General features: G+C 40.0%; 2 protein-coding genes across 5 annotated transcripts in view; one reads left to right on the top strand and one right to left on the bottom strand.

Moving 5' to 3' along the window:
• Positions 1-14,666: 14,666 nt before the first annotated feature.
• scara5 (scavenger receptor class A, member 5 (putative)) lies at positions 14,667-52,695 on the top strand. 3 transcript variants are annotated; one of them, XM_057352111.1, is made up of 11 exons: positions 14,667-14,861; positions 16,216-16,247; positions 16,634-16,755; positions 17,269-17,406; positions 27,247-27,432; positions 30,539-31,027; positions 32,566-32,646; positions 34,074-34,181; positions 49,237-49,302; positions 50,193-50,381; positions 50,685-52,694. In XM_057352111.1, the coding sequence occupies exons 3-11, from the start codon at positions 16,644-16,646 to the stop codon at positions 50,816-50,818; spliced, it is 1,503 nt and encodes a 500-aa protein (XP_057208094.1). In that variant the 5' UTR covers positions 14,667-14,861; positions 16,216-16,247; positions 16,634-16,643; the 3' UTR covers positions 50,819-52,694. The 3 variants fall into 3 exon arrangements, with proteins under 3 accessions (XP_057208094.1, XP_057208095.1, XP_057208093.1); XM_057352112.1 differs by lacking the exon at positions 16,216-16,247 and having other exon boundaries at positions 17,272-17,406; positions 50,685-52,695; XM_057352110.1 differs by lacking the exon at positions 16,216-16,247 and having other exon boundaries at positions 50,685-52,693.
• Positions 52,696-54,908: 2,213 nt separating this feature from the next.
• Positions 54,909-72,089, bottom strand: part of tab2 (TGF-beta activated kinase 1 (MAP3K7) binding protein 2) — a 44,181-nt gene continuing 27,000 nt past the window's right edge. The window contains exons 5-8 of one of the 2 annotated variants that reach the window (XM_057352107.1): positions 61,687-61,780; positions 56,896-56,994; positions 56,582-56,695; positions 54,909-56,473 (exon numbers count right to left, since the gene is read on the bottom strand). In XM_057352107.1, the coding sequence (XP_057208090.1) occupies positions 56,337-56,473; positions 56,582-56,695; positions 56,896-56,994; positions 61,687-61,780 (444 nt within the window). In that variant the 3' untranslated portion in view covers positions 54,909-56,336. The remainder of the gene's footprint in view (positions 56,474-56,581; positions 56,696-56,895; positions 56,995-61,686; positions 61,781-72,089) is intronic. The other variant, XM_057352108.1, reaches the window with a different exon arrangement.

The raw sequence follows: 72,089 nt of genomic DNA, 5'->3' as shown, positions 1-72,089 counted from the left end.
AAGCAGCCCCCCCGGTCAGGCAGATGGAAAAGGTCAGGCAGTCAGAAAAAAAACCTCAGGAGAACCCAGGCCCAACCAGGGGATTCCAGTTCCCCTCTGGCAAAAGCTGCTGCCTCTGCACAAGCTCCAGAGAACTTGCACAACAAGGCTAAATAAAATAAATAAACTTAATAATAAAATAAATTGTAGTTTAAGATTATCATTAATAATCTAATAGCATTTGATAGCAATAGCAATACTGTACATCGAAATAGCATAAAGTCAAAGTTGGACATCTGTATTAAACTTTTACAATGTATATTTTGTCTTACAGCGAGAGTGTGATGAAGATGATGTGATGCACAGTTGACAGTAATCCTCATAGTCAGTGCAATACTGCCAGTGATCAGCAGCTGACAAAAATCACACTTGACGCAGAATCTAAAGCTGGAGTCTCCAGTAACCTAAAAAACACCTGAAGCCAATCAAAGTCTTAGTTCACTTCAGTTACAGGCAGGTGTATTAATGCCGTTGGAGCTAAACTCTGACAATATAGATCTCCAAGAACTGGACTGGAAAAACAAGGTACAATCTGGTGGACTCAAGTAAAGGATAGAAATCCGCTCTGAAACAGCACTGAAGCAGGATATCAAACTAAAAGGTTGATCTGATTGAGACAGGATTCCTCGTACTAAAAGAGCAAAAATGAATGTACATGTATTACAGGATTGATTGCAGAATTTTGTTGTATGGTCATTTTATTAAATATGTCCTGTAGTTGACAGAAACTGTAAGGTACATTGACATCTAGCGGTTGAGCTTGGTATCGAGTCTAAATATTGGAGAAACAAGTTTAGCCAAGTAACGGTTCTTCTCAGTTTCTTTTGCTTGTAATAAGAAATAATCTACAGGCACTATTGTTTGTGAATATATACCGGAAGTTACAAAAGTGTGCATGCACATTACCTCTGTTGTTAGAATGAAACTGTCTATATCAAGTGTTGAGCTCTGGCAACTCCAAAAAAAAGCATAGTCACGTAGATGTATACAACTTGCCACAAAGCACTTACGAGTCAAAGCTGTGATGCAGTCTGCAGGAACAGAAATGCTCACAGCAGTTAAGAGTGATCTGGCCAGAAGTGACACATGAACTTCAGCTGACAAACGTAAAGCATCAAGAATCCAAAGCTGAAACACCACATTCTACTCAGGAAAACATAATGGGAAAGAAATGTAACATTTAAAATAAAACTGCATAATCTATCAAAAGTAATATAAACAGCAAGGTGCAGCAATTAATCCACTGAGAATTAATTTGTAGAAGACTGACATGCAAATGTTGATCATTAAAGTTTCTCACCATATAGCTGACATGGGCAAGTACTCAGTAATTCACAACACATAGCAGTGAAAGACATTTGAGCTAGACTGAAGTTGGATGCAAAGTAGGAAAAACAAAACGACGCAGAGATTCAGGATCTACATAAAAGAATGACATGTATGCAGCAGTCACCAGTAACACTCATAGTCTGGACAGCAGTGGCAGTGCTGAGGCGAGATCAAAATCTTTAGTATCTGAATCTAGGAGCTGTAGCTAAAGGAGACCGAAACCAAGAAACAAAAGACTTTCCCAAGTTGTTATTTTGGATGGCTTTATGGTAATGCACTCAGAGAGAGTTTGGCTAAAAAGATCAATTTAGTTTAGATTAACTAGTGCAGACCAAGACAAACAGACAAATTAGTAACTTACATTGTACACAAACATTAAAGTGTTTGTTGGTTTGGGTTAAAAGTCTTTTACAAGCTACCAAATAGACGTTACAAGAGACTCATATAATGATCTCTGCTCCGGTGTTAAAGTAAACCCCAGAGCTTTACCAGGTGGTTGCAGTGTAACGGGCGGACTGAAGCAGCATTTACAGGCAGGTTAATCTGCAGTTTGTGCTAATGAAGCATCCAAAGACGTGACAAATCTCCAGGCACTATTTTCAGCAGATCTTTAGGTTAGAGTCACCATCACGAAGAAAAGCAGTTGGTTAATCCAAAAAAACAGACATAAGCGTCTCACTACACAGACTGCAGTTCAGGCAACAGAAATATGGCATGTTAGGAAAAGGCTGTTAATCGACATAGTTTAGAAAGATAGACGACAATTACATACATCTTTAGATCTGTTGAATCAGAAACCAAGAATTAACATGCTTCCGTAACGACCAATCACATTAATTACATTGCGTTAGGGTTAGACATTCTTATAGGTGTGAAATTGTCCCACAAAAAAAGCATCTATGAAGCATCTCCTGATGAGCTAAATGCTATAGTTTCCAAACAACTTTAAACAGTTCCACCGTACAGTCTACAACAGAATAACCACAGACACTGGACAAGCAGATCACACCCCCCCCTCCATTACAATAAATTAGTTAAATTATAAATCAACAACACGGATGAGGCACACACTATATTCACACATGTGATGAGCACAGAACAGAAGTTTATGATACGGACTCATAACCACGTGATAAGATGCTTCTGCTCCCACATAAGACAGGCCAATTAAGAATTGTTCTATAAAACAAATAAAGAATTACTTGTTAAAGGAAGAACCATTGGCATTATATGTGACGTTTGTAACTTAAACCATTCAATGTCTTAAAGCCTTAAGTGCCCAATAGTGTTTGCGAAACGCACCAAATACAGTTACTGACCATCTAGACATTTCTGACTGACAAGAGCTAGAAAAAGCACTGATCACCAAACCATGAACAAACTCTATAGACATGAGCTAGGAATGTAAAGCACAAGCAGTTTAGTTTACAGTCTCTATGCCTCCTAAAACATTTACCTTCCTGGAGAGTTTAGGTCAAACCACAAACACATATGCCTGTTATTTTCAAGTAACCTGTAACACTTTGATTGCCTGCTTCCTATGCATTTTATTAGTTTGGATCAAAACTCTACAGTTAGGTAGATCTCAAAAAGCACGACTGAACGAACAGCCTTACCACAAGAGAAAAGAAAAACAAACCGTTATAGTAAGTCGTGTTTCGGTTGTACTGCCTATTAGTTGTTAATGTAAAGAAAGCAAATATTTACAATGACAAAACAGAGACATGCAGTTTTTGTGTACCTGGAAGGTGGACTACAGCGAGTAGATGTGCTGCTCTTTACAAGAATGAGATCTTAAGAGCTGTCAATGCTGCTGAAAAACACTACAACTAGTCATATCTGACGAAATCTCTCTCCTAAACTACAAACACAAATGTCAATACAATCTAGCTTGATCATCCGAGGCTTTTAGATAAACAATATTTGAAAAAGGAAAGTTGCAATAACCTTAAATAAGCGTATCATTAATTAGCATTGATATTAATATTTGGCAGTAGAAGAAAGGGGAGCAGAGTATTACAAGAGCGTAAAGCGCAATTAAAAATATTGCCAAAGAATGTGACAAATCAAAACATGCAGACAATAAAAATATTAGCATGTATTTCAATCCATGTCATTTAATTTCTAAACCAGAATGAAGTTAAAACAGAAGTACAATTAAAATTGAAGATAATTATAGGTGTAAAATCACAAAAAGTATCACTTCCATGTTTGTTGATCGCATTACAGGTTCACTTCAAAGTCTTCTTATATCATCCAAAAAAAAAACAGCCATAAGACATACAGAACAGCAAAGACAGAAAATGTTATTCAGCTCTGTTTTTGCACTTACGGTTGTTTAGTCTGTTTCTCAAAGTAGAAAAACACACCTGCCTGTAATATTCTTGTGAATTAGCTGCTTAACATGACTTGGATCAGAGTTGGGAAAAAGCTTAGCAGTAATGTAGAACTCCAGGAAGAAAAATGAACATCCTTTGCTAGAGCCATTAAATCTGCAACTGTACAGCAGAGTGAGCCACAATGTCAACTCCATCCAGCTGTTGGATTCACATTCGGCACTAGAGGAAAAAACAAGGAACACGGCACAACAAACTATTGAAGAGGACCCATAGGTTAACCAGAAAAGCTATCTAAGTCTAAAGAGCAGCAATTAAGCTACTGTTAAAGTCCCTTATCCAATAATTCACCTCAGTAGATTGAGGTTACTTAAATGAGAATCCTGTAATAATTCCTTGAGCACCAGATTCATGCCAGCAGCACAGGTCAACTCAACCACAGGAGGCCTGTCAGAAACTCACAGATGACACTGTGACAAAACAGGGCAACAGGAACAACAGACAACCACTAAACTGTTGCGTACAGAGAGAAACAACTTCATATTCAATCCGAGATAGGGTGGTGTAAAAATAGTAAACATTACTTGAACTCAACAAAATAAGCAATGAACAAGTAACAGCAACTGGGGCGAAAATATAAAAATGGGGGAAAAAAGCAAATCGGATTATACTTTAAATCAGAGGAAAAAAATGTAGTGTAGCTTACATTGTTCATATGTGGTCGGTTGACTTTGTACAAACATATTTTTAGATACTGTACAAACATATTTTTAGATAAACTTCCAAAAGCTATACACACCAGTTATCAACAGTGAGCAAAGCTAACAAATATGCAACACTTTTACAGGCATGTTAACCATTAGTGGATGCCTCATGCCAAAAATGTGATAATTCTGCCATATTATTCTAATTAAACAAGTGCAGGAAACACAAGGCTACACAATGGTATTGCATGTTACTTCAAAGACATCTGTTGCAGACACATGGAGAAGGGTCTACTGTTGATGGATCTGTAGAACTGAAAGAGGTACAAACGATAAGTAGCCAAAAAAGGGTACGTTGTAACCTGTAGAAACCTAAACGGAGGCAGTTTACTTGCTTCAGTACTCCATCTCATGAGACTACAGAACACGCAACACTTGTGATGAGTGCTTGTGCCATCTTTAAAAACACAAGTAGAAACAACTTACATGCTCACAGACCAGCAATAACATTCCACACGCACACCAGAACTGCAAAAACCTTCAACGGTCAAGACCTTCAGTCACATCCAGCATGCTCACCAGATCTGCAATGACATTTAACATACTCACCAGGTCTGCAGACACTGGAAGAATCACAAGACCTTACCAGCACTGTAGAAACCTTGGACTTGACTAATGTGTAGAAACCACATACTTACCCAACATGCAAAAACATCCCAACTCACTCACCACACCTGTAGATGCTGGCCATACCACAAGACCTTACCCAGCGTGTAAAAATATCATACCAGAAACCCTACACTTATCCAACCTGTATAAAAACACCACTCCACCACCAACTCAACAGACCTGTAGATCCTGGCCAACAATCATTTTACACAAAAAAAAGGAAATCCAAAAGCTTTTGCATACATGATATTAAATGTATGTTTGTTACATATAAAATACTTTTACGCCGTGGAAAGAACGTTAAAGGAAATGACATAGAAATGTTTCCTTTAGGATGCATGCTACTATTAAACGGCAAAGAACATTTAATTCAGCAAAAACACATTACATTAAGAGATGTAAACACAAGTAAAAGTCTGTGATAAATGTGTGTTGTGTTAATGGAGGAGAGTAATTGTTATAGAACTGTTCTTAGCCTCAGGGGTTGGATATCCAAATGCAGCTTCAATCCACAAACGATAAAGGCAATGATCAGGGCAGGCAGCAAAGGTACACAAGACGATAAACAAACTCAAACCTCCACCATGGCACACGACCAGAATTACAGTTAACCACTAAACAAGACTTGAGAAGAAGTGTAAACAAACCAGGCTTATGTAGACAGGGGTAATGAGACACAGGTGACAATAATTAGGAACAATGAGTCCATGCTAAGGATTGTGGGAATTGTAGTCTAGAGTGAATGTATAGATCCAGGGGGAGTGCCCTCTTGTGGATCTGCAGATAGTAATGGAAGAAACAAAGCTTTTCCAAGCTTTGAATCAATTGAACCAATGAGCTCTATGCATACATCTCAAAAATGAGAAAACAGTTCAATTTAGCCGATGCTGTACATTGTGGCACACAGCAGTGGTATATAGAAGTGGCATTCTACCGTAAAGTAAATGTTTTTTGTAGGGCTTGTCAAGAATAAAAGTTTGTGTTTACATAATATATATCTGTGTTCTGTGTGTTACACTTTTAAGAATGAGGCAGTGCTCGTCCTTTGCACAACACATTTATTTCTGAAAGAAATATGAAGAACACAGGTTAGCTTCGGGAGCACTCTCTAGCGTGCACACTCGTACGCTCTCATGACATACTCAACTCTCAACTCAACTTTATTTATATAGCGCTTTTACAATTTTCATTGTTACAAAGCAGCTGTACATGAGACACATTGACTACAAGCAAAACAATCAAAGTTGTACCTGCAAAAACAAGAAAAGGTTGAAAACACAGAAGACAGACACACCCACACACAAAACACTCCACACACACAACACGCACACGCACCAACACACACAGACACAGAGACACACACACACACACACACACACACACACACACGTACGTACACAGACAAGTACGCACACACACACACGCTCAGTGAGAGCACACATTTAGGATAAAGGAGAGAGAAGCACAGGTCAAATATAACAGATAATAAATTCCTATATGCAATATTAATTAAGTAAAACTTTAAGATTCTAAAGCAGCCCCCCCGGTCAGGCAGATAGTGCAAAAACAGTATGCAAACGGTGGCGAGGAACCCAAAACTCTAATCGAGAAAAAAAACCTCAGGAGAACCCAGGCCCAACCAGGGGATTCCAGTTCCCCTCTGGCAAAAGCTGCTGCCTCTGCACAAGCTCCAGAGAACTTGCACAACAAGGCTAAATAAAATAAATAAACTTAATAATAAAATAAATTGTAGTTTAAGATTATCATTAATAATCTAATAGCATACTGAACGCTCTTTTCTATACTAGCGTCAGCTTAACCCATTGTCACAAACAATATCTCATTCTGAAAATGTCCATGCAAACACTGTAAATAACAATGGACACGTTATCCTTGACAAAGGTTACCCTTTTAAACCCAAAACATCACACAATTCCTGAACATGTTTGATAGTCACTCTTACACGGCATAGGAGTACATCAAATAGCACTACAGTATGCTTCTTAAACGCAAATACATGTGAGTAATGCACAGCCATCATACTCATAAAAATGTTGATTCGGGATGCATAATCACATTACGCCAGCATTTATAACTGTATAAACTCTTACTGTTCTTTTTTTATCATTATTTTAGTCACAGTTTTAACCAAATATGAAATATACTTATGAACTTACTATTTCATGAACTTAATTTTAAACCAACACCTGTAACTGTATCTCTACCTCACATTCTCACTAAATGGATAATAAATGCATTTTTTTAACACTGAGCCCGACTCAAATTCTAATTAATAAAACATTACGACATGCTCTCTAAACTAAAGAGTCGCTGACAGAATGAGGCTACATGAAATTAACATGGGAGCGGTGTGATCACAGGCCTGTTCACACGTGGTTTTAGCTTAGCTTACTGAACGCCACATACAGCTTATTCATGTTCTTAAATGTAAATTAACTTAATTATCCCTTACTCGTACTCGAAAAACAAGAAGAAATACATTATCATTGTATTTTAAGTGTACTTTAAAGTAATATAAATATAGTATTAGCCCACTTTATTATTTTGTTTATTGTTCATTAAAAAGTAACTACTTTTTTACTTTTATTTTTAATAGGTAAATATAATTTGTCACACTATGTGCAATGTGAACACCAAACCGAATCTCCAGGTGTTCTCTTGAGAACCAGATAGAAAAACTTATGTGCACCCCTGATGTACACTCACCTAAAGGATTATTAGGAACACCATACTAATACGGTGTTTGACCCCCTTTCGCCTTCAGAACTGCCTTAATTCTACGTGGCATTGATTCAACAAGGTGCTGAAAGCATTCTTTAGAAATGTTGGCCCATATTGATAGGATAGCATCTTGCAGTTGATGGAGATTTGTGGGATGCACATCCAGGGCACGAAGCTCCCGTTCCACCACATCCCAAAGATGTTCTATCGGGTTGAGATCTGGTGACTGTGGGGGCCATTCTAGTACAGTGAACTCATTGTCATGTTCAAGAAACCAATTTGAAATGATTCGAGCTTTGTGACATGGTGCATTATCCTGCTGGAAGTAGCCATTAGAGGATGGGTACATGGTGGTCATAAAGGGATGGACATGGTCAGAAACAATGCTCAGGTAGGCCGTGGCATTTAAACGATGCCCAATTGGCACTAAGGGGCCTAAAGTGTGCCAAGAAAACATCCCCCACACCATTACACCACCACCACCAGCCTGCACAGTGGTAACAAGGCATGATGGATCCATGTTCTCATTCTGTTTACGCCAAATTCTGACTCTACCATTTGAATGTCTCAACAGAAATCGAGACTCATCAGACCAGGCAACATTTTTCCAGTCTTCAACTGTCCAATTTTGGTGAGCTCGTGCAAATTGTAGCCTCTTTTTCCTATTTGTAGTGGAGATGAGTGGTACCCGGTGGGGTCTTCTGCTGTTGTAGCCCATCTGCCTCAAGGTTGTGCGTGTTGTGGCTTCACAAATGCTTTGCTGCATACCTCGGTTGTAACGAGTGGTTATTTCAGTCAAAGTTGCTCTTCTATCAGCTTGAATCAGTCGGCCCATTCTCCTCTGACCTCTAGCATCAACAAGGCATTTTCGCCCACAGGACTGCCGCATACTGGATGTTTTTCCCTTTTCACACCATTCTTTGTAAACCCTAGAAATGGTTGTGCGTGAAAATCCCAGTAACTGAGCAGATTGTGAAATACTCAGACCGGCCCGTCTGGCACCAACAACCATGCCACGCTCAAAATTGCTTAAATCACCTTTCTTTCCCATTCTGACATTCAGTTCGGAGTTCAGGAGATTGTCTTGACCAGGACCACACCCCTAAATGCATTGAAGCAACTGCCATGTGATTGGTTGATTAGATAATTGCATTAATGAGAAATTGAACAGGTGTTCCTAATAATCCTTTAGGTGAGTGTATGTCTAGTCAATAAATCAGGGCGTTTGGGAGTGCATGTGTTTCAACTTTGATGAGGTGATGTCTTGTTTCTGTTTATAGTATATTTTGTCTAGATTTAATGGTTGGTCATCTTAGAATGTGTGTAGCTGAATTCTCATGACCAGCTGTAGGACTGTGATGAAAGTGAAAGTAGTTTAGAGTGGAGCTCAGTCAAATGTTTACAATCTCTGATAACCAAACACTACTCCAGCGGCTCTTCCTCTTCTCTGATGAAGACCTCGCCCCTTTTTGGCGTATTCCTTTGGGCGGAGGTTATTAAAAGCACTCGAAATAGTGACATCATGTACCCGGGAAGTAGAGGGCTCCGATTCCAGCCGTTCTCTGTAGTTCTTGAAAAGCGTATTCTGTTAAAGACAATATCTTGCATGGCATTGAACTTTGAGCTTTATCATTTTGCAGGTATTGTTCATGCTCTAACAGCAACATTACACACTAACTAAAGGTTGAACAACGGTATCGCGGGGAATGGGACCTTTAAATATACTTTGACATTCTAATAATTTCACATTTATCTCTAATAATTTCACATTTATCTCCAAATTGATGTAGAAACAACACATTTCTTTAACATCATCATTTTATGAATGAAAGCCAACATTCTAATATTATTGGCTTCGCAACTGATGTCTTTATTAAATATTATGTTCTTTTCTACCAATCAAACCCTTTATAGGGCACACTTATAATAAGTGTGTCCTTCCTCCTGTCTAACAGGTAGGAAATATACAGAAATTAAATTAATAAAGTTCTCAAACACTTTACAGTCTTTACTGCTAAATACATGAAATACAGAAGAATCATCATTAAAGTTACAAAATCACATAGATTTCTTCTTTTCTTTTGTTCTTTGATTAACATAGTGACAGGAGTCACAGCAGCATGTTTAAGAACCCAACCCCTTTAAGAGCTGCCTCTCTACCTAGGTCTAATGCGCTTCCTATTTTCACTACTCTTTGCATTCATGTAAGACTGTTTTAACTCGTTGAAGACTGTGCTTGCGAAAATATTGGACAAAATATGCTTTCTGGCATAATCTTGTGTGTTTTTTGTTCATTCAAGCATGAAAGGAGTTAATACTGGTGCGCTGTCTGACAGATTCTGACGCAGCCTTCAGCCCATGTGTACGTTATATACAAGACGGGACCGCTGTCGTGTGGCGTTGAGCCGTACCAGAAGCTGTCAGTCTAAACTGGATGTGTCAATACAACCATTTCAAATTGCGTCCAGATAGTTTAAATGCTTTTATGTGAATAAAAGCTTAATTATGTAATGTAACGCTAGACAATGATTACAGAAAAAATGGATGTTGCATAAAAAATATTTTCTACGCGTGTATCTGAAAAAATATATTGCATGCGTTAAAGCGTTAATGTTGACAGCCCTAATATATATATAAATACGGTATATATTTTTGTGTGTGTGGGGGGGGGTGAAGAGCAAACCTTCAAATATTGCGGAAGTGTATCATTTTTCAGTATTTTAAAATCAACCAGCTGTGTTCTGATGATAAAAAATCTTCTGATGTTCGTCTGTTCAATTTTCAAAGAAATTTAAGGTAAATTACTGCTTACAAAGTTTCTCAAGTTTTCCTATTGAGGCTATTAGTAACAGCAGACAAACTGTTTTTGTTTACTCCAAGGTATATCCAGAAAAGCCACTGCTCTCTGTCCCCTTAAGCATGGAAGTGTTCACCTCCTCAGTGTGACGGATTTGTCACTTGTGTTTTAGAGAGACAAGAGAGAGTTTTCAGAGCAGGCTCGATATTTAACCTCATGAGAGGGCATGCCCACCTGAGTTTGAATCGACCAATCAGAATTGAGCAGGGAAGAGGTTCTTTGTCCACTCAACAGCTAATTTGCATCTTTATGAGATATCATTCCAATTATAGCATAATGAAAAGAAAGTGTTCTATGGTCACACAATGTATATAAACAAGGAGGAATTGTAAAGACAAACATTTATATATCAAAGGTTTGAAGTACATCAAGACATGATTCATTCGGCGGTACGAATACAAACAAAGCCTGAATTAACTTGTCTATTTAACAATTACAGATTATTTAAAAATGGCAAGAGCGACAACATATAACCTAGATATTTAGATATATTTATAAAAAAGGTCAAGGACAATTGAATCACACGTTCCTATTTGTCAGAGAAGTTTCTGGTTAGCCAAGTTTCAGATTAGACCGAGAGACTTCTCCCCTCTGCTTTGAAGCTTAGGAGTTGTAAAATATCCAACAGAGAAACAAAAGGTTATCAACACTCTCAGTGAGAGGTTTTGACTCTGGTCTTTTGATGATCGTATCAAGAAACCAGGAAAAAGGGGGTTGATGGCTCTTCTTTCAATGACTCCGACCATTTGGCTTATGATAAATTCTCTACATTCTAATCAAATATTAAAATGAAAGTGTTTTGATTGTTTATTGATTTTATTTTGTTTTTAAGAATGGATAAATTATTGCACAGTATGTATTTTGTTCTGTTATGGGTTTTAGAGGTTATAGGTTCATTGTATCCTTTATAATTATTAGGGATCAGTCCATAGAGGGGCAACGACCCCTATTGTATCTGTTAGTTTTCTTCTTCTTCCACCATTGCATCTATGGCAGCCCAGAGGACAGTCTCATGCATTACTGTAGCAAATTTGGAGACTCTCTAGCGCCACCACTAGTTTAATGTTTCAATTACATTTTGCTTATTTTTGAACCATCAACTTTTCAACCATACATCCTAGAAACAAATTTATTTTTCTGTCGAATCCTTGGCTCATGAAAAGAAAAGTATTTTACTTCCTCTATGGTTAAATTTGTTGCAAAAAATGAACAACATAGACAACAGAATAAATATAGCATTTTTAATAGACACTTTTAGGAAAACGTCTTGGTTACGGATGTAACCTCAGTTCCCTGATGGAGGGAACGAGACATTGTGTCGAACCGACAGATGGGGTTTGCCCTTGAGAACCTATCAACTTCTGACTAGTTTAGAAAAGGTCAATGAAATTGGCAAATGAAATTTGCATGCCAGACTCCGCCCCCGGATATCCGGGTATAAAAGCGAGCCGGCGTGCTGCATTCATTCACCTTTGGGCTGAGGAGCCTGGGTTCCTCTCTCGACTGCTGCAGTGGGCAGCACGCGTTGTGGCATGAAGGAAACAACATCTCGTTCCCTCCATCAGGGAACTGAGGTTACATCCGTAACCAAGACGTTCCGTTTCTGTCGGTCTCTCGACGTTGTGTCGAACTGTCGAACCGTCGAAGTTTGGTCAGCACTATGGTATTGAATGCAGAGCTGTAGTCTACAAACAGTATTCTCACATAATATGGGTTCTTGTTGTCAAGGCGGGAGAGAGCAGTGTGCAGGGTGAAGGTGATGGCATCATCATGTAGTATTAATACTACAATAGAATGTATATTAGAGCAACGTATCTACGTGAGAGACATCAACCAATAGGCAGAATACAGACAAAAGAATAATTTGCAGCAGTTTACAGTCAAGCATGTTTCTGTTATAAAAAGAACATTCCATTGGCATATTCATTCTTCACAATGGGAAGTGTGGATGGGCCTGTTATTGCCGAAATTAAACTGAGAAAACGCATCGCAAAATCACAAAGCTGTATTCCTTTTAATTGTTTACTTTTATCAAAAGCGTATAGCCCTACAAGGTAAAAATGAAAATACATGAAAATAAAAGGCTCTGAATGTGCTGTACTTGATGAAAATTTAAAGCTTTGTTTCATGTGTTGTCTAATTGTACAAGACACGTTACGTTGTTAATGCAACCTGTCTCTCATAACTTAAGTTGTTGCCCTTGTCATTTCACCTCAAACGTAAGTTGCCAGCCACCCGCCATTGAAAAGGAACAGAAGAAGAATTATGTCACATGATCACGTCAATATGGTGTACGACGGCCGATCGCATTCATACTACACCCATTCAGGCAAAACAGTACGTACCCTCGTTTAGCCCTCGTTAAGTAGGTACTTACTGAAATTGAGTACCTACTCATTGAGTATGCCATTTCGGATTCAGCCAATGAATATATTAGTCGGAAGTGCTCTTTTATAGGGTAGAGTGATCGTTGATTGGAAGACCGGGCGATGATGTCACACGAGAGGGTCGGGAACAGGTATTTCCGTGGACCAATGGCGGCGTCTGTGAAAGCGAAAACAGAGAACAAACAGAGCAGCACACGGACGTATCACACACCATAGGACAGTTTCGTAAAAACAAACAAACAAACAAACAAACAAACAAGGTTTTGACTAACTCAGTGAGACCCATATATTTATGAAACTTCAGACTCATTCATGTCTCCAGACTCCTCCTCATTTGACGTTATAATGTCAAAATAGGTTCTTGTGTGATTGTTTGCAAAAAATACTACGAACAATATATTAATTATGTATATATATTATAAGTATTGCTTGATCTGCCGTTGGAGACTTGCCATTTGCTGTTGTTTTTAAATAATTAATGAGGTAGGTCTTTGCAGGGTCTGGGTGCCGTTTGGCAATGGTTTTCTTAGTCAGTTCTAAAGATAATTGTGTGTCGAGTTCCATTTGGGGCAATAATGTGTATAGTAAATGACTCGTAACTGAATTTTTTGAATGTATACTATACACTGGTCCACTGTAAATAGCAAACGATGACGTGTTTCATTATGGACGAGCGAGATCGAGCCTCTCCTGGGCATTAGGTGGTGGGTTGGATTGAGGCTCTCCACTAGGCTCTTCACTCCACTTTTGTTTACAAGCGTCAAAAGACTGAAACGATCACGTAACCGATGCTTTTGTAAAAATCTATGTAGATGACTGGGGTGAGAATACAACGCTACACCGACGGCAAGAGATAAAGCCACCCCACCAGAAGTGTTCGAGTCGTCATGTTGGTGTGCCCAACTGACAGAGGGCATCTTTGACCTACAGTTATTATATTTGTACACGACTAAAAATAGGATGTGTCCTTGTGTTTGAGAAACACCCTCAAAGTTCTGAAAATCTTTCAGATAAAGTAAACCCCATCAATGGGCATCATATGTCTGAACAATTTAAGAAAGAGAAAAGCAAATAAAGATCACTAGAAGTTTTGTTCAAAATGATCAAGAAAGTGAGTGGTTTTATTGAATGCGCAATAATGTAAAGTTATAATTTGTAACTGACATGGCAATACAGTAATAGTCTAGCAAGGTAAGCCATGAAACTGGAATATTTGACACTGAAGCTTTGAAGCATTTAAACAAACACAACATTGTAAAATGAAGCATTTCTGAACTTGATTTGTTTACGTACGATTACTACTCTACTAACTACTAACTCAAGTATTATGTCTGTTTTTAATGTCACATTTTATCTTCGTAAAAGGTCACACAAGCACTGCATATGAGTTACTTCATATCTGCAAATTGTTTTCAGGTGAGAAAAAACGTATTAAAAGTAGCTTATCCAAATTGTTTTGTTTCTTTTTGACCAACAGATGGCAGTAAAATTACCATGTAGAAAGGTTTTAGTGAAATGCGCAATTCGGTTTAGAGTGAGTGATGTCCTCAGCCAATCTGGCAACCCTTGAAAACTCTGGTGTGTGTTTTCCCACATGTGGGAGTTGCGTGAAATCGGACACTTTCTTCTGCGCTGGAGACGATGGGCTGAGGGAAACATACACTTTCTCATTACACGGAAACGTCATGTAACTCTTGCGTCCTAATTCATCAGTAATAAACGCAGAGTAAATGTTATAATTATTACAGTGCAGCGCGTGGATTTAAAGAAGCCGCGGCATCAACATCGCTTGTCTCCGGTAATGACAAACAGCTTTATTTTAATGCTGCTACATTTTGCGATTGAAGCACTGCTGAAATCTCATACACTGTTTGTTTTGATCTAAGTAGGTGTCTACATTATTGGTCACCGGTGTTGTTTGTTTTTCCTGTCTTGAAAAGTGTTATGAAAACGGCTCGTGGTTTGGCATCAGTGCCTTGATGTTTCGTTTAAAGTTTTAATATGTATTTTAACTTACAGATACAAAAATACTATATACTTGCACAAATATATATATATATCCTGCAGGCATATATTTTATAAGATGGATTTTGATGACAGTTTTCATGTGTCTTGTCATGCTGTCAGTCTTTCACATTTGCTGTTGCAGAATTTTATGTCACTCCTGAGGTTTGATTTTGTTGAAATTCAACAAACATTGGACTGAAAGGATCACAATACATCTAGAAATGTTGATTTGAAATGAAAATTTGGAGTGATCTCTTATTTTTTCTGCGGCTGTATGTCAGATGTGGGAACAGAACGTGAGAAGCTTGTTTTTTTTTCTCTCCTGTTAGATTTACAGTTATATGAGTTGCATAGCAGCCACATGAGCTCAATTCTGTCCAGTCTTTGTGCCAAACTGTCAGTGTGTGCTTGTGTAATCAGAGGGCCTAGATAGAGTGCTATTTAATAACATTTTTAAACAGGACTTTGTTTGTGTTTTAAGAAGTGGACTGTGCCTGTAATGACCATTTAAGAAGAAGTGGGTCTTTTAATGTTTCTCTTTTCATAGAAACACTGCACAGACTGGACAGAAGAATAAATAGACAGTGGTAAATATTTTGTCAGGTTGATGTATACAAAATGTTGTGTTTTGTAGAATAATCATCTTAATCTTGCAGTTTATCAGAAATAGAAAAAGAGATTATGCTTAATGACACTGTGGTCTTTTATATAAATGTTTGATCCTGATTTAGATGATTTATAACTGCTGACCACATTACATAGCCTAAGTATCATCTTATTTTTATTTGTGACTCCGGACCACAAAACCAGTCTTAAGTAGCACAGGAATATTTGTGACAATAGCCAACCAAACATTGTCTCTACTAACAAGACAGGCTATTTGTACTCAGCATAAATAGACACTCTTTTTTTTCTTTTATGACAAAAATCATTAAGATATAAACTAAAGATCATGTTTCTTAAAGATACCTTGTAAATTTACTACCGTAAATATATCAAAACTTTTTGTTGTGAGTGGATGCTGCATAATCACGAACACAAATGGCCAGAAACGCGTCTACAAACATCACTCGCTGCTGCCCGCTCTTTGAGAATTACCCGCTCAAGTTTGGTATCTATGTAAAGTTTAGACTTTCTGCTTTCAGGTTCATCTACTCTCCACAACGTCATTGCAGCGGTAAGCCCATAGAGAGCATTAATATAAACCTGTTTCTTCTTAGCAACGGCCTGCTACAGCGCCTCTGATGGGCATCTTTAAAGGCCATTTTTATGTTTTTGCACCCTTAGATTCCAGAGTTTTAAATGGTTGTATCTTGGCCAAATATTGTCCTATCCTAACAAACCACACTGCACATAAATGAAAAGTTTATTTATTCAGCTTTCAGATGATGTATACATCTCAATTTCGGAAAATTGACCCATAAGACTGGCATTGTTGTCCCGGGTCACATTTTATGAAACCTTGCTATGCATATGAAATAAACATTGGGGAAATTCATTATGAGCAAAATATTGTTCACCCCAGTCAGCTTCATTTATGTAAAAATCAGTTCTTCTTTCTAGTTGGTTGTGAATGGAGAATAAGGCAATGTACCTGACCACGAATACCAATGAAGATAACAGCTCGTTGTTTGAGGAGGGATATGAGGGGATGAACCTGTCTAAACTCAACCTCTGTGATGAAGGTAAAGGTCACTAATTTTTCTTTATACCGTTCATACCCTTTTTATATCTTTGCCACAATTGCTAAATTGACAAATTAACACATTTTACTAATTACAGAGCAATTTTTGATCTGCCAAAGATTAGCAGAGCATGGGACACATTCAACATGGCTTCAGTCTATCACAACATCATTGAAAGACATACGTTTTATGAATATAATCAAAACAACTATGATTGGTTTAGAACACAAAAGCAAACTAATAATCCTGCAATTACAGGCTAATATTTGGCAATTTAGTGACCGTCTAATCCATGTACTGTATACCGACCAAATGATATTCAAATTTTTAGCAGTACAATATGAGTGTATTTTAATCTTCTCAAACTCTCTCCACATTAATCACTTGCTCTTGATAGAAGTGTGCGTGCGTGCGTGCATGAATTACAAATAAACTGTTCTTCAAAATGGTTTTATGATCACCAGTATTGGGTGTTTCGATGGAAAGGATTTGAAGTCTGTTTGTCTTTTACAGTAGGTTCAGCACAACATACATGTAGAAGAAAGGCGGATAGTTGCTGTGGTCAGTTGGGTTCCTTCACTGCAATCAAATATGCCATTGTGTCCCTTTATATTCTTCTACTGCTCACTATATTTGGCCTCTTCATAGCAGGTAGGCATATGTACTTCTCTCTTTCTTTGCCAATTCTTTTTGGTTGTGTTGGACCAAAGCATTTTATTTGTATTCAAGTTTCATTAGAACCCCCTATTTCACTTTTTCAATTTTAATTGATATAATTGATCTTTTTTCTTATAAACATGGCATCATTGAGATTAGAAAGATTAGAAATGAGCTACTTGTGCATTTAATGAGATTTTTGGACAAGATAGTAAAAATGTACATAATACATCAAACATTTTATTGCAGGAAAATGTACAGTGGAGTTCCTGTAACATTTAAGTAGAACAGTCTGATTATTTATAACACACTTTTACAACAGAAAACTGAACAAGAAATTGTGCAAAAGAACCAAAACCTTGATGTATATAAAGTAGTACCCAGAGAGGAACTGGTCCTGATTGTTTATGACTTCAGTCATTCTCCATCCTTGATACGATAAGCTTTGTGCATGTGTACAAGTTGAGCTTCAGTTTACACTCTAAGTCACTCCAGCTACTGGTTTGGTAAATAGGAAGAGCTAAATATGTTAGATAACATTTTAATTTATGTACTTGATTTAAATATTATAATATTGTTTGTTTGTTGCAACATAACCTATCCTTCAATTCATACAATCGCAGGTCATTTGTCACTTCAAGTACGACCCATTGGAGATTATAAGCGCCCCTACAAGCAGTAGGCCATGCCACGTAAACTATTTTCTTAATGTTTTTTGGGGTTTGATCTGTGAGATAATCACAAGCTGCCGAATAATAATGGTTAAATCCCAAGAAACACACATGTTAATAAAATGTAGACCTTTCATTTTGAACCCTAACTCTAGGCTTTGACTGCTTTTTCTTCAGCCTTGTCATCTAACCTTTTCTCGGCATTTGAACTTCTCCTCTTGCTTCACGTGTTGCAATTGTGTTTGCTGCCATGGCAAAGAGGTATGTCAGAGAAATATCTCTGTAATAACTGCTGGAGCTTCTCTCTTCTGCAAGGAGTTTCTTTAACCTCTCATTGGTACCTTTTCGATTCTTGTTCTTGACCACCCTTTCTTTTTGGGAACTACTTTGTTAAAGCCCTATAAGGTTCAGTTCCAGAGAAATGAGAATCTAAATATGGCTTCATGAGAAAACTGTTAAAATGGACACATTTTCAGTCATCAAAAACTAAATGTGGGTCATTTTCCAAAAACTGGTACTTCATTTCTTTTAAAGAGGAATGTCTGAAGAAGAAATAATGTTGAAACTAGAAATGTATATTTTACTTCTATCAAAACAACTGCATTGAACATAACCATTACGTGTCATTTTGGCAATTAGTACTCTTCAAAATTATCGGGTCTAAATAGTTTATTTATAGGATTCTATATTTCTTTGAGTTATAGGGAAATTTGGATAAAGGGATGTTGTTAATTATGGCCCAAGCGCCGATGATGTGAGGAATTGCTCCGTTTGTTATAATATTCAAAACGAATCACATTTTTAAGAGCTAAACATGCTCGAGGTTGGAAAAGGATCTGCTACCTGCACTTGATTTTGAAACTCTAGGTATTACCTACTGTCCAGATCCCAATGAGCATAGTGAACATGAGGGACTGTATAGTGGTAGAAGCTCGCTCCGGTACTGTGGAGCTAAAACGTGTAGGGCCTTATAGGTAGTCAGTAAGATTTTAATGTTAAAGGAGTCATATTGCACGGCTAAAACGAATATTATTGTTCCCTTTCTGTCGGTCTCTCGACGTTGTGTCGAACCGACAGATGGGGTTCGTCCTTGAGAACCAATCACTTCCGACTTCTTAGAAAAGGCCAATGAAAATTGCCGAATGAAATTTGCATGCCGGACTCCGCCCCCGGATATCCGGGTATAAAAGGGAGACGGCGTGCCTCATTCATTCACCTTTTGTTCTTCGGAGCCTTCGCTCGTGATCAACAGACTTCGCTACAAGACTGCCGGCTCTACGACGTGGTGCAGCGGACTGTCCCTTCCTGCAGCGACTTCCCCTGGGCGTCTCGGCGGTTCCAGAAGTGTTCGAGTTTTTTTCTCTAAAAGAGAAAAATTTCTCCAGCGTGGCATGTCCCGCTGTTCTCTTGGGTGCAACACACTCATCGAGGAGGGGGACGGACACGATGTCTGCTTCCAGTATGCTGGGGCAGATGTTGTGGATACGTCCTGCCCGCACTGCGGGCGGCTGACGATTCAGACGTTGCGTCACGGGTGGCTGTGTTCCCACGGGACTCAGCCACCACCTTGTCTGCTTCCCGTTCCGTGACGGCAGGACGGCGACAGCGAGGGTGATATGAGGATTACTGTGTACGCTAATCCGTCACCACTGGCTCGCGGACCGTTCGCACCTCGCCTTGCTCGTCTGACCGTTCCCCATAAGACGGTCTGCCGTCTTATTCCTCAATTACGTATCGGACACGTACGTGATGATGAGGTGTCTGTTGCAGCATCGGAGGGTGACTTACTGGCATCAGACTCCGACATTCCTTTAAGCTCCCTCCCTCGGGGGTCGAGATCAGGAAGAACGGATGTCAAAATGTCAGCATGCTTTCCCGTGTCCACACTTGTAGTCCAGGAGAGACACCTCTGGCTGAACCTTGCACAGGTGAGTAACTCTGAGAAAGTCCGCTTTCTCGATGCACCCATCTCGCAAGGGGGCTTTGTATACTGTCGGTGACAGTTAGGCAGAGGATATAGTATGTCCTCCCCAGCCGCGACTCGACCGCCCTCTGGCCGCCGAGATCCCGTGCACCGTCTGCTTCCCAGCAGCCCTGGTCCTCTTCGAGACATCGAAGAGGAGACCACCACCCCATCAGCAGCCGCGGTGAAAGCCAATGCGGCCCTCATGGGAAGACCCCAGGGAGTTCGAGAATACCTTTCTAAAAGTTTTCTCCCTCTCTGGGCGTTTATCACAGCCGCTCTCACCCTCTACACGACGGTGTTCGGCAACTTGACGTTGCGTCACGGTGAGACCCAATGTCGAGGATAATCAGCAGCCTAAGCACTCTCAATCGACGGTGCTTTGTGCCACATCATCGTCTGGGTATTATCACAGCCGCTCTCACCCTCTGCTCTCCACTTCCCCGAGACACCAGGTGGTGAACTTACAGGCACTCCCCACCGGGGAGGAAGACCCAACCCCATCTGTGTTGTGTCCAGTCCAGTTCCCACCTTTCAAGAAAGCTCTGGGACCCCCTACCTACCCACTGGTAGGTTACAATTTCGCGGTAGCATCACGGCTGACACGCCCAGGCCAGTCACCGTCGCTTCGTTGAGATTGTGACAGGGCACAGTGTTATGGCGTTTTCCATTGGAGCCCCATCTGTCGGTTCGACACAACATCGAGAGAACGACAGAAAGGGAACGTCTCGGTTACGTTTGTAACCTCGGTTCCCTGATGGAGGGAAAGAGACGTTGTGTCCTCTTGCCACAACACGTGCTGTCCACTGCAGCAGTCGTGAGAGATCTCAGGCTCCTCAGAACTAAGGTGAATGAATGAGGCACGCCGTCTCCCTTTTATACCCGGATATCCGGGGGCGGAGTCCGGCATGCAAATTTCATTTGGCAATTTTCATTGGCCTTTTCTAAGTAGTCGGAAGCGATTGGTTCTCAGGGACGAACCCCATCTGTCGGTTCGACACAACGTCTCGTTCCCTCCATCAGGGAACCGAGATTACAAACGTAACCGAGACGTTTGTTTTAGATGTAACGCAATGTGTATACACCATTTAAAGTTTAAAAACGTTGTATTTTCCACATACCGTGCATGTTTGTATCTCTTCTTTGCCCCGCCTCTCTGAAACGCGCTGATTTTTTACAAAGCTCATCGCTCTGAAAAGCGAGGTGTGCTATGATTGGCCAGTTCACCAGTGCGTAGTGATTGGTCAAATACTGCAAGCATTTCACGGAAATGTAACGCCTCTTACCATATGCGGAACATCAGGTTCCAAAGCAATTGTACTGACAGGCGATACAATGAGATTTACAATTACGCCCACCTGAACTATGTGTAGATTTGGGCGGTTTTAGTCAAATCATGTTACGAAGTTACGTAGATTCGCCAGGGTGTGGTTACACGAGGCGTTTCAGGCAAGTCTGGGTGAGCATTCGCTTTTAGTTAGAATGCATCTTTTGTTCCCACACTTTCATTTGTGCAATTTTACGTGTCTAATACATGCATGGGCAACTTATAACACACCAGAAACACAGAAAAACACGTATGTCCACCATATGACCCCTTTAATACGTTGCTTAATAGGCAACCAGTGCAATGTTGACAGGACCGGGCTAATATTGTCATACTTTTTTGTTGGTGTAAGAACTCGAGCTGCTGCTTTTTGAACTAGATGGAGTTTTTGTAATAAACCTACAGGGCAACCACCTAACAGTGCATTACAATAATCTAGTCTTGACGTCATGAATGTGTGAATTAACTTTTCTGCATTTGACGTAAATATGACGTAATTTAGATATATTATTAAAATGAAAAAATACGGTTTTGCAGGTGTTGGCAACATGGTTTTCAAATGACAGATTACTATCGAATAAAATGCCCAGATTCCTAGCTGACGACGAGGGTTTTATTGAGCATCCGTCAAGAGTTAAGCAGTATTCTTGGTTGTTACTTATGCCGGTTTTCAGTCCAATAAGTAACAGTTCTGTTTTTGTCTTAGTTCAGCAATAAAAAGTTGCTACTCATCCAGTTTTTTATATCAACTATGCATTCCATTATTCTGGTGAACTGCTGTGTTTCGTGAGGCCTCGAGGGGAGAGAAGAAGAACTGCCTTTAAAATAACAATCAAAGATAGTTAATTTTCTCTAAATCAGATATGTTTTTACCAGGTTATTTTGATTCTTTTGCCATTGTGGCATTTGTTCTCCACCCATGGTTCATAAAGCCTGTACATCTGCACACATGCACACTTCTCGAAAACAGCACTTTCTTTTGGCAAATTAACTTAATTAAAATGGAATTTGTACATATTTAGACTCATGGACAGCGAATGTTGCTTGTCTACATGTCATGATAACAAGGAACTATGCTTCTAAGCCTGTAGTTCCTGTTACGGTTTGGTCGGGTCATCACCTGGCACGGGGATTGTTTTCTTTTTTGTTGAGCACATGGCTGTCACCGAGCTTCGGCCGGCCTCGTGCTTGTGTCTGCGTCATTTGCCCCACCCTCGTGTTTTCGTATGACTTCTCTTGCACTGGTGTTTTTCCACTCCGTGCTCACACGCCTGTTGGCTCTTCACTCGTTAGACTTCATCGTTCCCTTAATTACTCCACACCTGATTATGATCTCCTCGTTACGTTCTCTTTATAATTCCGTCTGTGTTTGTTGTCCAGTGTCTGTTCATTGTAGATTTTGTCTGCCCAGACTGCCCCAGGGGTTGCTGCGGCTCTCCTGAAGAAGTTCCTCATTTTGTGTTTTCTCACTGTAGTGATTCCACCTTAGTCAAAGTCAAGTCTTGCTTCCTGGTATTTATATTCACCTTCCTTGTTCTTTTCGCTTCTCCTTCTGATCTGTCTTCCCCAGCAGTTTGCATCAGCGCTCCGGTCAGTGGTCCTCACAGTCAGCGGTCTTCTTGAGAGAACTAACCGACTACATCTCCAGGCGCAGCTTCTCACCTCTCAGGCTACGTGGACTCTGAGTCGAGTGAGGCCACCAGGCGCTTCCGCCCATCTCAGCACCGGCAGCCCTTCCTCGACTCTCCGTTCAGTCTCTTTGCTTCCCTGGAGGGAGAAGCTCGCGACCTGTATTTATATTTTCCCTTGCCTTCACCTGTGACAAATAAAGACTCTGTTTTTTCCCCCCGCACTTGGGTCTCCCGTGGTTCTGTCATGACAGTTCCAACTAGGGTTGTCACGGTACCATAAACATGTCTAAAGCACTGAAATACTAAAGTACACTAATTCAAATGTGGGACAAATTTCATTGATACAGCAGTCTTTATAAAGGGAAATATTAGGCTTACTTTAAATGCAGAACTAGCCATTAGGTGGCTTCAATTTTCCACTGAGTTAGTGAATCATTTAACCAACGCGTAAAAACGCTAATTTGAATCATCATCTCGTCCGAGTCATTCAAAACACACGTTCATTTAGGAGATAAACACCACAAAAAGGCAGATGTAAGTGTTCAAATGAATATTAATGCGCATATGCAACATTACCTACGGCAAAAATAGAGAGGCATCGCGGGTATTTTTAGCATTGCAATGCTACCGTAGCACCAGTACACCGTGCAACCCTAGTTCCAACCACGCAACTTTGCAATGCTGGTTGCAAATGTTCGTTGGAACAATAGTTTTGGGAAAGCAATATATCATTGAACTATGCTGTCATCGTTGGAACTTGCAACCATAGTTGGGAAACAATGCTTTTGGGCTGGCTGGTTAACACCTTTAATCTACCATTGCTCCATGGCCATTTCGTAGGTGTGTTTGTTCTGGGGCTCTGCCTTCTTTCTCCACATCTAAAACAACAACAGCAACAACAACAACAAGATATGAGTAACATACACCCAACATACTGAAGCAGATTGGTGTCGATGACAACCTGGATTTTTGCAAAGCTACATGGAAAATCCCCTGATATGAGTTTTCCATAGCCATAAAATTAAGAGAGAGAGAGAGAGAGAGAGTAAAGATCAGGTAAACTAAATATAATTTGTCTTTCGTTTATAGTGTAATGACTATTACATATTTTGATTAAATTTTCACAACAGGTAAAATAAAACTATACTTGAAGGGATAAAGCACCTATTGAGATGGCTCCAATTCATCTTTGGTGTGCAATTTGTAAGAGACTAGAAGGCCCATAGTGAAGATTGATTATGGCAATGAAATGTTGCTTCTTGACTGTAAAAAATCTATCTGGTTGTATCTAATATGCATTCTAAGAAAACATTTGCTATTGCAGTATGTTGTCTGAATTCTGTTTCATTCGTGTGAAAAGTGCATTTTTTGGTTCGGTTGTATAAACTGGCAACAAACCACCTGATTATAATGAATTTGTGCATAATTCTGTTTATATAAATGTCACTAGCATAAATTTGCTATAGAGACCGGAGTTAATCATTTCCATTTTGCACATGTTTAAAGCGATGAACTTTTAGAAGTCATACTATGAGGCACATATTGTTTCCTAACCTTCCCAACATTTTGGATGTCTCTCTGATCTGACACTATCATTTCAGCTGTTGCTGGAGTTTCTATAAGCTGATGAGTTCAAGCAGATGTGTTTGATTAGGAAAACATTTAAAATATATACAGTTATGCTGCTATGGGTCCTCCAGGAGCAGGGTTGGGATCATTCCTTTGCTCTATACAATTGTTGTCTTGTTAGTTGTACAGTAGGGAATAATGCACACACATCTTTCAGCTGATCTTTAATGGGAAAAACAGAGAGGGAATCAGTTGAGAGTTTACAGTATGAACCACAAAAAAAAAGCTGTAGAACAAATGACTCACACCCCTCTCGAGTCTGTGCACATACTGTAAGAGCATTAGATCAAACCTCCCACTTTTGTCTTCTCTGCACATTTGTTTATACCCTCATGGCCAGAGGAGTTTAGGTTATTTAAGCATCTGTAGTAGTTTTACTAAATTCATGCCAGAACACTGCACATGTGAGTTCAATGAGATGCATGTTTCTTCTCTCAAGATTACTGAACGGCGGTTCACGGAACTGAACCTGAGCAGTATAAGACTAACCTGGAATTTCAAAATATTATATAACAACAGTGATACCTGCATAAAATTCTGCATCAAATGACAAATGAATGTTACGTACACAGAATGTCAGCAATGGACCTACAGTAAGCTGTCACTCCTAATATGCACCAATTGTTTAGATACAGTCTCTATGAAGGTCCCTCGTTCCAAAATGCTATGATTGGTCAAGCTGGTCCAGTCTGTCGTGTTGGTCAACCACTTGAAGCTTGTTTCTGAAAGCCTTAGCTTCTCAGGTGTAAACACTATCCAAGAGGTGGGCTGTGCCTCATCGGTTTAACACAAGGCTTAACCACACACACAACTTGAACAGGGCATTTCACAGCGGTATGATTTTTTTATTTGATTCACAAACATGAATAGTATCACAAAACATTGCTACGGATCAATGCATCGATTACATTTGTAACGATATGATGCATCGATGCCACACGTTTAGGGCTGCAGCTATCGATTATTTTAGTAATCGAGTATTCTACTGATTTTCCATCGACTAATCGGGTATTCGGATAATAAGTACTTTTTCTTTAATAAAGAGCAACTCTAAATATACAAGAGAAAATAACACAGGTCTCTTAAAATGAACAACTAATTTGTTTACTTTTTAGAAAAATGAACATATTTATTGCTGAAATTGCATACATTAATATCTGTGAAAACTAAACCCATTTAGTACATTCCATTGCCATATTACATTCAAAATGCAATATAATACAAATATATAAATAAGAAACATGAATAAAAATAGAAAGAATAATTTCAAAGGTAAACAACTAACTTCAGCTTATGCATGATGCATTTAGGGTGTTTCTTTTTTTACTATTAAATAGTAATATATAGCCTATGACTTTTATTGGTAGATTGTCGGAAGATGCTTAATTTTTTACTATGTCTGTTTCTTCACTCAAACAATAAAATGTTCGTGAAATAAACTCTCAGAGCAACTCTGGAGATGAAGTTCATGTGTTCATGTCCTCATAAAGCGCAGACAAATTCATGAGCATCACGCGTGTAGCACGTTAAACTGTGCAGTTCATTCACGCAGACACGCAGAACAGACAGATGACATGTGTAAATAACAGGATTCGGCATCCACAAGTCCGCATCTAGTTTGATGGACTCAATGCAGCCGGAAAACAAGTTTCACTCGCAAAATAGACTAAAACTAAGTAAAAGAGCAGTTCACCATTTCAATAAGCTCTCAGTTATTTATCAGCATGAGAAACACGTGTGAGCGTGTGAACAGACTCAAATGCTTGTGTCTCACGGTGAATGCGTGAGACTTGAGAGCCCTGTAACATGAACAGAGTTTAGCGGGCTGTGCATCAGTAATAACGGTCCATGGGGAAACGCAGCGCTCCGTGTGTACTGTAGTTAAATGGATTAAATGAGGCTTCGAGGCAATAAAAATTGCCTCTATGATTTTTTGTATTCGAATTACTCGAGTAACTCGAGGAATCGTTTCAGCCCTACACACGTAAATTATCGATATGAGGTACCTTTATTGGACACTCTCCACATCCTCATTCCTCACGCAACGGCTAAGTGTATTTTTTGTTAGTGTGTTGTTGTAAAGGTCTCATTTGGGACAGAGAGTGTGCGCAATTTTCAAAGAGTTCAATTAAACGTTCATTTGATCTATTTTGGTTGCATTTGTGAGTTATTAAAAATGTAACTGCTTGTGTAAACTAGGCAAGTAATATTGAAATATCGATAACTTAATAAAATCATAATCATGTCGTGGAAATTTTTGAGGTATCGGCAAATATCGCATCGCTGTCGGAGATAATCGATATCGCATCATATTGTGATGAACTGTCTGATTAAAACCCCTACTGAATGGTGGATTTACAGCAGATGGCAAAGAACTGGAAAGGATTATTAGGTGGTGTAGATCATTAAATGGGTTTTCTGTTAAAGATTTGGAATTAACATTGAGCTTTGTAACTTTGCCAACCTTTTTATGTTCAGCATAATAGGACACCACAGTTTCTTCTGAGCGACCGAATCTTTTTCTGTCCCGTTTTTATGACCTTACAATCAGAATTGGTGTGTCAACAATACCTCTCTTTGTAAAGCTTTTGATTAAATCTCTGTCCCATTCAGTGTCAAAATCTCGGGAATCCTTGGAGAGGCAGAAGGCTCTGCTGGAGAACGTGACTCATCTGGGAGAACGCGCTGAGACCTTGCAGAGATCTCTTAGCCAGCTTCCCTCTCAGAGTGACCTTCTTGAGAACATCTGGAAGCTAGAAAACTTCTTCAACAACCAAAGTGAACAGCTGCATCAACTAGGTAACTGCAGAAAACACGATAGTAATGAGAAGACGGTTCTTTTAAAAAACTAACAGTAATACTATGATGACTTTCTTCAACCTTCATCTCTAATTGTGCTGTAGTTACTATGACCAGAACAGCTGTAAGTCATTCTCTATAATAGTGAATGGAAAGGAACATTTTCAACAAAACCAACTGAAGCAGGGCCGGCTCTAGGGCGGGCTGAGCCCACCTAAACACCCGTCTTGCCCACCCAATGAGAATAAAAATAACACCAAAAATTGCAGTATTTTCTATTGGCTGAAAGCAACGTCACTCTTCACTCACAGAGCGGCTTTAATTTGTAACAGAGAAGCATGCTACATGAAGTGAAAGTGAAGTGAAAGTGACCTATTAGTCAGATATGGTGACCCATACCCAAAATGTGACCTCTGCATTTAACCCATCCCATGAAAGGAAATACCATGTTTCCTAACAATTGTTCCAAGGGGGAGCATGTACAAATTAAATAACATTGGAGCAAGGATAGAGCCTTTAGGGACCCCCCTCATTAAGGGAGCTTCCTCTGAGATGAAATCCCCCATACCAACAGAAAACATTCTATTGTTTAAGTAGGATCCATTTTAGAGCACTACCCTTAATGCCCACCCAATGCTCCAAGCGAGAAATGAAAACAGAATGGTCAATTGTATCAAATGCCGCCTGCAAATCTAGTAGTACCAACACAGCAGATTTGGCAGCATCAAGAGTCATTAAGGTATCATTCAGAACTCTAACCAAAGCTGTTTCAGTGGAATGCTTTTGCTTAAAGCCTGATTGAAACACCTCAGAGATATTGTTATTTAGCAAAAAAATCTGTAATTGATTAAACACTATTTTCTCTAAAATTTTGGACATAAAAGAGAGATTTGATACCGGTCTAAAGTTAGTAAGAACTGTCGGGTCTAAATTAGTTTTTTTTAAGAAGTGGGCGTATGATGGCGTGCTTCATGTCGTCCGGGACAGTAGCCATTTCGAGGCAACTGTTCATGATCTTAAGTAGAGTAGGCCCAATCACCTCAAAGGTTTGTTTAAGAAAACGAGGAGGAAGAATGTCATAGGAAGATCCAGACGGTTTAAGCTGATTTACAATATCTTGTAGAGCAGGCAAAGTTACCGGCTCAAACTGACACAAGATGCTAGTAACTAGTGGGGGAGCAGAGGGATCCTGGTAAGAGGAGGGAGTATTTAGCCTAATATCCCTTATCTTGTCCACAAAAAAGTTTAGGAATTTGTCACACATTGCCAGAGACTTTATAGGGAAGGGATCAACTGACGGATTGACAGCCACGTTTATAGTGGAAAAAAGTGCTCTAGAATTGTGTACATTTTTCTCAGTCAGGTCTGAAAAATACTTAAACTTAGCTGTTTTCACCATTTTTTGATATTTTATCAGACTATCTGTTAATATTTCATACGAAACTTGCAGTTTATCTTTTTTCCACCTTCTTTCGGCCTTTCTACATTCCCGTCGAAGAGCACGAATATCATCGTTGAGCCAGGGCTCAGCCTTTGGTTTATGTCGCATTGCTTTTTTTGGAGCCAGAGTATTTAAAATATTAGCAGAGGTGGTATTAAAATGATTTAGATAGTCAACACTGTTCCAATCAACACAAACTAGGTCGGATGATTGGAGTACCTCTTTAAAGGCCGTTGAGAACTCGCTACAAGTAGTTTGTGTAATCGTACAAGACCAACAAACTACCTTAGTGGGTCTAGTAATATTGTCATTTATGGGAACTCCAAATATAATGGGCTTATGGTCAGAAATAACATGGTCATCTATTTCCAGATCACATACTGACAAACCATGAGAAAGCACCAAATCAAGGGTATGACCATGCAAATGAGTAGAGACATTTACAAACTGTGTCAAATCAAAAGCGTCAATAAGCTTAAAAAATTCTCTGGCTAAAAGATTAGATGGACAGCACACATGTATGTTAAAATCTCCCAGAATTAAACATCTATCAAAATTGGAGAGATAATCCCCCCTAGAAAGTCCGAAAACTAATTTGTAAAGTCCTTATGTGGTTTGGGTGGATGATAAATGACTGCAATCACCATCGGGTTTTCCAGTTCCAAAACAAAAAATGCTATGGTCTTTTGAACACTTGTTATGTATATTATATTGCATTTCTGTCAATAGATCCTCCAAAAAATTACACACTGGCCCTTTCACACCGCGGGTCCCTTCGCCATTGTGTTGTTTCTACAGTAGCCGTAAACAGACAAACTGCTCTACAGAGCGCGTTTCGTAAATATGTTATCTCTTTGGCAAAGAAGGGAAAACGTGACTGTGAGAGCCGCCGTAGTGTTTCTAAAGGGAGTGGTATGGGTCACCATACCTGACAAATAGGTCACTTTTACTTTTCACTTTAACATAAACTTGAATTTGAGTTGCCAGGGTGAATAAAAAGCTGTCACGACTCTGCTTTATCTTGTCATGGATGTCTTGGTCTTGTGGCAGAGTCGTGGCAAAGCCTTATGTTTAGTGTGAGAAAGCCATGGCGTGTTTATCTTTTGACACATGTTTTCTCGTGTCTTGTCATTGGCCCCGCCCCTCTCGTTTCATGTATTGCCTCCCTGCCGTGTCTAATGTTTCCCACCTGCCCTCGTTGATTACCCTTCGTTTGTCTTCCCTTTAAAATGCCCTCATGTTTCATTGTCTTGTTACTCATCCGTTGTATGTATTCATTGTACTGTGTACCCTGTACGTGTACATATGTGCTTACCTGTGTTTTCATGCTGTGCTTGTGAGTATTACGCTGCCTTGTGTTTGCCTTACCTGACCGTGTTTAGTTTCTTAGTTATTGTCTGTCCTGCTGTTTTTGCCCCCATGTGGGAAGTATTTTGGTTTCTTTTTATATAATTAGTCTTGCCCCCGTTACCCCATTGTGGGTGTTTTTGTTTGTTTTAATAAAGTCTGTGTTAACCCCTTCACCGCTGCTGCCTGCACTTGGGTTCTTCCATCCGAAGTCGTGACAAAAGCACATCCGGCATAAAAAATATAAATAATAAAAAATATACTTAAATAAAGCAAATATGACTAATAAAGCTCTCTGTTGCTGTGACTTGTGAGCAGGTCAGCTGGCGCAGGGCTTGGAGCGGGACATCAGGGACCTGCAAACAGTCTCTGAAAACACCTCAGACTCTGTAGCTCAGCTATGGGACCATCTGGCCATGATCATTCGATCTAGGTCAAGGAACAGCAGCAGTCTGGGACAGGAGTTAACCTTAGCTACCGTCTCTATACGAACCCAACATGAGAAGTTACAGACAATGGTGCTAAACGTTGAGACTCTGCAGGAGCATCTGGAGGAGGTCGGTTGGGCAATACAAACGTTAAATCGTTCACTTGGTGGTGATGTTAGCCTGTACCAGATGAAGATCGTTGAACTACAGGAAACGATTGGAAATGTATCCCACGAGGCCACAAGCACAAGAATTACACAAATACACCTTGAGGAACAGATGAGGAATGAGATTGAGATTCTCAATGTCATCACAGCAGATCTGAGGCTGAAAGAGTGGGAGCACTCCATGACCCTCAAAAACTTAACTGTATTACAAGGTATGCTTTAATTGTCATCTCAATACCAAGTATTTCTTTCATGTTGGCTAAAGTTCCAGAAACGTGGCCACTAGGGCTGGGCGATGTGACGATGTTATCGTATATCGCCGATGTCTAGCAAATATCCCGATGTCGATTACAACAGACAGATACCAGACGATAATCGATAATAATGGAAAATACGCATTATAACATTATCATGCGATGTAGGCTTCAGCGTGAACGTTAATGTTCATATGCCCAAGCAGTCAGTAACAGTGACAGAATTTTGGAAACGCTGTTTTGTTGGGTCAGTTGAAACTGCTGCTGTTTTCTGCTGGTCGCTGCACAGATAGACCAAGAGAAAGACGAGCTGCGTTGGCAAAGCAAAACCTCATGCTCGCGGGGCTGTACCGGTGTTCGAATTGTCCTACACTGTCAGATTTTCCTACCGCAGGTCAAAACTTAATATAATCTAAACCACATCGACAAAATAAACAGGTAGGATGATTTTACAATGCAAAATACCCTGTCAGATAGATAGTCCTACTATCTTAAAATAAACACATAACATAAATTTACAGCATAAATACCCTGTCAGATAGTCCTACCATCTTAAAATAAACATGCAGTATTCATTTACAGCGCAAAACCCAATCAAATTGTACTATAGGTATTAAATAATATGTAGAATGATTTAACAACGAAAATACACTATCATATTCCCGTAACAGTATAAAATAAACAGGTAGAATGATTTTATAGCACAAAAAAATGACGTAACATTGATGTGCGCATGCCTGGTAGGATATTGTTTCTTTTGGCTTATGTTGCATTAGCTCGCTTTAGCAGATAAGTTAACTTTGCATATAAAAACGTTGCCCAACAACTTTCATATAACGGAATTTGTGTTAGCCTTTTGTTGACATTTTCAATGACAACTCGATGTAAATTTCACCGTCGTTGTCTTTTCCACTCACGTTTTCTCTCCTCGTGTCGAGTTTTCTTTGCCTAGTGCAGTATTAAACGGACTATGCTAAAAGCTGCATGCTGCCTGGCTGTTGTCGCAATTATTATTCATATCCATATCAAGTAAAAATGTCAAGAGCTTATCATCGTTATCGCGATTCGGTATGATATTGTTTATCGGCCCAGCCCTAAATTCAGATTATAGTAGTTTATTCGTTTATAGTAGTATTTGTCCAATTTCCCAGATTATTGTTCATGTTCAAAAGATTCCCTCTTATACACACACAGACAGTCCAAAGCGCCAGGCAAGCATTTGTTTTCTATTGTACAACTACGACTGAACTAATGGCGGTACCCATTTACTTCTATTGTACAGACACGAAACCACCAAGGAAAGTCAATCGGTACCACTGTTGTTTGATTACCAGCATATTTTCTTTTGTGTTCTGTGAAAGAAAGAAAATCATACAGTTTTAAAATGACAAGAGGGTGAGTAAATAATGACAGAATTTTCATTTTAGGATGAACTATCCCTTTGAGGAACAAAAATCTATTGAAATGTAACTGGTTTAATCAGTACATGTTTTTAGGACCCCCAGGACCAAAGGGTGAGAAGGGTGATGTGGGGCCGCTGGGACCTGCTGGTTTTCCTGGTCTGACTGGAACAAGAGGTATCATCATACCACACACACATCTCTTTACATGATTGTTCATTCACACCCTACGTTGTTTTTTTTATCTCATGCTTTGGAGGAATTCAATAAAAGACAATCAAGGATTCACTCGGTGTAGGACAGTGATTGTCAGCATGATGCGATTGTTTCCCCCTCTCACATATGCAATATAAGCATATAACATGATGTCTAAATGTAGTTTTATTTGTTTCTCTGAAGTTTATGATGAGAAATGATGATTCACCCAGCGCAGGAGTGATTGACAGCGAGATGCGCTCGTTTTACCCTCTCACATACATACAACAGCAACATACAACATTAGACATCATTTAGACACTTTCAAGGAGAATTTGTTACTTTTGAATTCTGGCCATTAACAGTGCACTGTCATCACTTTATTAACGGTTGCTGCACTGCTGCTTCAGCTTGCGAAGTGAATGCTTGCGTCAGAGCATTAATGTCGACTAGTTTGTGCAACTCCTACTACTTACTACTGAATTTTGTATTTTGTGTAGTGGAGGGGCTTCACCACAGAAAGTGATCAAAACGTGACAATTGTTGAATTTGTGGGACAGAGAAGCTGCTGATACACAGTATACAGTGTGTGAAAGCAGTCAAGTTAGTGAGGCATGCACTCGTTTTAGTTTGACTTAATGTTACTTCCAGATTTATTTGCGAACTTTTTTGAGACCTGTAGCAGGCACATCAAATTTGAAATTAATTTTGTGCATAAAATTGCCACATTTCTGAATTTAAACATTTGTTATGGTTTCTTTATTACACGGCTCGTTGGAATGCTTGATTCTGATTGGCCAGTCGCGACATTTGCAGGTTGGTTGTTCCCAGATAAATGGCTTTTCCTTGCAGAAGGTCTGCATTCGGTAATAATGAGCTAATAAAATATTTTAAATTCACATTTCATGTGGCAAGTAGCCGTGTGATAAGCGGGATAAAGTACAAGCAGCCGGCTGTTATCGTGACATAAGCCCCTTCTGTTTGATCACACTTATTGTTATTAGGATTTAGGACACTTATAGGATTATTTCTGCCATAACAACCGGCTGCCTGTACATTATCCCTTACATGTTCTATTGTGAATAAAATATTGGCTCATGTGATTTATAAGTCTTTTAGATTTCATTTTATTCAAATTTAAAAAAACGTCCAAACATTTCCGGAATTCGGGTTGTAGATATGTGGATGTTTTTTTGTTTTGTTTACTTTTCTCTATTTCATATGATTATATTATTAGGGCTATATCTCTATTTATTGTTTGTATTTACATGTTTTTGACTTAACTCAAGATATTTAACTCAAGCTTTGATTACCACATTCATTTTTTGAGGCGATAATCATTTGAAAGTCATTTATAGAGGCAATATTTAACTGACAGTTTTTATTTGTATTAATATGTTTATTATTAGGTTTGCCAGGGGAGAGGGGCATTCAGGGTCCTCGGGGACTGGCTGGACAAGGTGGTAAGGATGGGCAAGATGGAGAAAAAGGAGCTATTGGCCCTGAGGGGCCCAAAGGTTAGAGCTTTGCATGGTCACCGACCCCTACACACACACAAAAACATTTCTTCTAACTCAGAGGAAGCTTCTATCCTTACAGCAATGCACCGGAACCATCTGACTACAAGATTATAGTTCACTTATTTTGTCAAAGTAACACAGCTATAAGTACAAGCAGGTGTGTTACAATTACGTTGGAACCATATATTTCATGTACAGTTTAGTCTAAACCTTGCAAAAATGACCATGGTTTTATTACAGTTTAAACAAACAAACCAAAACGTCTTGGTTACGGATGTAACCTCAGTTCCCTGATGGAGGGAACGAGACGTTGTGTCGAGCAAACAGATGGGGTTCGCTCTTGAGAACCTATCAACTTCTGACTAGTTTAGAAAAGGCCAATGAAATTGGCGAATGAAATTTGCATGCCGGACTCCGCCCCCGGATATCCGGGTATAAAAGGGAAACAGCATGCTGCATTCATTCACCTTTTGGTCTGAGGAGCCTGAGCATCCCTCGACCGCTGCGGCGGGCGGACAGCGTTGTGGCAAGAAGGACACAACGTCTCCCTTTCTGTCGGTCTCTCAACGTTGTGTCGAGCCGACAGATGGGGTTCCTATGGAAAATGCCACAGCGCTGTGCCGCATCACAATCTCCAGCGGAGCGACGCTGACTGGCCTGGGCGAGTCAGACAAGCGCTAGCGCGAAATTGTAACCGTCCAGTGGAGAGGTAGGGGGTCCCAGAGCTTTTGAAGAAAAGGTGGGAAGCCCCTGCCACCGGCCGTCACGGGCGGAGGCCTTGATTCTCTTAAAGCGAGAAGCCGCCCCGCACCGTAAGGGCCACTGGGTAAGCAACCCCTGGGGGAAAAACGCTACAGAGACCACTACCTCTGTAGGGAGGAATTAGTGGAGACAACTCAACTGTTACCCGGCGTAAGGGGGCAGGGCTGCTCTCCCGTAGAGCGAGGTCGGTGGCGGCGCAGAGTTCCTGCATAAGCGCTGGGTCGGTCTTACCCTCGTGGAGCTCTCTCAACGCCTTGGCCTGGCAGGAGCCATAGCGTGGAGAAAGGAGGCAGCTTGGTCCACCGCAATGTATGCTCTCGACACCAGAGATGCAGAGACCCCACATGCTTTGGACGAGAGTCTAGGTCAAGCCCCCCAGATGGTCGCCGCCTGCGGACACGAGTGCACCGCGGCGGCACACTCCACCTGGGGGACATAGACATATCCTCTAGCTGCCTCACCCTCGAGGGAAGAGAGGGTGACAGAACTTTGTTTGACGTGAACGTGCCGGAAAGGGGGCGTTCCAGGTCTTATTAAGTTCCTCATGCACTTCCGGTAAACACGGCACTGGGGGCAGGCGTGGCTTGGAGCCGCGCTCAACCCCGAGGCGCCATGTAGCCAGCCGCGAGCGTTGGGAGAGGCAGTGCGGGCACTGCAACCCAATGCTCACAGCGGCCCGGGAAAGCATGGCTGACATTTCGACGTCCGCTTCTTCCTGGGCTCGACCCCCTGAGGGAGGGAGCCCAAGGAATAGTCAGAGTCGGATGGCAGTACGTCACCCCCCGATGCTGCAAGAGACATCTCATCATCACGCATCGTGTCCGAATACGTGTTTGAGGAACAAGTGGGACCGTCTCCTGGGGAACAGTCAGACGAGCGAGATGAGGTGCGAACGGTCCGTGAGCCAGTGGCTCACAGTAATCCTCATATCACCCTCGCTGCTTGCCGTAGTGGGCAAGCAGCGTCACGGAACGGGGAGCAGACGAGGTGGTGGCTGAGTCCCGTGGGAACACAGCCACCTGTGACGCAACGTCTGAATCGTCAACCACCCGGATACGCAGACGTATCCACAACGTCTGCCCCAGCGTGCTGGAAGCAGACATCGTGTCTGTCCCCCTCCTCGATGAGTGTGTTGCACCCATGAGAACAGCAGGATATGCCACGCTGGAGAAATTTGCTCTTTTAGAGAAAAAAAACTCGAACACTTCTGGAACTGCCGAGACGCCCAGGGAAGTCACTGCAGGAAGGGACCATCCGCTGCACCACGTCATAAGAGTCCAGCAGTAATTCGGCGTAGAGATTGAAGTCTCGAAGTCGATCAGTGTGAAGGCTCCGAAGAATAAAAGGTGAATGAATGCAGCACGCTGTCTCCCTTTTATACCCGGATATCCGGGGGCGGAGTCCGGCATGCAAATTTCATTCGCCAATTTCATTGGCCTTTTCTAAACTAGTCAGAAGTTGATAGGTTCTCAAGAGCAACCCCATCTGTCGGCTCGACACAACGTCGAGAGACAGACAGAAAGGGAAACATGGTTGTGATAGTTAAACCACTTTGCGTCTAAAACCAACTTAAACCATGGTTACTGTAAAACAGTTGCTTTGCCAGTGCATTACTACAAGTGGTTAAATAAAGCTAACACTGTTGAATTAGTGGGAAACCTTGTTAGATCAATATCATAGACCAAAGTCAATTAGAATTTAGAATGTTGGTGTTTTGTAAAGTTTGTTGGATCAGTGTGAATTATCCTTGAGAAAGCACGATACATTTGTGGTCAAAAGTTTACATACACTTGGGAAGAACATTTATGGGTGGTTTCCCGTACAGGGTTTAAGACTAGTCCTAGACTAAAATAAATGTTAGAGCTGTCTGAACTGAAAACAACTTGCACTGGCATATTTTAAAATACATCAGTGCCATTGTTTTGTGTCAAAATGCACATGAGTAATGTTTTTCGTAAGGCATGTTTGTAAAAACTACTTAAATGCCTAATCTAACTAAAGCCTAGTCCTGGCTTAATCTAATCTCTGTCTGGGAAACCGCACCATGTATATATCATGGTAGACTTGAGCTTCCAAAGATTTCTGCAGCTCTTGTATTTGTAATGAAATGATTGAAACGCATATATCTCTGTCACAAAAACACTTTCATGCATCCCAGGGGTTAAATTGGGCCGGGGCCATCCGGGGCACATCTCACGACCGTCTCGCTCTGCTCCCCACATGTTTCTGGCTCTTCCGGTGTTATGGAGCAGCACTCCGTCGTGCCCCAGTATAAATCTCAAGTTTAAGTAACAATTTACCTTTTTTGTAAGTGTACTGTATACACTTACATTGATAATCGCGGAAAAACTGAACTATATGCAACGTAGTAACCCAACTCGCACACTTACATTTACCACGTGCGCACAGAAATTATTCCCTGCATTCCATTCCAAAGTGATCATCCCTATACCCTGCTCACTTCGACAAGCTTCTTGATGTGTAAGCTCTGAAGGCAATTGTCAGTTGGAAATTCAATTGGAAAAAGGAGCAGTAAAAACAACGTCATTTTCTCTTTATTTGGAGTGAAGTTTCGTATGGTGTCCCCTTCCCGAAGGGCCCTTCGGAGGGAGAAATATTCTGTCTGGAACGCACCGCATGTCTGCGCGTGCTTGTTGTGTTTCCTTTCAGCAGCGCCCACACAATGCTTATTTGCGAGTTGTAGATATGATGCTGTCATGGTTATGCCCCATCTTGTCTTGCTTTTCTTGATCTTGTGGCAGAGCCATGACAGAACCTCTTGTTTTATGTGGAGAGAGGCGTTTTGACCCTGTTGGTTTTCCACTCTCCGGTGTTGCATCTCTGTTCCCGCCCTTTCGTCTCGTTATTGATTGTTAATTAGTTCATGCCCCACACCTGTTCCCTCTTGATTTATCCTCTTTATAATGCCCTTGTGTCTTCTGTGTTGTGCTGGTTCATTGTGCTGTGTGGTGTTTCATGTGGGTGAGTTCGTGTCCTGTTAGTATAGTTTAGTCTTTTGTAATATGTAGTAAATGTTATGTCTTGTTTAGTGTAGTTAGTTTGTTCTTGTAATACTCTTGTTTTACCCCCTCGTGGGTTTTTGTTTTGTGTGTTTTATTATTTATTAAAAGTCCATGTTAACCCCTTATCCTCTGTCTGCGTCCGGGTCCTCTGCTCTTGTATCTTCGTGTCTCACCCCGAAATGTGACAGATGCGTTATAACAGCAACCACTTATTATTCTTTAAGCTTTATCGTTACCACAGGGTTCTTTAAGGTTTATATTGATGTAACCAAATTACACTCTAATTTTCATAAAACATTAAGCATACACATGGAATCAATCAACAATTGCTTATATTAATACACCACCTTTAAGCCATGCAAAAGCCTGTTAGACACAATACAAAAGCACATGAGTTCACCAATCAAACAAATTTCTTTAAATCAGTCCAGTTTAAACAGTTTGTGAAGTCTCAAAAGCCAAGATGAGTCCACAAAAAAATTATTCCACAAAAAAAGATTAGTCCACAAAAAAGTAAAGGTCTCACCCAGGTTAACTTCTCAGGGAATTCTGGATTGCACAAGCCTTGTCCAGGTAAGCAAAAGTGTTCCACATACGATCCCAGAAAGAGAAAACTTTATAATCCACTGATAATGAGCACCAAAAACAAACAAATTTCCCAGTCCATGTGCTTGGCCAAAGTCTAAGTTCAAGACTCTGCTCCTGGCCTACAAGACCACCACTGATTTGGCACCCCCTTACCTTCACTCGCTAATGCAGACTTATATACCCACCAGATCCCTACGCTCTGCAAACGAACGACGTCTTGTGGTGCCATCCCAAAAAGGTAAAAAATCACTCTCACGTACATTCTCGGGATCGGCTCCACATTTATGGAATGACCTGCCAGCTGCTACAAGATCAGCAGATTCTGTATCCATCTTTAAGAACCGTCTGAAAACACATCTCTTCCGTCAACACCTGACCGATCAGTTCTGACTTCTATCTCTTTCCTACTCTTTAAAAAAAAAACATAGCTCTGTATACTGTGATAGGCTATGTGAGACCAATTTTCTTTTATTGCACTTATGCTTTTTGTTGTCCTTATGTTGTTCCAATTGCTTCCATTGTTTCCCTCATCTGTAAGTCGCTTTGGATAAAAGCGTCTGCTAAATGACTAAATGTAAATGTAAGTTCATGTCAATATAATTGGGCAGAACAAGACCATTTTCCAACACCTTTGTTTACTGGCTTTTCAGCATGCCCTCTCCTCTTTTAAAACAAAATGGCCACCCCTTTATTTCCTGGAGGATGTAAAAATAAAAGTTCTAAAAAAACCTCCATAACAAAAATGTACACAAACAATTCCCACCAAATAAATACCTGCACTTTATTTTTGTTTATTTTGTGGCAATGTCACAGCGTGGCCTCGCTTCTCGTCCAGTGCGCACTTTTAACATTTCAAGTCATATGAGCTGTTTGCGAAGAAAGACTCGACTTCCAAATGATGTCATTTTAATCCAATTCAAGTGGTTTGTTCATAGTATGTGCAGCAGCGATGCACAAGTTAATGGGTCATCTCCATCATTGTGAATATTGTATGAAGTTTTGACAGAAAAATACTGGAAATACACAGGTCATACATACAATTCAGTGGACATCAATAGATGAAGATATTTAATATTGACACAAGGAAAGGGCACATGTCTACAGAAAGGTTTTATTCTTATCACATGTAGCTTTGTAAACTGCTGGAGTTTAGAATGAGTTTGATCAGCATTTTAATGTTCATAGCAAAGCTCTCTCAATTTATGTTTTACGGTTTGTCAATTAATAAGATGATAAGCTTCGTATACACACCCCTCAAAATCCCCCACAGAGCCCCGGCACATAACAAATCCCAATTTAACCCTTGATGCATCCCCTGAAAATATAATCAAATCTGTGGGGTCAAAAGTATTCTTCCGTTATTGATGCACAAAGTTGTCCTAGAAAAATTGACTTTGTGGTGTGGGCTCTTAACTTCTTGTCAGAAGATTTAAATCATATTTCTTTTCCTGAATTTAATTACAAAAAAGACAAATCCTTACATATTCTTGGTTCATTACATGTATTTTTTCTTTACATTTCTTTGATTGTTGCATACAAGGTCATGAGAATCGGTAATGCAGAGCATAAATGAACATACATTGCCCTCCATTATTATTGGCACCCTTGGTAAATATGAGCAAAGAAGGCTGAAAAAATCTGCATTGTTTCTCCTTTTGATCTTTTATTAAAATAATCTACAATATTCCAATTTGAAGTGGGGGGAATATCACTGTAACTCAACTCAACTTTATTTATATAGCACTTTTTACAATTTTCATTGTTACAAAGCAGCTGTACATAAGACATATTGACTATAAGCAAAACAATTAACGTCGTACCTGCAAAAACAAGAAAAAGTTGAAAACACAGAAGACAGACATACCTACATACAAAACACTCCACACACACAATATGCACACGTACTAACACACATAGACATAGACACACGGACGCGCACGCACACACACACGCTCAGTGAGAGCACACATTTAAGATAAAGGAGAGAGAAGCACAGGTCAAATATAACAGACTATAAATTGCTATATGCAATATTAATTAAGTAAAACTTTAAAATTCTAAAGCAGCCCCCCCGGCCAGGCAAATAGTGCAAAAAACAGTATGCAAACGGTGGCGAGGAACCCAAAACTCTAAAGGAGAAAAAAAAACTCAGGAGAACCCAGGCCCAACCAGGGGATTCCAGTTCCCCTCTGGCAAAAGCTGCTGCCTCTGCACATGCTCCAGAGAGCTTGCACAAGGCTAAATAAAATAAATAAACTTACTAATAAAGTAAATTATAGTTTAAGATTATCATTAATAATCTAATAGCATTTGAAATTTTGTGGTGAAGACGTGTCAGGTGACTGCGTCCTTCTTTATCCAGCTCTATCATCTCAGCTCTTGTCAGATCGCCGCTTCCCATTCTCCGCTCTACCATCAGGTCAGGCCATGAAGACGTGTCAGGTGACCGCGTCCTTCTTTATCCAGCTCTATCATCTCAGCTCTTGTCAGGTCGCCGCTTCCCATTCTCCGCTCTACCATCAGGTCAGGCCATGAACTGCATCCTGCTCGCTGTGGTAACCTTGGAACAATGAGACAAGACTGGCTGAGAGTAGAGTACTGTTCTGCACTCTTTGATGCAACAAGTACATCAGTTGTGTTAGGCTGCTGTTTTAACATCAGCAGCCTAAACCCTCAGAAGATTTATATTATGGAAGAGTAGTGTATGCAAGATTAAAAAGATGCGTCTTTAGTCTAGATTTAAACTGACAGAGTGTGTCTGCCTCCCGGACAGTGCAGGGAAGACTATTCCAAAGTTTAGGCACTAGATAGGAAAAGGATCTGCCACCTGCACTTGATTTTGAAATTCTAGGTATTACCAACTGACAGGACGCCTGAGAGCGTAATGCACGTGAAGGACTGTAATACAAAAGGAGTTCATTCAAGTATTGAGGAGCTAAACCATGTAGGGCTTTATAGGTAATAAGCAAGGTTTTAAAATTAACGCGATGCTTTATAGTGTAAGGTTGACAGAACCGGGTTAATATGTTCATACTTTTTTGTACGTGTAAGAACTCGAGCTGCTGCGTTTGGACCAGTTGGAGTTTTTGTAATAAGCCTGCAGGGCAACCACCTAACAGTGCATTACAGTAGTCTAGTCTTGATGTCATGAATGCATGAATTAACTTCTCTGCATCTGACATTGACAGCATATGACGTAGTTTAGATATATTCTTCTAGAATAACGAGGAAGGCAGGACGAGTGCGAAATTTGCATGAAAAACAGCTCTGAGTCTTTTCTATTATGTCTGACGAGGTTTGAGAATATATGGCAAGTCATCCGAGTCATTTCCTTCATAGAGAATCTCTTAAGATCCTTCAAATGTTGGTGCTCCCTCTTCTTCATCCCACTCATTTTCTATAGTGTTCAGGTCAGGGAACTGGGATGGCTATTGCAGGATCTGGATTTCGCGTTCTGTGACCCATATTTTGTTGATTTTGTTGTTTATTTTGAACCAATGTGCTGATGGAAGATCTAATAATTATAATATTTCTAGAAGATTAAGTTTAGTTTTTTTATTTGTTGGTATTTAATATAAAACATGATGCCATGTATCTGAACAAAATGTCCAGGACCTCTGGTATAAAGTAGGTTCACAAGAATAAAGATCTGGTGGTATATTTAACTGTGGATATGGGACATTTTTTATCCCTGTGTGCACCAAACCTATCTTGTGTTATTGCCGCCAAAAAAATTTGTTTCATTTCATATGGTCATAGAACCCAGTCCTGGTTGAAGAGTATGGCAGATTAATATGGTGGAGTTTGTTTTTGCATGAGAGCAGAAGATTTGTTTCTTGAACAGTATCCCAAACAACTTGTGGTGATGGAGGTGCAGTTTTCCTTTATTTTTTATTAAATGCTGTCTGACCCCAAAATTCAACTGATTAATGCACTTTCCATCTGTGCTCTTTGAAGAGTCTTTGGCCACTCAAATTCTTCTCCTCGCTGTATATATAGACACTCATCCTGTTTCATGCAGATTTTCAACATCTCCAATCCATTAAAGGGCTCATCGTATGAGCACTATCAACAAGTTGGTATGATTTATTAGGGTCTTCATGAAATGTCTGTAACATATTTTTCTTAAAAACACTCAATGGCTGTGTAAACAAAACCCTTTTTGCCTCGTCAAAAAAAGCTATGCTCACAGCAACCCGTTTTGGTGCATGTCTCTTTAACTGATAATGAGTTACAGCGAACCCCACCCCACTTCCGTCCGGCGAGTCAACACAACACACGTTGGCAATGGTTTAGCTAAGTTATGTTTCCTGAACTCCTCTGCGGTTAGTTTTGTTTAAAATGTCTCAAATCATTCGTCCGGAGACTAAAATGTCCGTCACAGCAAACAGCGCTCACATTGTGCGTGTATGCTTGCCTAAAATCCACGGAATGCGCACCTGCAGATCTCAGTGGAATTACGTGGATTTTAGCGCTTGTCGTTGACAAGTTATATAACGTTACACACACAACGTGAGAGCAAGTTTGCTGTGACAGATTTTTCAGCCTAAGCACGAATTATTTGAGATGTTTAAAATGAAACTGACCCCAGTGTTCGCCCGTTCATTAGCAAAACAAACAGCTTGCCGCAGCTAAACATATTAACGCACATAATGTACTAACATACATACAGCTAAACTCCAAGTGCCCATTTGCCAAATAACATATAAATATAGAGTAAGTTTAACACTGGCTTTGAATGTTCTATTTATTTTGTGTAGCTCAACAGAACTAGATTCTTTGGTTTTATCCATTGTGATAAATGATTAAGGGGTTTGGGCTTTGTGTTACTAATATTTATTCTCCTGTGAAACAAGAAGTCATGACTGGACAACATCATGTTTCAAGTCACCTTGGTGTGCTAAGAAAATGTAAATATCAGTGGGAATATACTTGGGAGATATTTTACTCATAAGAATTTCTAAGGGTGCCAATAATTGTGACCAGGGTGTATAAGAGAAAAACATTTTTTCATAATGTGATATTCCCCCCACTTCACATTGTTTTACTTTAATTAAATGTTGGAATATTGTAGATTTTTTAAATAAAATATCAAAAGGAGAAACAATGCAGATTTATTTTTACAGCCTACTTTGCTCATATTTACCAAGGGCGCCAAGAATAGTGGAGGGCACTGTACGTCTCAAAAATGTTACTTTAATGTACTGTAACTCCTTTTTTGATGATTTTGGGAAATATTCCAAGATTTTGAGTTTTACTTCTAAACTTTGTACATGTGTTGCATGTAAATGTTTGCCAAGCATACCTAAAGGGATAGTTCACCCAAGAATGCAAATTCTATCATTACTTGTTCTTAAGTCATTCCACACCCATAAGACCTTTGATCATCTTCAGAACACAAATTAAGATAGCTTTGTTGAGGTCCGAGAGCTTTCTGGCCCCCATAGACAGCAACGCAGCATACACTCAAAGCGTAGAAAGTGAGTAAAGATCATTAAAACAGTCCATGTGACTAGAGTTGCCCACTGGAGCTAAGCAGGTCTGAGCCTGGTCAGGAGACCTGCGGGGAAAACTAGGTTGCTACTGAAAGAGGTGTTAGTGAGGCCAGCAGGGGGTGCTCACCCTGTGGTCTGTGTGGGTCCTAATGCCCCAGTATAGTGACGGGGGAACTATACTGTCAAAAGCACTTTCCTTCGGATGAGATGTTAAACCGAGTGTAATAAAGCTCAATAAAACGGGAAGGAAGGAGGCGGGAACCGGCGAACATTCAAAACATTTAATCAAAATTAATAAATAATAAATCCAGCAGTAAAAAGGCCGGCAGCCCCTCACGGACGACTGCCGGCCACACGAACATAAATGCATAAACAAAACTTAGTATTTCCGGGCCCGGTCCTCTCTCGTCAGCAGTCCTGTCGCTCGTCCTCTTATGCTCCCAAGCTCCCCCGTGAGGCATGCGGGACCGGTGTGCGTACAGCTGATACTTATTATCACTCACGCCACCGGCCCCGCCTTCCTGTCCCACGGCTCTCATCCCGCCTTCCTCGCTACACCGAGGTCCTGACTCTCTGTGGTCATTAAAAATCCCAGGATGGCCTCCGAATAAGAGTAGGGTTGTAACCCAGGCATCCTGGACAAATTTGCCCATTCGCCTATATACTGTCACGGTCCTACCTTCTTGCTTATGAATTTCTAGTCGTGTGGCAGGATCGGGACAGAGTCCTTAGGTTATATGTGAGAAAGCCATGAGATGTTTATGTTTTTGACATCTCGTGTTTTCTCATGTCTTGTCATTGGCCCCGCCCCTCTCGTTTCATGTATTGCTTCCCTGCCGTGTCTAATGTTTCCCACCTGCCCTGTGTAATTATCTCTCGTTTGTCTCTCCTTTAAAATGCCCTCTTGTTTCATTGTCTTTTTGCTCATGTATTACTTTTGTACCGTGTATTGTTACAATACTGTGCTATATACCTCGTCTAGTGTTCCTGTTCCCAGCCTTGCCCGTCGTTTGTGAGTTTTGTGTTTTACCCTGTCGTGTTTTGATGTAAGACGTTTGGTCGTGTCCTTTAGTTTAGTTTTTTGCTGTTCTTGTTTTCGTTTTGCCCCCTCGTGGGAAGTCTTTGTTTTCTTTATATCTCTTAGTTTCGTTTTCCCCCATTGAGGGTGTTAGTTTTGTGTTTTATTAGTTAATAAAGTCTTGTTGTGTTAACCCCTTCACTGCCTGCCTGCAATTGGGTTCTCTCCCTTCACACTAGGGATGGGCGATATTATATCGTTTGCGATATACCGGTAGAAATTCCCCACACGATAGGAATTAGTCTTCCCGCGATATAAACGATAAATTCTAGTTGATGACGTCATCCCCTCTCTTTGTAGATATCTTTGTGAGACCCATTCACAGCTCACATGTGAAGTGAAAACGGGTATAGCGGAGGGCGGACATGAAGCTGAGAAAGAGTTTGCACTAAAGCTCTAAATCTCGTTTAGGTTGGCACTGTAGATGCGTCCGAGTTAATGTTTAGTTTCACTTTCGTTTTATTTAATTCGTTTGTTAAGTATTCGTTGATAGTCATAATGCGTTACACCACAACATTTAGTTTGGCTAAAAGTATTTATTTAAACATTCGTTAGATGTTATGCGCGCGTGCGCAAATAGTTTAGTATGATTTCTTGCCTGTTATATACAGGATGAACGGAGCGTCCCGTGCGCAGCTCGCGCCCACATGTGCTTTCATAGCGACACAGCGCGCACAGCACTGCTGCCTGTTTACATACGGTACACATGCGAGTTTGTATTACGTTATTTTAAATACGTTTATGAGCGTATAAAAGCATGGATTATTTAATTAGATTTCTTTTACCCGCATTTTTCTGTTCTCTTTCTGTAGCGCGAGTCATAGACAGATTCAGTGTATGTTGCTGTGAGAAGAGAAGGTTCACACAGTTCAAGAGAGAGTGATTGACAGCGTGATGCGATCGATCGTTTCCACCCAACAATAGAATATATACAGTTTTAGGTATGACATGATGTGTTTATTGAGCTTTAGTTCATTTAACTTTTCTTTACTACAACCTTTTGAAGTCGAATCTCACTATTACATTTTATATTTACAAAAACACTGTAGGTATATTTTAGGAGCTGTTTGATTTGGGGTAAGTTTTACTTTTTGATAATATTTGTTTTTCTGAGGGTCTAGACTACATGCAGCTACTATCACTTGACGCAAAAAACAGCGGTGGATGACATTATGGATATATCGTCATTTTTATCGTTATCGCAAGAAATACCAGGAATTATCGTGATAAAGTTTTAGGGCCATATCGCCCATCCCTACTTCACACTCCTTGACATATACATCATGGCCTCGTAATCGTCCCCATATGTACTAATTGGCTTCCTAACTCTGTCTCCTCTCCACCTATAAGCTGGTGTGTGGTGGGCGTTCTGGCTGCCGTCGCATCATCCAGGTGGATGCTACACATTGGTGGTGCTTGAGGAGATTCCCCCCTTCCATGTAAATGCTTTGAGTACCCAGAAAAGCGCTATATAAATGTAACAAATTATTATTATTATTATTATTATTATTAGAGTGGTTCAAACTCCGTTCTACGAAGCGACAAGAATACGTTTTGTGTTTTAAACAATTGAACCATTTCCAGTGTTCCGCATCAGTCTCCAGCACAAGAGTACACTCATGCGTCGCACGATGTTGTAAATGCGCGTTTGAGACTGACGTGGAAGACTGGAAATCGTTAAATTGCTGAACGAAGGTCTTACTGTTGTGGAACGACTCTAGGGTTAGTAATGACAGAATTTTCATTCTGTAGTGAACTATTCCTTTAAATTCTTCTCAAAGCTGAGCATCAATCTCAGCTCAATCAAACTGTGAAACACATCAAAGCAACATGAATACAACCTCTTTAATGCTTCTTTACTAAGATATTTCAATAAAGAGCGATGACTCTCCAAAGTTCACCAGTGCTGTACATGAGCACTGTCCATGAGCCAGAAGTTTACTCTGGGCTTTACTCTCTTTTTTTTTACTCTGAGTCTCAGTTTCACTCTGATCTCATCTTCTGAGCATGCAGTTCTTCTGAAACACCTTCCAAAACATATAATGATTTCTGTAATGCTCTCCAGAACCCTACACCATCCCCCACTCTCATTTTATTCTCTTCCCAACATCCAACAAAACAACACGCCCGTTCTCTTCTGCAGATGACATTCATTCATTGTAGTCTGAGCTTGTAAAGAGAGCATATGGCTTCCGGTTAGAAATATCACAGTTGAGCCTTTATACCATGCTGTGTTGAAAAACAGGCAGCTCACGTGCATGAGATGTCTGTAAAGCATGTCGTAAATGTACAATGTCTGTATTATGACCAGTGTTCAAACAAACAAATAAATGCCAAATTTGGCAATTATTCAGTCCATTTAAGGAAATTAAACATAATGTTTAGTTTAGTTTAGTTTATTTGTTTATAAAGCACATTTAAAAACAACAGGAGTTGCAACCAAAGTGCTGTACAACAAATATAAAACAAAATTAAAGACATACCCGATCAGTCTAGACAAAACAAAGGGACAAATAAAATTTTACATCCTCAAACAGAATTAAAACATACAGAATAGAAATGGGGTTTCAAGGCAGATTTAAATAGGGAAATAGAAGAAGAAGATCTTATGTGTGAGGGGAAGACTGTTCCAGAGCCTAGGAGCTGCCACCGCAAAAGCCCGGTCGCCTTTCGTTTTAAGACGTGAACGATGGACTGAGAGAAGAGATTGACTAGACGAGACTACAGATATACTGGGGAGCATAACCATGTAAAGCTTTAAAAACAAAGAGCAAAATCTTAAAATCAACACGAAACTGAACCGGGAGCCGGTGTAGAGAGGCAATGTGCTCACGTTTTTTAGTGCCGGTCAATAATCTTGCTGCCGCATTTTGCACTAATTGCAATCGGTTCAAAGATGATTTAGGCAGACCCAGATAAAGTGAGTTACAGTAATCCAACCTTGAAGTTATAAACGCATGAATTACAGTTTGAAGGTCCTTCATGGATAGCATCCTCTTGATTTTAGTATAGTGTATGATTTGAGACACGGGTAAATCTAAACGAGAGCAAAAACCTTTTCTATGAAGTTTGTACAGAAAACTGCTCCTGTAAATTGACCGTGTAATAACATGACAGCAGGTTTCATTTCACATACAGTAACACGGACAGTTCTGTTCATCATTATTTATGGCCAGTATGTTTTATTTTTCCATTGCCAAAACTGGATTTGAGACCAAGACCTTAGATATTGCTTCAGTCGAGAGGGTCATCACAGGTCTGACCATCCGAAGCATTACAGCGTGATGTCTTGATGTGGAATAAATAAATACTGCATCAAAACCAGCAGATACTCCCTCATTTGGGGTTTCAAAAATCTTTCATAGGTATTGAATCAGGTTGAGAACCTCTAGCTTAAAACGAGCATTATTTTCTAACTTGGAGTACTGTCATTCTGGAAAAGACTACGCCCATCAAGAAAGAAATGTTTCACCGTAGGATTTATACTGATCTCAGTAAGAGATCAAACTGCCGCCTACAGCATAACATCATATACACTGTATGTTTTCACTTGTCACAAATCTGTTGGTAAATCCACCCAGCTTCAACAATGTACTCTTAACAAGGATGATAATAAAAATAATAACATGAAACTCATCCTGGGAGGAGCTCTGTGGCGAGACTCTGCTCGAGCTCTGAGCTACTGAATGAGATCAACTGAAATCATGTGAGTCATAGGAGTCGGCGTGGTGGATGGATATCACAACAAAAGGTTATTATAGCAGAAATGTGGGCTGTTTAAATACAGAACGGCATGATCAGGCGCCTCCCTGATCTACATTTAAAACATATTGCTGTTCAAACCTCATTTTGACAGATTATTAATGGCCTCTCCTAAAATGTTTTCAGGAATCTGCTAACAAAAATCACATTACTAGTTACCAATGCCCTACAAAACACAAATTATGCTCAATAGGACTTCAACAAATACTGTGTAACAGCTGCAGGTAGAAATCACCACACCGTTATTCCTATAAAGTCAAGAAGTTCCATATTTATTTCACAGCACAAAATAACAAACAGCACATGAGACAAACATCAAAATAAATGTGTGTTTCATCCGGCAGGTGAGAGAGGAGAGAGGGGACAGAAAGGAGAGAAGGGCGAGCGAGGAGACAAAGGAGAGAAGACAGGTAAATGTTTTTATGTTGTAAAACAGATCAGAGGGTGAATAGGCTGATAAATATTCAGATGGGCATTCATTTCATTTCACTTCAGTTGGAGTGATTGTAAACTCGGCACATTGAAAAGAGCAAAGTAGACCCAATGTAAACACAGGTTTACAAGCCACACAATATGCAGCAGCCATTGACTGTAGAAACAGAAGAGAGAGAACAAATAACATTCCCAAATCACCAAGAGTGAAGCAAAGTGTTGGAAAACTATGAGCAGCAGGTGTGAGACTCGCAAACACTCGTCCAAACCATAAGCAAACACAAGAGATGTTAATCAAGCCTCAACAAACCAACAAAAGAGCTGTATCCTGAAGAAAAGCTGCCCACCCGACAGCACCAGTAAATGAACTCTTTACTGTACGTGAGTCATCATACATGTACAAGTAACCAGCAGCTAAGCTCTCACAGGAGTGTAAACTGAAAAGAAATCTGTGTCTGATTAAGTGGTGAAAACAGTGCCATGTGAAATAGTTTCTTGTCCAAACAAAGGTCAATTCTGCCACCCAGTGGTTAATTCAGGACTGCCGTTTCAAATGTGTGATATATAGATATGAGCATGACAGCATAGCGTAATTCTACAGGCGTTCCTTAAAAAATAGATACACTTCGGTAAAAGAGGAGTCCCTTTTGATGAAAGCTGATGGGATAAATCAGATGATGGCATGTGACAAATTCTGAAGTGCTATCAGAAAAATGTATCATTTTAATAAATGAACATGGATCTGCTTGAAGAAAAAAGGAGGTAGGAATTAAGTGAATGGTTCCTTTGTAGTTGGTTTGATCACATAGTGGTCGAGAGAAGATCAGGAACCTGCTCGTGATGTGATTTGACAGAGTGTCTGTTTCAGCTGAAGAATCTCTGGTGAGGCTGGTGAACGGCTCAGGCCCTCATGAGGGTCGAGTTGAAGTCTTCCACGAACGTCGATGGGGGACGGTGTGTGATGACGTTTGGGACATAAAAGATGGAGACGTTGTGTGCAGGATGCTGGGGTACCGTGGTGCCAAAGAAATCCACAAAACTGGATGGTTTGGACAAGGTCAGCTTTACAGACATGCCACTGAAATGTTGTGAAGCGAGATTTCAAAAACAAATCTCTCCTGTTAAACCTGTCAAACTTGAACTGGTGGTTCATTGCAATGAATCTTTTTAATATTATGTAAGATCATACGAGATCATCCGAAGCCAATAAGCACTGCAGGTGTAATGTTACTGAGGATGTCTGACCTGTGGGAAGTACTTTTATGAGGTGCTGTCTTTGTGTGTCATCATGAGGTAATGGTTTGTGATTGATATCCTGTAGCTCCACTTTTTCTCTCTGTCTGTCTGTCCGTCTCTTTAGGCACTGGTTTTATCTGGATGGACGATGTTGCTTGTGTTGGTACAGAGGACATTATTCACCAGTGTAAGTTCTCCGGCTGGGGCAAAACCAACTGTGGCCATGTAGAGGATGCTGGGGTGACCTGTAATGTGTAAACGTTTTAAATCTCCAAAACCGTGCCGACGGTTTGACTGTGAACCTGTTAGAGCTCATTGGTGTGAAGGAGTTGCAGTAAGAAAGCAGCAAGTAGTCCATCTGAACATCTGACAGTCTGTCAAACAACTACAACACATGAACAGTCATATCTATCACAAAGAACCTAGTTCAGCTAGTCGGATTATGTGTCTACTAAAGGTCTATGCTTTGGTTTGTATTTGATTTGTCATTTTTTACATCTGTTTATAAATTCCAAAGAGTTTTATATTTGATCACTTTTAACTCTATCTCAATGCGGAGCTTTCCTTTGGCTCAGTGGTAAGAGCATGGCGCTATCAAGGCCAAGGTCATGGGTTTGATCCCAGGGATTGCGCATAATTAGAAACAAATGTATAGTATAATGCAATGTAAGACGCTTTGCGTCTGCCAAATGTAAATGAGTTCAAAGGCTTCCGAATGAGCTTTTCATCTGTAACAGGGATCATAACAGGAATGTTTTAGCAGGATGAGCATTCAAACACATCCTCAGTCTGAGGTTCTAACAAATAACAACAGTTTGTACATAAAGCGGTTAAGTCAGTCAGAATTGTGTTAACGCCTGCTACAGATTTCAGCCATCTTATAAGATGCTGTAACAAATCCCACTTTGAGACACGGGTCTAATAAACTTGGGTATGACATGTATATAGACTGAATTATAGGCTGCGATGCAAGTTAGTAAACATCATCAGGGTGCGCTAGTTGAAAACAAACACAGAAACATGAATCACACTTCGGCAGTCACGCTTTTCATGTGCATAAAAAGAGGTGGCGACGTAATGGAACGATATTATTATTCCTTTCAATAATTTACGCCTCCATGGCATTAAACCTTAAGTGCCATGATCGGTGCGCGTTGATCAATACATCATTACATGTTGCATTTTCATTGGCTCCTCAGTAGGTGTAGGCCGTACAGTCATGCTAAAGTTCTAAAACTGCCAGGCTGTCTTGATCGGTCATGACAACGGCCGTCTTTAAATCTCTCTCACTGTACGACATAGTACCAATGACCACGATTGCCCTTTGTCATCTGGGACGGCCCAAAATCATCCAGTCTGAACCTGGCTTTATGAAGCCAACAGTTCAAATAACGGTTTATTCTATATTAATGTGTCCAGTGTTATACATTACAAATTCAATTCAATTTTATTTATATAGCGCTTTTTACAATGTTGCATTGTTTCAAAAAATGTTTTTATATTAAGTCGCCATTCAGTTACGTTACTTATGATCCCTAATCACCATAAATTCACTAGGCCTTTCATGTATTTAAGGTCCATTTAAAACAATAAAGTGTTTGTAAATGTTGTTTTAACATTACTTGTTTGTGTAATGATGATTTCATCGTTCACTTAGAACTTCATATTACATGTCATGTTACATGTTTCAGATTGGCTGATGTTGTGAAGGTCCTGAGACGGGAGTAATTCCTCCGTGTCAGTCACATTATGGGGTGGTTCCTGTACGGAGTTAAGGCTAGTGTTAAGTAAATGTTTGAGCCATCTTACCCCAAACTCCTTGCATTGACATATCCTAAAATATATCAGCGCTATCGTTTCGTCTCAAAATGCATACATGTATGCCACGTTTGTAAGAAGGATTTTAATGTTCTTATTTAACTAAGGCCTAGTCCTGGTTTAATCTAATCCCTGTCTGGGACACCACACCAATGTTTCATTCATTTTATTAAATAATGGTTTTAAACAGCAGTACATTAAATCACTGTCCTTGCCAGTAAATTTTACTTTTTAAATAGTTTTTGAACTACTATTGTATATTTCAACAATTTGAATAAAATGTGTATATATATTCTAAAAATGCTGTATGATTTTTTTGGTGTAATTTCACAAAATTAACTGTCAAAACGGTTAGTGTTACGCTGTTGATACTGTATATTGTGATATTTCATTACAAGAATCTAAAGTCTAAACAAACATCCTTAGAGAGCTTTTTTCTATGTTCTTTCCCAATCCTGGTCCTAAAGACTGCACACTTCTAAGGTCACTCTAATCTGACACTCTTCTGAGATCTTGGAGACTTTACTAATGAGCTGATAATTTGATTCAGGTGTGTTTGATTAGCGAGAGATGGAAAATGTGCAGGAACAGGATTGAGAAACGCTTATGTATATAAGGGTTTGATGTATATGTAGCTGGTTAATATAGCGTCTATAGGGGAGGTTTCCCAGACAGGGATTAATACTAGTCCTAGACTCAAATAAATGTAAGGGCCGTCCAAACTGAAAACAACTTGCACTAACATATCATAAACACATCAGTGCCATCGTGTTGTCTCGAAATGCACACAAGTACTGTTTTTTTGTAAAACTACTTAAATGTCCTAATTTAACTAAAACCTAGTCCTGGATTAAGAGAATCCCTGTCCGGGAAACCACCCCAAAGTGTTTATTAATTCAGGACTGGTACCAGTATTTACACAGGCAATATAAGGTTTCCTGTGGCTCAGTGGTTAGAGCGTGACACTAGCAATGCCAAGGTCATGGGTTCCATCCCAGGGGTTTGCACATAGTCAGAAACAAATGTATAATACAATGCAATGTAAATCGCTTTGGATAAAAGCATCTGCCAAATGCGTAAATGTAAATGTAAGGTATGTATACGTGAAACAGGACTGCAAAATGAAGCACTAGCAACATGTAATGACCACAAATGCACAAATTCATAGATACAGACCCATTAACAGGATAATTACATTGTAACATGACGCATTTCTATGGAGAAGAATTCACTTCGATTAACCATGTACAATAGATGGCATTTTCATTCAAATTTTAACCTGATAAAAAAAATAGTAGCGCTAATATTTAAAAAGCAGAGGTGGGTAGTAACGCGCTACATTTACTTCGTTACATTTACTTGAGTAACATTTTGGAAAATATGTACTTTTTAAGTAAAATTAAAAGTGTGTACTTTTACTTGAGTAAATTTCTAATAGAAAATCTGTACTTTTACTTCGTTACATAACTTACATTGCGTGACGTTCCTTCGTTCCTTCATTTTAAAATATGCTTTTTAAAACGCGTTGTTTATTTCAAGGTTGTCGTCTCTTTTTACGGGCATTCCCGAGTGATTGATTCTTTTGAGTCGATTCTTTTGAAAGCATTAATTGAACAATGGGCAAAACCATTTGAATAGGCTAATGAATCAGTTCAAATGATTTGTTCAGTTCGCAGCACGATCTGAATCATCTGAAGCAGGATTACTCACTCCTCGTAGCGCGAAACTTAAGAACACGCAGAACACAAAGAGCGTTGGATGAAGTGGATATTAATCTATATCTATACAATCAAAACTGCAAATGTGTCATATTGTTTGCCAGCAATGATAAATGCCCGCCATATGCGCGCACCCGCGCGACCTGTTCGTCAGACACAGCAACATGCGCGTTACCTGTCAGACACAGAGACGTGGGCTTGCAGAAATATACATTTGAAGAACAGAAGGAAGAAAACTTGTTGATGGGCATGTGGTTCACTGTTTACAAGTAAGAGCGTTTCACAACACTACGTGACACAACACGAGCTTTGTTCAAAAATGTGTATTTCATTTAAGAGAGCACTGCAGATGTTCTAGATCATCTTAGGAAATGCTCTGAGTTTAGTTCATGCTTTAGTTTGACATGGTCTATTATTCTAAATAAGTTGTGTAAACTACATTGACATCAGGACTAGATGAAATAAACAGAAATGCTTGTCTCTTCTGTGTTTGTCTATTCTTTAGTATCTCTAGTATATTGCAAAGATATCTGCTTATGATAATTAAAAATATTGATTAAAATGTCATCTTAAAACATTGGCGTTAATATTAATTTTATGTAGTAGGCCTATATAATCAGATACTAAGTAACTAGCTACTTGAGTAGTTTTTTCATTGCATCCTTTTTTACTTTTACTCAATTAATTTTTAAACTAGTGACTTTTACTTTTACTTGAGTAACAATTTCTCTAGTTACTTGTACTTTTACTTGAGTAAAGATTTTGGCTACTCTACCCACATCTGGTAAAAAGTCAATCAGTATAAATCAATACAAAGGAGATCGTTTTTTTTATTTTTACAAATAACTTATCTATTACAAAGACAGTTTGGCAGGTAAAATCACAAACATCATTGGATATCAAAGATTTTTCTCATTATTTGCTTTTATAATCTAAAACACGACAGGCCGATTTGATTGTTCCTTTGCTGTTTTTTCCCAAGTTAATAAAACATCATCCTTGAGCACAAAGTAACCGTTCTCTGTGACTAGGGTTTTTCAGAAACCAGCAATTGGAAATTGATATTTATTTGTATTATAAATATACATTATTGTCAGACTTTTTAATGCATGATCCATGCATTATCACTCTCAAAAGTAGATGACAAAAGACTTTCTGAAATCTGGTTAAATCAATGAACGATTAAGTTTGATTAATGTGAAATATTTTTAAGGACCTGTTTAATTTCTCTACGATCTGCAGCTGAGACGTGCACTGCGATCTGTAACAGAGAACCGCAAAAACACAGAAGGTACTTCGTGAAGAATTTCAGCTACACCCAGAAACACGGTGATCTCGTGTATAAAGGCCGGCGGTGTGTGTTGTTTGAAAAGCCCTTGGGAGACTCATCTACTTTCAGGAGGTCACCGTAAGACAAACCTTGCAAAAACGCACATTGTATTGCAAATACTCAGGTAAAGAAACATTCCTTTTCTGGCATTTCTCAGATTAAACCTACATTCCAGTTGTCAAATAGGAAAGCATTTTATTGTCTGACGGCTGTCAAGTTCTTGGACCGTTCCGAGGTCAGGTACCTTATTGTTGCTGCATCTGCAGCTCGTACGCTGGATGGAGCGCTTGACAACGAGCATCCAGGTCTTTTTGCCATTGAATATGCGAGCATCCCTTTAAAGTTCTCACAAAACACCTTAAAGCTCATGGTTTGAAACCAAACACAGTAACACATAGAAATAAATGAAGTCTATGAAGCTATACTTACAGAATTACAAGTGAAATTTTGAGAAACAAAATTCTAAAACTATGTACAGTAAATTCTGTGGCAGAGACTCTTCTCCGTAAACTGTACATCTAAAGCATGCATGTTTTTTTCCATTTTCATTTTGGGTTTCAATTACCAAACAAAAGTCAAAAACTGAGTTTAGCAGATTCCACCTCATGATGAGCATCCATTAAGGAAGTTCTTGAGTTTTCTCCTGTCAGGCGGCTGCACGCTCAGGCACGCTGGCATCCATGCATACATGTCAAGAACATTATTACTGCAGTACTGAACCTCTTCACTGAGCAAGAGGCTGAAATTTCTGGTGAGAAACACACATAGAGCTGTAAACATCATCCAGTCTTCAGTGGACCACACAAATGGACAAACACCAACACCGCGAGGGGGAAAACACCCGTCGGAAGTGATGGCCATCAGCGCATCTCTCTGTACGTCACGTGTACACTGCATGTGTGTGTGTGGCTCAGAAATGGCGTGGAAATTCACACTCTTCACAGCGGTTGAGGGCGGGATGGTTGAGGAAGGTGCAGGCAGTACAGCTCCACTGCACTCCGTCATCATCCTCAGGCTCCGGCATCACCCTCGTGTTCCTACTGCTCTCTGAAACACATCAGACACAAAAAGCCCGTCAGCGGAGCTCGCGCAGAGAAGATTGAGAGAAGAGAGTGGGGAAAAGCAAGAGAACGAGAGAGAAAGACAGAGACCCACCCATGGGTGTGGCCACAGGAGGCGGTACAGGAGGTAAAGAGGGGTCTCTCTTTAACTTGGAGCTGACATTTATTTTGCGTCCTCTCCTGTCTAGAGAGCCGGTGTGATCTGCACCTGGCGAGCATGATGGACAGATTGGATTAAAAGCAGGAAGACCGCTTCACACAGAGGTGAAGAAAGAAGGCTACGTGTGGATGTGTCATCCAAAAGAAAGTGCTAAATAAACATCTACACATTCACAGAAAACTACAGACTGAGAAAAGCAGACAAATGAACAGAAACGCGGACAGACGCAAGGTTTCTTTGAAACTCACCTGATTTTGTTTGACTTTTGATAGGTTTGGGAGGTACTGGACCCAAGAATCCCAGATTGTCATAAAAATTGTGAATCGCAACGGGATTAAAATCTGGTCCTGAAACAAACCAAAACAAAAGCAGCTGTTAAAATCCACACTTACTACAAACAAGATGCGCTGACTTGAGAGGTGATCTAGTTCAAGCCTTCACACTGCTGAAGAGGACTTCATTCATCCCTCAAATCAATCACGGGAAAAACTACTTGAACAAAACCCACGCATGGGTTTGAGCTGACAGAAAACACGGGCTGTGTGTTTGCTGTGAAGAGTTGTGTTAGGGTGGTTTTTGAATTAGTAACGGAAAAGAAAAAAGACCTTCCACACACAAGAGTGATATTGACACACTTCAAGTCTTACTATTTACAAGCACATTAAGCAACATCACACGGCTAAATGTGCTGAATCACAGCTCTGCTCATATATGACATTTCCACTAAATAACCCATTTACGTTCATGGGCAATATTAGCTTCTTAAAAACATCTATAGGTCACTGCAGCCGTGCAGACTATAACGTGTTGATACGACAGAAATATTGCATTCATTTAAATACACTGACCAAAATTAGAAACGCAACACTTTTGTTTTTGACCCCATTTTTCATGAGCTGAACTCAAAGATCTAAGACTTTTTCCATGTACACAAAAGGCCTATTTCTCTCAAATATTGTTCACTAATCTCCTAAATCTGTGTTAGTGAGCACGTCTCCTTTGCCGACATAATCCATCCACCTCACAGGTGTGGCATATCAAGATGCTGATTAGACAGCACGATTATTGCACAGGTGTGCCTTAGGCTGGCCACAATATAAGGCCACTCTAAAATGTGCTGTCATGCTTTTTTTAGCCATTTTCGGTTGCCGAACATTCGGTGCCTCCCTACTTTGGACAAATATGAAAAAACGACACAAAATTGAATACCTTGGAAAATGGCATTTAAGACTTTTTAATACTTTTAATGGCCTTAATTTTCGCTAAATTTATTTATCAACTTTTAATACTTTTTAAGACCCCGCAGACACCCTGATATATGTATGTAAATCATTTTTACCAACAGCACAAATGCAGTGTGAAAGTCTTGAGTACCCCAGACAATGTCGAATAAGACGTACTGTACACATACAAATACATTGAATTCACAATATGCATTGAAAATATACACAATAAAATATGGCTGCAACATTTTTTTATTCAATCTATGAATAATATTTTGATTTGATGATTCATTCTTTTAAATTACCAGTAAATAACTGCAACCTCCCTTGCATTAGTCTTTCAGCCTATTATTTAAACATTTTCATATCAAAAATGAACTTGCTGTTGGGTTCAACTATGACTACCTATGCCAATACAAGTAGATCACTCTAGACTAGGGCTGTCACGATTATGAAATTTGATTGACGATTAATTGTCTAATAAATCATTGCGATTATGACGATTAATTGTCTGTTTTAGGGCTTTGCCAGTTATGGCGATTAATTGTCTGTTTTAGAGCTTTGACTTTTAATTCTCATACATTTTTGATTCAGCGATTGAAACGACCATATTGTTCTGAATACAAGACTATGTTTTTTTCTTGGAAATACATCGGAAAAAATTGGGTCATCATATATTTAAGGTTAAGGCTTTTACCTGTCAATAATACAACCACCAAATACTTGTAAATTAAGTAAATTGATCAGGTGTGAATCGAAGCCACCATTAAAATACTATCAGTCATAGAAAAGCTTCTAGTCTGTTTTTTTCTCACTTGCAAGACTACAATAAAATCTTACTTGTGTGTCAATGAAATTTTGGTAGACTGGTTTTCACACTGAGATTTGCTTAAATAATATTAAATTGTACTGCAGGTAATTTGTATATGTTTTAGTGTTTTTTTAAGTGATTGTGTTGTGGTGGTACATTTTACAAGTATTACCATGCTTTAGTAACAATATATACACTAAAATATGCAATATGCAGATGCACTACAGCTCCCCCTAGTGTCTTCTATAGAGATGTGCAATAATTGCGATGATCTGAAACCATCGCGATGAGGTCAAACAATCGCGATGACACGATTATTTAATAATCGTGACAGCCCTACTCTAGACGAACTTGAAATTTGAGGACAATAAGTTAGTCAGCTGTGTTGTGAGATAACACTTCCTCTTGAGCACATACAGAGATTACAGATGCACCGAAATGAAAATTCTTGGCCAAAACCGACGCAAAATGAAACACTTGGCCAAAGGCCAGATACCGAACATGGCTTTTCGCATTTCTTCTATTTATTTAGCCAATTTTTTCACCACTGCACAAACTGAATGGTCAAAATGCTTTTTATATTTTGTCGTGCTTTTTAATATAATAAAATATAATTCAAAATAAAATTGAGCAAAACAAGTCGGTTAAATTAAACCAAAAAAGTTGAGCCTTCTCACTCATATATTAATAACTGACTGCTGAAAGAATGTACTGTACTCTGTACCCCTACAACAAAACACTTCATTAAAAAGTGTCATTCAACATTATAAGCTAAAACTATGAATAAACTAAAACTGTTGGATTATTATTGGCTACACTGCAAAATGATTTTAACATCCATGCAAGTAATTGTGACTGACAACCATTTCAGTTCACGTCTCTCCTCCAAACTCCGTCCACAAAAGCTGACTGTCACTGTTCTCTCAGAAGGTGGGCTAGAACACACTTTGACAAGATGGTTAGTACCGGGAACTGTGTGCACGCGACCACTGTATGATGTCAAAGGATGTTGCGAGCGACAGGGCTACTGTCAGACTTTCAGTTTCCGAACATAACAGTATTTTAATACTTTTTGTTGTGTACGGTTCGCTCTCTGTATGGCAGTGCTGTCATATTAAAAAAGAGAAATGCTGATTTCCTTCATTTTATTAAAAAGGCAAACAAGCTCTAACCAACAAGCTCAAAGCCATTAAGTACAGTTATTCATTAGGGATGCACCGATACCAGTATCTGTATCGGCCCGATACCAAGCTCATGTACTCGTACTCGTAATGACACACCGATACCAATGACCGATACCTCACGTAACATACACAGAACCCTATGATTTCCGCAATGCGGAAAACGCGGACGGAATCGAGGAATCCAGGCATTTCCTAACAAGAAATAAGCACTGAACAGCTAACGTAACAGTTAACGAAATATTCAGATACTGTTTAAATATGTATTCTGCTTGTTTTACGTCACCGTGTGTGAAAGAGTGGTGTTGCGGTTGCGGTGTAATGAACGCATTGTGCTTGTGGAGCTTTCAGCGCCAGCGTTTCACTGCACGAGGACACGAACACATAAACAAACGCTCTTTGCAGCGTCCCGTCAAAATAAAAGTCCGGTTGACATGAACAAGTTATAATACACTCACTTTTTACCACACCACCCCCCTTCAATTTTTTATAATTTGACCACAGAGTATATTGTTTACTTTAGTAAACTGAAGTAAATGTGCTAGTAAAATTGTGCTACTTATCATAAAAAATAGAACTTGATTAAAAAATAGTACTTAAATTTAAGTAGACCTAAAAACAAAAGAAAAAAGAAAATGTACCAGTAAGATACTGGTTTATTAACATTATTGTACATTATACAGGCATCGGTTATAGGTATCGGTATCACCGAGTACCAGAAAAAAATATCGGTACTCATACTCGGTCTTTAAAAAATGGTATCGGTGCATCCCTATTATTCAGTTATAAAATTATACCACGGTCTGTCTGAATCCTGGATTCTGATTGGCTGAGGGGTTCCAGTCAGATTGATCAGTGTTCTAAATGAATGCTCTAACTCTGATGTGATCATATCTCACACACAAATCAGAGGTCACAGAAACACCACCGAAACTTGTTCTCCACATTGCAACGTGACATTCGTTCATAAATAAAAAATGTCTTTATTCATCATCAACAAGAGATGCACACAGTGCAGGTGATTCACTCAGACAACTGTTAAGTAGGCTCCGTGTTGGGTGGTTCTTTGCCTCATCATTGTGTATTAAAATCCTTTATACAACAGTTCTTTCTGGTTCTGAATCTGATTGGCTGAGAGTCAGTCGGACTAATAAAACAAAGTAAAACGTGCACATTTGGCACAGTGTCTCTTTCTATTCACAGCACTCAGGAATGGTTTAAAAAATGACTGGAACAAGCACATGTTTACATTAAAAAACAATGGAAAGTGCCGCAGTGCAAAGGGAATAATGCATTCTTTGAAGTCTCTCTCTCTCGTTCGTTCACACGCATATGCACAGCCTCGTTATTTCTCACTAATCACTTCACTGAAGCAGCACAGTGCTAAAAATGCAACATCGCTCTTGTAGTCGTGTGATACGGCTCTATATCAGCGGCTGTGACTGTCTCCTGTACTCGTGCCTCAGGACTAATCACAGCCATGCTGATATAGAGCCACATCACATGACTACAAGAGTGATATTGCATTATCTGAATGCTTACATAACAGTTCTCTAGTCAAACAAATCAAGAGTGGTAAATATTGTCTCTTTAATATGACATCAGCAGCAGATTTATTGGCTACGCTCACAAGTAGCATTTTTAACAACTGAATGCTTAATGTTGTTTTGTGAGTCTTACCGATGGGGTTGCAGGTTAAAAGATAACTTGGTGACAACTTCACCACACAACGTAGAAACAATGTGCTTAAAAGGTTGGCTACATTGTGACAATGTTGTGTGTTTACTGGGATGAATGAAGAGTGAGGACAGCATGACGACGTACCTTGTGTTTGAAGGAGATCAATCTCTTTGGTTAAACAATCGATATCAATCTGCAGTAATCTGTTCTTACATCTCAACTGCTGCATTTCCTCGATCTGTAACAACAACACACTGTTAGAGTTCTGCATGACATTACATACATTATTCTCTTCAGACTCAATGCATCATCAGCAATGGCAATGCTTCTCAACTGCTGTGCACAACTGATCTCTCCTAATAAGATGAATATTTGAATACAAATTGTGCAGAACAGATTATATAGCGAGCGTGCGAGAGCGTGTGAGTGAGCGAGTGTGTGTGAGTGAGTGAGCGAGCGTGTGAGTGAGCGAGCGTGTGAGTGAGCGAGAGTGAGCGAGCGTGTGAGTGAGCGAGCGTGTGAGTGAGCGAGAGTGTGTGAGTGAGTGAGCGAGCAAGCGAGCGTGTGAATGAGTGAGCGAGAGTGTGTGAGCAAGCGAGCGTGTGAATGAGTGAGCGAGAGTGTGTGAGCGAGCGAGCGTGTGAATGAGTGAGCGAGAGTGTGTGAGCGAGCGAGCGTGTGAATGAGTGAGGGAGAGTGTGTGAGCAAGCGAGCGTGTGAATGAGTGAGCTAGAGTGTGTGAGCGAGCGAGCGTGTGAGTGAGTGAGTATGGAAAGCCAGGAGGGTCAAAAACGTGTGAATTTTAACACGTCAACAACACGTTGAGAACACGTTGTTTGCGCGTAGAATATGTGTTGTTTGCGCGTAGAGTACGTGTAGTTTACGCGTGAAAAATCAACGCGTATTTGACGCGTAAACAACACGTATTCTATGTGCAAACAACACATATTCTATGCGCAAACAACACATATTCTACGCGCAAGCAACGCGTTCTCGACACGTGACGTCAGACGTCAATTTCGCGTGTTTTTGAGCCATCCGGCCACTTGACCAGTTTGAACATGTAAGCGTGAAGAGTTCCTATTGGCTGTTGAGCGGTAGGGTTAAACCATTACTGTAGGCCTAGGGGTTTGATTTCCATTTCTATACTCTTTGCCATCACAATGCATGTAACATGCGAAAGATCCACTTATCTATTTGTGCTTGATGGCCAGTGAAAGTCCTCACCACAACAAGCTATTAGATAAAGACTTTAAAAATCGTATTTATTTTCTAATTTTCTCGCAATTGAAATTGATTGTTTTTAGCAGAGACGGTAAGTACTCAAAATACTTTGAGCAAGTTCCAGCTTGAATGGTTTAGGGGTAAAGACAACGTACGACTCATCAGCCCGATTGCGGTTCGAATCTACCTCTTGCCAAACGTGTTATCTCCTTTTCCCATCCCTCATCAGATTGAAAAGGCATATTTGTTGTAGCGCAAATTAAGGAAATGTTACGAAAGTCGAAATAAAGTGCCTCACGGCTAATAAATAATGAAGCTTTTATCTGATAAAGTTACTGGTAGGTGTAGTAGGGAGGGCTTTAACTGTCCCAAAGGCACCATTCTTTTGTAACAAAGATGCTGCTAACGTTACAGGTGGCAGCAAAATACTGTGGGAAGGATTTTTAAGCGCACTGCACGCTTGCTTTGAGTTCAATGATCTTGTTTGTTTTCTATTTGCTCTTTCTTGAGATTGATTGTTTTATCTATAGCTTGGCGAGCTTATACGAGCTTAGCCTGAGGCTTTTCTCTAGCTCATCTTTTGCAAGACTTGCAAGAATACCATGACAGTTGTACTCAGTAAAGGTAATTTAACTTATAATACCTATATATGTGTGTACATAGTATGTAGATACATATGTGTCTGTATTTCATTGCTTTGTTTTTTCCTCTTTTTGTGTTGTACAGCTGCTTTGATACAACGCAATTTGTAAAAAGCGCAAATAAACATAAATTTGACTTGACTTTTTTCCTGCTTCTCTGTAGACTATAAAATTAAATACGACTAAAATAAAGTCTATTCAAACAGAGTACAAGTACCTGCAACGTTGACAAAGTAAATAAGTAAAAGGCTCTTGCGTGGTGTATGGTTGGAGACGTCAAATCCCCCTTTTGCCGAACGTGTTTTCCTTTACTCATCAGGTTGGAAAGGCATTTGTTTCAGCACAAGGACATGTTCAAAAGGTGTAAAACGCTTCATGTGTTTTTATGCAAGAGAGGAGAGATCGCCCTGCATTTTTATGAAGTAAACACCTGATTTTACATTATAACACAGGTTTATGTTTCAGAGGGAAATCCCTAACAACATATAAAATGTATAACTTTATGATATTTTACAGTTTTATTTAAGTTGCGACGTGCTTTGATCACTTTGATTTCCCCTGAGCAGCGGGAAGAATGCTGTCATCTTCGTCCATATAGGACATCATTAGACAAAATAATCTAAATGATTTTATTTGCCTACACTCACAATACCAGCAAAAGTTAGTGCTTTTGTAAAACAAGAAAAATGATGCCCGTTCTGCCTTCTTTTTGAAATATAAATATAAGATAAATAAATACGAATTTATACAGAAATCAGTTTTTCTTTTTAAAAATAAGTTAAATAAATATTCAAAACTAATTGTCACCTGAACACACAGAACACCTTGCGATAATTTTTAAGCGCACAAAAAGTACTGCTTTCATAAGATAAGGACATTTATCAATAATAGTCACAACAGCTAGCAGTGGTGTGGTTTTTAAAGTTTTAGAATGAAAAATTATTTTCTTGAATAGTAATCTTAACGAAAATAACCAGTATAAATAAAATTAGTTTCACACTTAAGAAGAAGAATCTAATGTTTGCTCGGGTTTTCAATATGTTCTGCAAAAGGTTTGTCTCTAATATAAATTACAGAGGGATCAATAAATTCCTTCTCTGGCGAAATTCAGAATTACAACATTTCTGATGTGTTAATATGAAAATATAATCCCCACATATTACCCGCACAAAAAAGAAGAAAAAAAGCTCATTGAGCCATGGTTAAACGGTGCACACCCAACACAGGGTTTTATATGGCTATATTTATATTTTCTTGTCTCTGCCAAAATACAAATAGTCCAATTCATTTGTAGGCCATACGTCAAAATCAAAGTGTCGTGTTCCCGGTCTGATCCCCGGGCTTTGTTGTCTTTTTGTCAGTGTGCGTGTTGTTGTTGTGTCGAGCACACGGCTTTTTGTTTTGACAGCTTGCTATGTGCTCCATTTGTTGGCTATAATTGCTTCAGGTTTGTACATTTTAATTCACAGAAATCTTACAAAATTTGTCGTCTCCCGAAAACCGTGTCCTTTTTTGTCACATCCATAACACATTTTTTTTATTATTTAAAAAAAAAAACTTGTGCATAGAATGATATTTTTCTGATGTTTAAACTCTATTAACAAGTGTTTACCGAAATAGGGTTCAGTAAAATGGTAACAAATAATAATAATAATAATGTGTTTATTTTTTATAGCGCCTTTCAAGAACCCAAGGTCACTTTACAAAGTAATACAAGCAATTGGCAAACATAATACACCAAACAATCAGAGGGAACAGTCATACACACAAGTGTTGACAACAAGAAACTACAGTTAATTAACAATAAAAGGTCTCGCAATCATATGATGAAAGTTGATGAAAGGGGAAGCATAGGGTTAGAAGAGTTATTTAGAGAACAAAATGAATAGATGAGTTTTAAGTTGAGACTTAAAGGTCTGGAGAGAGGAGGCGGCACGAACATTATGGGGCAGCTTATTCCATAGCTTAGGGCCTATAATACAGAAGGCTCTGCCACCCACCGTAGAGAGTTTATACTTGGGCACAACAAGCAAGTTATAATTGCTAGATCTGAGAGTCCGTGCAGGAACACATGGTGACACTAACTCAGCTAGATATTGAGGTGCAAGGCCATTATGGGCCTTATAAACTAAAACTAAGAGTTTGAACTGAATACGTTTGGGCACAGGAAGCCAGTGAAGTTGGTGAAGGATGGGAGTGATATGCGCAGATTTTTTATTAAATGTAAGAACTCAAGCAGCAGAGTTTTGCACCATTTGGAGATGATTAATAACTTTGGCAGGTAAGCCGCTATATAAGGAGTTACAGTAGTCCAATCTCGAGGTTATAAAAGCATGGATAATAGTTTCAGCATCTGCAAAATTAAGTGAGGGACGTATACGAACAATATTTCGCAGTTGATAAAAGCATGATTTAACTATCTGACCAATGTGTGAATCAAAGCATAACGCAGAGTCAAACAACACTCCCAAATTTCGCACAGTTGTTGAGGGCCTAATCTGGACACCTTCGATATCTATGAAGAAGTCATGCTGGGAGGAGCTCTGTGATTTAGGGCCAACCAGCAGGATTTCGGTTTTGTCTGCATTTAGTTGTAGACAGTTATCTGACATCCAGGTTTTAAGTTCTTGAAGACAGAAAACAATAGAAGGGGGTGGGCAAACTGAGCTTGGTTGAACTGTAAAATAGATTTGAATATCATCAGCGTAACTATGAAAATTGAGACCATGACGTCTGATGATCTGACCCAATGTCAACACATAAATGAGAAATAAAAGAGGACCAAGTACGGAACCTTGGGGTACACCATGGGAAATAGTGAAAGTGCAAGATCGATTCTTATCTATCCTAACAAATTGCTGTCTATCCGATAGATAAGATGTTAGCCACTGAAACACCATTGATACCTATAGCAGATAGTCGAGAAAGAAGTACAGAGTGGCAAACAGTATCAAAAGCTGCACTCAGATCAAGGAGAACCAGGATACTGTGGGCACCTGAATCAGAAACCTTAAGGAGATCATTAACCACTTTTAAAAGTGCTGTTTCTGTACTGTGAGAGGGACGGAAACCAGATTGAAACTGCTCATAAAGATTGTGTTTCTCTAAATGAGACTGCAGTTGTGCTGCAACTACCTTCTCAAGTATTTTAGCAACAAAAGGGAGGTTTGAAATTGGTCTAAAATTGTTCAGATCTGTATTGTCAAGTCCAGGTTTCTTAAGGATTAGAGTGATGGCAGCTACTTTTAGGTCTTGTGGAACATAACCAGTGGCAAGGGATATATTTATTATATGAGAAATAGGCTGGATGAGTGAAGGCAAAACGATTTTGAGTAAGTATGTTCGAATAGGATCAAGTGTGCAGGAGGCAGAGTTCGATTTGATAACCAGCTGTTCAACCGCAGATATATTTGTGGGTAAGAAAGTGTTAAGTGGGTGACCTATCAGACATGGAGAAAGCTGGGGAGAGAAAGATGGGGAAAAGTCTTGGTAAATGTTATCAATTTTACGTAAGAAAAAAGACTGAAAGCTTTCACAGAGATCTACAGAGCCATTAATAGCTGCAGATGATGGTTTAACAAGTTTGTTGATCTCAGAGAAAAGGGCTTTAGGTTTACACTTAGCTTTATTAATGACCGTAGAGAGATAGGTAGAGCGTGCAGTGTTAAGTGCTTCTTTATACTTCACTACTGAATCTGAAAAAGCAATAGCATGCACTACAAGGGAGGATTTTTTATGAAGTCGTTCATAACGCCTACATTCAGCTTTCATTACTCTAAGTTCAGGGGTGAACCAAGGAGAGGAGTGAACAGAAGGGACAGTTCTAGTTTTTAGTGGAGCAAGATCATCCAAAACATTACAAATAGTTTCATTATAGGTTGAGAGTATCTCATCAGGGCTCAGGGGGTTGAGTGCGGATGAGAGAGGTTTTTCTGTTGCCATTGCTGCCTCCCAGCAATGGCAACAGAAAAACTGTCAATGGTTACAGATTTCAGGTTACGGTAAGAAATAGTAGATTTAGTTTTTGGTTTCACAAGGGGGAGAGGAAAACCAAAGACAATAAGTTTATGATCAGAGATGCCCATTTCATGACCCTGAGCACCAACACTGTCAATACCAACAGTGCAAAGCAAATCAAGAGTACGAGAATGTAAATGCGCAGGAAAATCAATATGCTGTGATACATCAAAATAATCCAAAACAGACAAGAAATCTTTAGCAGTATTACAATCAGAATCAACATGTATATTAAAGTCACCTAGCATTATGATTCTGTCATGCTGGGCACAGGCGAGAGTTAGAAGTTCAGTCAACTCAGAGAGGAAACTCGGGTTATGTTTAGGGGGTCTATAAATCAACAGAATCAGAAGTGGAGCAGGACCAGCAAGTTTAAAGGATAGACATTCAAAACTTGAAACATTAAGAACATCATATTTGGTCATTTTATAATTGTTCTTAAATACCACAGCCAAACCACCACCTCTGCCAGTAAGACGAGGTTTTGTCAGATAACTATATCCAGGAGGAGTTAATAGATTAAGTTCAATGAAGTCATCAGGCATTTGCCAGGTTTCAGTTAAAAATAGTAAATCCAGATTCCCTTGCCATTCAAGGAACGAGTGTTCAAAAGGCAACAAATACATTCTCTGAGCATTTTAACGTCACATCCATCTAGGAGTGAGATGTGCTGACATAAAGGCTAGAGATAGGAATAGGTTATGACATTATCTGTGGGGAAAAAATATACTTTTGAGCCTAAATGTTCTTGTACTCCATTTGAAGCATTGGCTAGAGGGCAACAGTTCAAAAGGATTGTGGCCAGGGTATGAACTCTTTGATGGCTTTTCCTGCCATTTTCAAGGACTACAAGGATGGGTCTAACTTCAAGTCTCTAACTTCAGGTCCTGTGAGATGGTGGGGCTTTCCTGATTTCACCAAGTGAGAGTCAATGTTGACCCTGTGACAACGTTTCAATCAACCAATCAGATTTGAGGGATTAGTTACACTTCATGTTAAGATTAAGCTAGCCAAGGCTTTGTGCCTCTGCACCCTTATTATTCATGTATCATTTCCCTCTGATTTAAGGGCTATGGTTATGGTTATGGTTAGAGTTTGGAGTGGGTGTAGACTTTTTCTACAAAAACGTTGTCAACAATGTTGCCATAACAACATCTCTTACTTGGCAAAATCTGTTCAAGTGAGATGGTGGAACCCAGTGACCTGAAGGACTCCACAGCAAAACAATTACAAAATATTGTGTGTTTTGGGCCATATTCGATTTAAATTGAATCTTTTAAAAGGGATAAGATATGAGCTGTCTCTTCTTCTCACTGGAAGCTGCTCTCTCTGGCTCTTCTCCTCTGGCCTGTTTTCCTTGAGCTCTGCTCTTGAGTTCTGCCCTTACTTCATTCTCTTCCTTTTTACTTGAGCTTTGGGGTTCAGGCCACTAGGCCATGCTTCCAGGCTCTCCTTTGTTCTTCTAGACTTTATTTGGACTTACATCCAATTTTTCACATTTAATTTATTTAAATGACTTTAAATGATTCATTGGTTAATTTTAATATGAAATTACAATTATTTTATCTGTTAAACTAATCTGAATTAGTGAAATGAACCAAATCTGTGAGCGGCGGCAGGCAACCCCCTTGGCCTACTGTATATATACATATACATACACATATATATACATAGGTCTACAGTAGCATATATTTGCACCTCAGTATTGTAGTTCATTATAAAACAGCATGCAATAATAACATTTTGAGTGTAAATTATCATATTTATTAAATGAATGCCACATTATTGGGATAGTTAAAGCCCTCTCTACCCTACCAGATAAAGGATTCGTTATTTATTACCTGTGAGGTGTTTTATTTCCACTTTCGGAACGTTTTCTTTATTTGTGCTGAAAACAAACGCCTTTCCACTCTGATTAGTAATGGGAAAAGGAGAAGAAAAGTTTGGCAATAGGTGGATTTGAACCCCCTTCGATTGGAGCAAAAGCTATACTTTCGTACGGGATCACTACCCCTGTGCCGCTGGAGCTGATAAATAAGTGGTGAACAACATATTCTTGTACAATCCGACCGTTTTTAACGGAGAGTAGCGCATTTTCTCCGTTGTCGGCTTTATTGTTATCCGGCGAAACAGCCTATACAGTATGTGCTTGATTTTCTTATCAAGAACGTGTAACACAAAATATTCATACAGTATACCACAGACTCGTGGCCGTAGCCGAGGTTTGAAACCTAATATTACCAATAAATGCTATAAATTATTCAACATGAATAAATATAATGATTAATAAAGTTAACAAATTATAAACTTATATATCTATGGACAGGGCTTAATACTGTGGCTAGAGGTTTTCTAAAACAACTTTCGTTACTGGTTAATTTCGCTTCGAACCTGTGTTGGTCCTGACTCCAAATAGGGAGGCGGATGGGGCGGCGTCATTACCCCTAGGCCACTCAAGCTGACATATAAAAGCATCTTTTAATTATTTAGTGTCTCTGCTAAAAATATAAATCACAAGAATGAGTGATAGATGATAAATAAGATTATTAAATATCTATATCTAATAGCTTGTTGTGGTGAGGACTTTCACTGGCCATCAAGCACAAATAGATAAGTGGATCTTTTGTATGTTACATGCATTGTGATGGCAAAGAGTATAGAAATGGAAATCAAACCCCTAGGCCTACAGTAATGGTTTAACCCTACCGCTCAACAGCCAATAGGAACTCTTCACGCTTACACGTTCAAACTGGTCAAGTGGCCGGATGGCTCAAAAACACGCGAAATTGACATCTGACGTCACGCGTCGAGAACGCATTGTTTGCACGTAGAATACGTGTTGTTTACACGTCAAATATGTGTCAATTTTTCAAACAACACGTATTCTACGCGCAAACAACACGTTCTCGACGTGTTGTTGACGTGTTAAAATTTGCGCGTTGTTGACGTGTTAAAATTCGCGCGTTGTTGACGTGTTAAAATTCACGCGTTTTTGACCCTCCTGGCTTTCCATAAGCGAGAGCGTGTGTGTGTGTGTGTGAGTGAGTGAGAGTGTGTGAGTGAGTGAGTGAGTGAGTGAGTGAGTGAGTGAGTGAGTGAGTGAGTGAGTGAGAGTGTGTGAGTGAGCGAGCGTGTGTGAGCGAGCGTGTGAGCGAGCGTGAGTGAGCGAGCGTGTGAGCGAGCGTGTGAACGAGCGAGAGCGTATGAGTGAGTGTGAGCATGTGAGTGTGTGAGCGAGCGTGAGCATGTGAGTGAGTGAGCGAGCGTGAGTAAGCGAGTGAGTGAGCGCGAGCGAGTGAGCGTGAGCATGTGAGTGAGCGTGAGAGTGAGTGAGGGAGCGAGCGTGAGTGAGCGCGAGCGAGTGAGCGTGAGCATGTGAGTGAGCGTGAGCATGTGAGTGAGCGTGAGCATGTGAGTGAGCGTGAGCATGTGAGTGAGTGAGTGAGCGAGCGAGCAAGCATGTGAGCGAGCGAGCATGTGAGTGAGTGAGAGCGTGTGAGTGAGTGAGCGAGCGAGCAAGCGTGTGTGAGCGAGCGTGTGAGTGAGCGAGCGCGAGCGAGTGAGCATGTGAGTGAGTGAGTGAGAGTGAGTGAGTGAGTGAGTGAGTGAGAGCGTGTGAGTGAGAGCGTGTGAGTGAGAGCGTGTGAGTGAGTGAGTGAGTGAGTGAGTGAGTGAGTGAGTGAGTGAGTGAGTGAGTGAGTGAGTGAGAGCGTGTGAGTGAGAGCGTGTGAGTGAGAGAGTGTGAGTGAGAGCGTGTGAGTGAGTGAGCGTGAGCGTGTGAGTGAGCGAGAGCGTGTGAGTGAGCGTGTGAGTGAATGAGCGAGAGCGTGTGAGTGAGTGAGTGAGTGAGTGAGTGAGTGAGTGTGAGTGAGTGAGCAAGTGTGTGTGAGTGAGCGTGTGAGTGAGCGTGAGCGTGTGAGTGAGTGAGTGTGAGTGAGTGAGCAGTGTGTGTGAGCGTGAGCGTGTGAGTGAGCGAGAGCGTGTGAGTGAGCGAGAGCTGTGAGTGAGTGAGCAGGGTGGAGGTGGAGCGTGAGGAGGAGAGGTGTAGGAGCGAGAGCGTGTGAGTGAGTGAGCGAGAGCGTGTGTGTGAGTGAGCGAGAGCGTGTGAGTGAGCGAGAGCGTGTGAGTGAGCAAGTGCGTGTGAGTGAGCGAGAGCGTGTGAGTGAGTGTATGTGAGTGAGTGTGCAAGTGTGTGTGAGTGAGCGAGAGCGTGTGAGTGAGTGTATGTGAGTGAGTGTGAAGTGTGTTTGAGTGAGCGAGAGCGTGTGAGTGAGTGAGCGAGAGCGTGTGAGTGAGCGAGAGCGTGTGAGTGAGCGAGAGCGTGTGATTGAGCGAGTGTGTGTGTGTGAGTGAGCGAGAGCGTGTGAGTGAGTGAGCGAGTGTGTGTGAGTGAGCGAGAGCGTGTGAGTGAGCGAGTGTGTGTGAGTGGTGAGCGAGCGTTGAGTGAGCGGGTGAGTGAGCGAGTGTGTGTGGGACGTGAGCGAGGAGTGTGTGAGTGAGTGAGCAGTGTGTGTGAGTGACGAGCGTGTGAGTGAGCGAGTGTGTGTGAGTGAGTGAGGAGAGCGAGTGAGTAGAGGCTGTGAGTGATGAGCGGAGCGTTGTGGAGTGCGAGAGCGTGTGAGTGAGCGAGGCGATGTTGAGTGAGCGAGAGCGTGTGAGTGAGTG

The sequence above is a fragment of the Triplophysa rosa genome, linkage group LG15 (genome assembly GCF_024868665.1).
Source record: "Triplophysa rosa linkage group LG15, Trosa_1v2, whole genome shotgun sequence".
Taxonomy (NCBI): domain Eukaryota; kingdom Metazoa; phylum Chordata; class Actinopteri; order Cypriniformes; family Nemacheilidae; genus Triplophysa; species Triplophysa rosa.
Note: the sequence above shows the minus strand (reverse complement) of the source record. Positions and strands in the feature narration are given on the sequence as shown.

What these genes read in the sequence shown, in the direction of transcription:
- scara5 (XM_057352111.1), top strand. Translation starts at nt 16,644, where the DNA reads ATGGAGAATAAGGCAATGTACCTGACCACGAATACCAATGAAGATAAC. An exon ending in TGGTCTGACTGGAACAAGAG is followed by an intron (nt 32,647 to 34,073) that starts GTATCATCATAC and finishes GTTTATTATTAG; the next exon opens with GTTTGCCAGGGGAGAGGGGC. An exon ending in AACTGGATGGTTTGGACAAG is followed by an intron (nt 50,382 to 50,684) that starts GTCAGCTTTACA and finishes CCGTCTCTTTAG; the next exon opens with GCACTGGTTTTATCTGGATG.